This window comes from Microplitis mediator, chromosome 6 (genome assembly GCF_029852145.1).
Source record: "Microplitis mediator isolate UGA2020A chromosome 6, iyMicMedi2.1, whole genome shotgun sequence".
Classification (NCBI taxonomy): Eukaryota; Metazoa; Arthropoda; class Insecta; order Hymenoptera; family Braconidae; genus Microplitis; species Microplitis mediator.
Genome location: NC_079974.1, coordinates 1,677,102 through 1,749,190, shown reverse-complemented (window position 1 = coordinate 1,749,190; position 72,089 = coordinate 1,677,102). Strand labels below are relative to the sequence as shown.

The 72,089-nt window shown below is 29.0% G+C and overlaps 3 protein-coding genes across 3 annotated transcripts; 2 read left to right on the top strand and 1 right to left on the bottom strand.

Annotated features, from left to right (window-relative positions):
* Positions 1-12,941: 12,941 nt before the first annotated feature.
* LOC130669917 (DNA primase large subunit-like) lies at positions 12,942-24,173 on the bottom strand. The gene is made up of 7 exons (XM_057473068.1): positions 23,727-24,173; positions 18,819-19,156; positions 16,751-16,978; positions 16,552-16,689; positions 16,095-16,473; positions 14,387-14,554; positions 12,942-14,308 (listed from the first exon to the last, which is right to left on the bottom strand). The coding sequence occupies exons 1-7, from the start codon at positions 23,887-23,889 to the stop codon at positions 14,142-14,144; spliced, it is 1,581 nt and encodes a 526-aa protein (XP_057329051.1). The 5' UTR covers positions 23,890-24,173; the 3' UTR covers positions 12,942-14,141.
* Positions 24,174-30,306: 6,133 nt separating this feature from the next.
* On the top strand, positions 30,307-42,346 carry LOC130670157 (poly [ADP-ribose] polymerase-like). The gene is made up of 3 exons (XM_057473382.1): positions 30,307-30,638; positions 31,586-31,733; positions 39,205-42,346. The coding sequence occupies exons 1-3, from the start codon at positions 30,528-30,530 to the stop codon at positions 41,922-41,924; spliced, it is 2,979 nt and encodes a 992-aa protein (XP_057329365.1). The 5' UTR covers positions 30,307-30,527; the 3' UTR covers positions 41,925-42,346.
* Positions 42,347-47,417: 5,071 nt separating this feature from the next.
* Positions 47,418-49,990, top strand: LOC130669659 (kielin/chordin-like protein). Its single transcript, XM_057472678.1, has 7 exons — positions 47,418-47,625; positions 47,718-47,958; positions 48,046-48,152; positions 48,208-48,327; positions 48,398-48,547; positions 49,284-49,337; positions 49,415-49,990. Exons 1-7 carry the CDS (start codon positions 47,553-47,555, stop codon positions 49,594-49,596), a joined length of 927 nt encoding a protein of 308 aa, XP_057328661.1. The 5' UTR covers positions 47,418-47,552; the 3' UTR covers positions 49,597-49,990.
* The last annotated feature ends 22,099 nt before the right edge of the window (positions 49,991-72,089 follow it).

The following is a 72,089-nucleotide window of genomic DNA, read 5'->3' as shown; positions in this document are numbered from 1 at the left end:
ATAGATATTTGTATATGCTATCCCCACCAACTTTAAATTTTATCTATACATAGTAGAATTTACTATACAGATAGTGAAAAATATAATCGTGTTAGCAAAAAATTCATTGCGTATAGTAATTTTTAATATCTTTGTATAGTCCCGGGTAAAAAAGTTTATATATAATTATATATAATATTATATATAATTATATATGGAAATTGGCCTTATATAATTATATATAATTATATATAGTTATATATAATTATATATAGTTATATATAATTATATATAATTATATATACTTATATATAATTATATATAATTATATATAAGTATACATAATTATATATAATTATAGATAGAAATTGGCCTTATATAACCATTTTTATATAGTGGAAACCTTAACATGCAAACCTCTCAATAAGACAATTTATAGATAAATTGAGAAAAATATAGATAGCCCGAACTGGGAATCGAACCCAGACCAATTCGGTATCGCGCCGAGTGCTCTACCAGTTGAGCTATCCGGCACTTTTTTAATAAATTTAAATAAAAACCTAAACATTTAAACAACTAAAACCAGATAATAGTAATATAATGTGTCATTTAAATATGCAAGTAGCAGTAAAACATATTGTGCCTGTTATAGAATCTGAAAATTGCTTGTTGATAAAACTAAAAGATTTGAAAAGTATTTTTCAGCTTGTAAGAGTAGGAGACTATATATGTAAAAGGCCAGATAAAGCAAAGAGAGTTTGGTAATTATGTAATTATTTGAATTTAAAATAAAATTGCTGTAAATTTTTATGTAAAATTATGTAAAATAAAACTTTACAAAATTATATATAACCCTACGAAATTACAAAAGTCATTATATATAATTATATATAATTATATGAAATCACAAAAGTCATTATATATAATCATATATAATTATGTATAATTATATATAATTATACGAAATCACAAAAGTCATTATATATAATTATGTATAATTATATATAATTATACGAAATCACAAAAGTCATTATATATGATTATATATAATTATATATAAATCATATATAATTATATATAAATTATATATAATTATATATGATTATATATAAAGTTTTTTACCCGGGGTAACAAATCCTATATTGTATTAGAAAATTTATTTTCTTAAATTTGTATTTATTAATAATTCTTATAGTAAAATTCACTATACAAATGTTATAACGAATAGCTATTATTTGAATTACCTTCGATTTTAATATTTAGAAAAGTAAAACCAAAATTTATAATCTCTTTTCGATGAAAAAAGATTTTATACAATTGTATAAAATTATATACAAAAAATCGGTCTATCGGTTAACCCTGCGGGCCAGCCCCAAAACTTCCCGCTGTTTTCGAGCTCCTTGAGCTCGAAAACATTATTGTGGGTACATTTTCGAGCTCTTCGAGCTCGATAATACATTTGTATGACATTGTTTCCAAAAAAACCATTTTTTAGCATTTCTTTCTCCCACGATATCCCGCGAATGAATTAACCGATTTTTATAGTTGAGGCGGCAATAGACGCGTTTTATTAAGTTCTAGTGCTGATTAGATTTTGAAATCGAATGATTCAATTTTTTTGTATCTTACGCTTTCGGTAACGCTGATGCTGGCGGTAAAAAAAATTGAGGAATTTTTTTTGACAATGATAAATCATTGCGGATACAACAAAAAAAAAATTTGAAAAAAAAAAATTTTTTTTTTTAAAAAATTTTTTTTTTTTAAATTGTTTCCAACAATGAATCTTTTTGATCAAGGAAATGAAGATTATCGGTAAAAAAATCGGTCTATAAGTTGACCCTGCGGGCCAGCCCCAAAACTTCCCGCTGTTTTCGAGCTTGTTGAGCTCGAAAACATTATTGTGAATACATTTTCGAGCTCTTCGAGCTCGCAAATACTTTTGTATGCCATTGTTTTGTAAAAAACTATTTTTTAGCATTTCTTTCTCCCACGATATCTCGCGAACGAATTAACCGATTTTGATGGTTGAGGCGGCAATCGACGTGTTTTATCAAGTTCTAAAGCTGATCAAATTTTGAAATCGATTTATCGAGTCGTTTTTGAGAAATTTCGAAAAAACAAAAAAAAAAATTTTTTTTTGAATTCTTTCGTCAACGGTTTCTCTTGAACGAATGAATCGATTTTGATGGTTGAGGTGGCATTCGACGCGGCTTATAGAGTTTTAGAGCTGATTAGATTTTGGAATCAATCCATCGAGCAAATTAAAAGTTATCCATAAGTATATCGGGATACGAGCGAACATGACGATTTTTAGGCAGTCACTTCTAATGACTTATATAAAGAAGATCATATTAGTCTCGAGTAATTTTGTTCAGTAATTATGATGTTATTCAATGAAAAAAGCAGATATTGATTTAACATTTATTATTCTGTCGACGATATCTCTCGAACGGATCATCTGATTGGGACGTTCTTGGCAGCAATCGAATGCTTTTCGAGTTCTAGAGCTGTTCAGATTTTGGAATTGATCGATCCAACAGTTTTCACAATATCCAAAAAAAACTTTAAAAAAAATTTTTTTTTTTTCGTATTTCTTAAATATCTCAGAGTTTATTTGACTAAATGGTCTAATTTTTTTTTGAAAATCTAAGTTCAGAAGATATCTTTCAAATGCCGCAAGAACCATCTAAATCGGTTCATTCATCAAAAAGATATGAGAGGTTTACATCCACACACACACACACACATACATACATACAGACATCGCTCTGAAAATGTAAGAATAGCATCCTAGCACCTTCAAATTTCGACACATGATGAAAACCCGGTTTTTGAAAATCAAGGTGAAACCAATAACTTCCCGAATTTTTTGAATATCGTCGATTTTCTCAGCGGGAAGTTAAAAATGGTTTTTTTTTTAAAACAATGGCATACAAAAGTATCTTCGAGCTCGAAAATGTATCCACAACAATGTTTTCGAGCTCAACGAGCCCGAAAACAGCGGAAAGTTTTGGGGCTGGCCTGCAGGGTTAACCGATAGACCGATTTTTTAAATCAGGGTTATAGTAATTTATTTGATTTTTCTCTTGGACCGCAAAATTAGTATTATTCAAATAAATGTAAATTGTTTATTGCAAAAAATATTCAATTTTAATTGTGCTATCGAAAAAATTACTGTAAAAATTCGGATAACTAAAAAATAATGTGACTGACGAGTTGATTTAAGTTCAAAAATTTGCATTTTATCGGGAAAAACATAACAGATCAAATAAATATTTTAACATACTGATTAACACTTTGTTTCATTGAACATTCTTTGATGGCATTTAGAAATTTTTCTTATACTCGCTCTCTAAAAATGAATTAGTGAAATTCACTGTGAATTAGTGGATGTGCGCTGGAAACGAGCTATAAATATATCCTTGGTTGAATTAGTGGTATATTTCTAGCTGGATAAATAGTGACTATCCACTAATTCAATTTTTTAGAGAACACTCACAATTTCAATAACCGGTCATTGTTTTTAATCGTTGTCCTTAGCTAGAGTATTAATATATTCTTCAGTAAATTTTACAACGGTCTCTGCAGTATCATTCTCTTTAACCCAGAAATAGTGGAAACCACTGGAAAATATATAATGGTATACTTATAGCTGTGAAACAGTGAATAGCACTATTTCGGATTTAAGAAGTTGACTACTTCTATAAGCGTTAAAAAATTAAAAAAAAAAAAATTTCCAAATGCCACCGAAGAATGTTCAATGAAACACAGTGTTAATCACTAGGGTGTCCCCAAAAAAACAAATATTTTTTTTTTCATCGTCTTATAGGCTCAAAAGTTACTTTATATTATAAAACAAATCCTCACCGAGTTTCAGCCAGATATCATCAAAATTGAGCTATCACAAAGGGGGGTCCCCTTTCCCATTTAAAATACAAGCGAAAATTTTTCATTTTAGTTTCTTGTTATTAAGACTATGAAAAAAAAATTTTTTTTTTTAATTTCGCCTAGTTTAATTTCGTAGGAAATTAAATTCGCTATAAAAAAGTGTTCAGGCATTATATCCGTCAAACAAACTGGGAGAAAGTTACGGGGTTTCAAAGATCAACAAAAATTTAGTTTCCTCAATGTTAATTTTTTTAAAATTATTTTTCATTTTTATTCCATCATAAAATTTTTTTTTCAAATTTTGACGAGCACATTCTTGTAGAAAATTTAATTTCCTACAAAAAATATTTAATATTTTATATACGTCTAATGGATAAGAAAAAAATTGCAGGTCTTTAAATGTCAACAAAAAATGAAGTTCACTTTTTCGTTGACAGTTAAGTTCAAAAATTTAATATTTTTGAAACTTAACTTTTCGTTGACATTTCAAGCCGTAACTTTTTACTGATTCATTTGACGTATATATGATATCAGATACTTTTTGTAGGAAATTAAATTTTCTACAAGAATGTGCTCGTCAAAATTTGAAAAAATAATTTTTTTGATGGACTAAAAATGAAAAATAATTTTTAAAAAATTAACATTGAGGAAACTAAATTTTTGTTGATCTTTGAAACCCCGTAACTTTCTCCCAGTTCGTTTGACGTATATAATGCCGAAACACTTTTTTGTAGAGAATTTAATTTCCTACGAAATGAAACTAGGCGGAATTGAAAAAAAAATTTTTTTCATAGTCTTAATAACGAAAAACTGAAATGAAAAATTTTCGCGTGTATTTTAAATGAGAAAAAGGACCCCCCTTTGTGATAGCTCAATTTTAAAGATATCTGGCTGAAATTCGGTGAGGATTTTTCTTATAATATAAAGTAACTTTTGAGCTCATAAGACGCTGAAAAAAAATATATTTGTTTTTTTTGGGATACCCTATTAATCACTATGTAAAAAAGTTTATTGAATCTGTTATATTTTTCCCGATAAGTTGCAAATTTTCGAACTTTTACAGTAATTTTTTCGATAGCACAATTAAAATTGAATATTTTTTGCAATAAACGATTCATATTTATTTAAATAATAATAATTTTGCGGTCAAAATAAAAAAATAAAATAAATTACTATAAGTTTAACTTTATCCTTGAATCTTTTTTAAACCAGTAAAATCAATATCTGCTTTTTTCATTGAATAACATCATAATTACTGAACAAAATTACTCGAGACTAATATGATCTTCTTTATATAAGTCATTAGAAGTGACTGCCTAAAAATCGTCATGTTCGCTCGTATCCCGATATACTTATACACGATATAGATACAACGTATCACGTAAATACTAGAGTGTCTCAAAAAAATCGACTTTTTTTTTTTTCTTGAAGAACATTGAAAAATCGACAGGGTATCTCTAGACAAAGACCCTGTTAAAATATGAGACCTTAATATTAATATTTAAAGGTGGCGATTCACGATTTTCTATTTTCCATTTAAATAACATGGGAAAAAAAAATTTTAATTTTGGAATTTTATACCTCGGCGATGGCTTATTGAACAGATAAGTTCAGGATATATTTTTGTAGGGAATTGAACGCTCTACAAAAAAAGTCTCTTATCATTTTTTGATAAATCCATCTGTTCAAAAGTTATTGGAGCTCGAAGTCAAGTTAGAGTAAATTTCGAGATCTTTTTACTTTTCCGGCGAAACTATCGGACTTATCATAAAATGTCATGAGATCTTTTTTGTAGACAATTTTATTTCCTACAAATTATCATTGATAAATTTATTTCAAATTCTGCATTGTTTTCTAGTTGTTTCCATTTTAATGCCAAGCTCTTAAAATCGATCAGAACACTACTTTTTTAGAAGCTTGGCATTAAAATGGAAATAACTAGAAAAAAATGCAGAATTTAAAAAAAATTTATCAATGATAATTTGTAGGAAATAAAATTGTCTACAAAAAAGATCCTGCGAAGTTTTATGATAAGTCCGATAGTTTCGCCGGAAGAATAAAAAGATCTCGAAATTTACTCTAACTTGACTTCGAGCTCCAATAACTTTTGAACAGATGGATTTATCAAAAAATGATAAGAGACTTTTTTTGTAGAGCGTTCAATTCCCTACAAAATATATCCTGAACTTATCTGTTCAATAAGCCATCGCCGAGGTATAAAATTCCAAAATTAAAATTTTTTTTTTCCCATGTTATTTAAATGGAAAATAGAAAATCGTGAATCGCCACCTTTAAATATTAATATTAAGGTCTCATATTTTAACAGGGTCTTTGTCTAGAGATACTCTGTCGATTTTTCAATGTTCTTCAAGAAAAAAAAAAAAGTCGATTTTTTTGAGACACTCTAGTAAATACTTATTTTTGAGCTAATTATTGAATATTATTGTGAATAAATATATAAAAAACGCTCATTCATGAATTATTTTAGATTCTAAATTTTTAAACTTTCACATAAAACGTAACCCTTTTGAGCTTGAAAAGCTCATAAAAAAGGGAAACAAAGGAAAATTGAAAATGTATTTAAACTAATGTTTTCAAGCTCTTAGAGATCGAAAACAGCGGGAAGTTTGAGAGCTGGCCTGCAAGACCAACCGATGCCCAGATGTTTTTTTTTAATTATTACCTTTTTTATAGATATACATCTATCATTGAGTAAATGATGTTTTTGCCCGCGAATTGAATTTATTTCTCATATTTCTGATCTTACCAATCGTTTGCGTCAGAGATACGAGCTAAGATCAGTGACAAAAAAATAGCATTTGATTTTAATACAAAAGATTTAATTTCATTTATCTATTCACAGTAACTTTACAACCCATCTGAGTCTCTCTAGAGAAGTCACGACAGAAAATCATCAAGCGAAGGCTGAAAGAATGAAAAAGGGGTTCTTAATATCCTCTGTAATTTTAACGAACGGCTAAAATATTTAAAAATTTATTTAATTAAATCATATTTTTTTTTTCCAGAACATTCGTTTGAACATAAAAAAAAAATGCATCACTTATCATATTAGTGGTGTGGAAAACCGATGATTCATAGTTAGTAAACATATTGATAACAGTTTGGGGAATTTTGTTGACTGATTTCCATTGTTAAAGTCATTCTATGACAAAGAGCGATAATAAAACTTTAATTACAATTAAAATTAGGGCCAAGATCGTTTGCTGACGTTAGCATTAAAAAAATCGTAGCAATTTTGGTAACGTTGTACATGAGGCGACATCTTGGTCTTGATAATTATAATAATAACAATTAGTTTGAGTATATATACGACAGAAATTTCGTTAGAAGATATATGAAGTATCGAAACAGTCAACAACTAGTTTTTTTTTTTCTGGTTGATAGAAAAAACAATTCATAAAATGTCTCTAAAATGGTTATTGATGTTTTTCTTCGTGATCACGGTTGTTGAAATGAGAGTAAGTATAATAATTATTGTAATTGATAATATTTTGAAATTTATTATTATTAAATAAAAAAGAAATAATGAGAATCAATTATATGTATAGTTATATACAACTGTATAATAATTTCTTGCTTATATACATATGGGGCATTCCACGCCAAATCGACCACTTTTGACCCCGACCTCTTTCGATTTGGCTGAAAATTTTTTTTCCTTTTATACCCGATTAAAATCATTTTTCAGAAAATTTTCAAATTTTTTTACCCAACCCAAAAAAAGTTATGAGTTTTTCAAAAATAAGGCTTTTATTTTATCAAATAGCTATAACTTCTTCAAGAATTGACTAATCGGGACGTTTTTTTTTTCAAAATTTTTGTCATTGAATGTACTTTAAAAAAAAAAATACAAAAAAATTTTATGATGATAAACTCTATGAAATTTTCAGTTTTTTTGAAAAAACCCGTGATTTTCTTAAAGTACGTCATGTTTTATTTTTTTTTTTATTTTCTCAAAAAAAACTTCATTTAATGCTGCAATTTTTCCCGCCAATCCTAGAGTGGGCCGACTATTCCTTCTATTTTTTTTTATCAATTGAAAAAAAAATTTTTGCCCAGTTGGGCTTATTTTGGAGGATTACCACTATCAATGAATTTTTTCGTCTCAATTCTTCAAAGCCGGATGTCATCTATAAATCCTCAAAAATTTCCAGACTGATGTTTAGCAAAATAAGCCCAACTGGGCAAAAATTTTTTTTTCAATTGATAAAAAAAAATAGAAGGAATAGTCGGCCCACTCTAGGATTGGCGGGAAAAATTGCAGCATTAAATGAAGTTTTTTTTGAGAAAATAAAAAAAAAAATAAAACATGACGTACTTTAAGAAAATCACGGTTTTTTTCAAAAAAACTGAAAATTTCATAGAGTTTATCATCATAAAATTTTTTTGTATTTTTTTTTTTAAAGTACATTCAATGACAAAAATTTTGAAAAAAAAAACGTCCCGATTAGTCAATTCTTGAAGAAGTTATAGCTATTTGATAAAATAAAAGCCTTATTTTTGAAAAACTCATAACTTTTTTTGGGTTGGGTAAAAAAATTTGAAAATTTTCTGAAAAATGATTTTAATCGGGTATAAAAGGAAAAAAAATTTTCAGCCAAATCGAAAGGGGTCGGGGTCAAAAGTGGTCGATTTGGCGTGGAATGCCCCATATACACTTTCTTTCATGAATTCAATAATCAATCAATAAACAAGTTTTGTTCCTTTAATTATGTAGCAAAACTTTGATGGATCGATCCCAAAATACGGTTCGATAGATTAATTGAAAAATTTACAGGGTTACTGGGGGTACATTTAGCTAAAAAAGTACCTGGCAACATTAGTCATAGCTCTAAAAAAAATTTAATCGAAATAGGTGGAAACAAGAGATGTTAAGCTACTAAATATTTTTTTAAAAATCTCGATACGATTATTTTTCACGAAGTTAAAGCTTTGCAAAATCACTAGAAAATTTCTAAAATTTTTCTGTTCCTTTAATTTATGGCATGGGTATGGTATGTAATTATATAATCTGACGAAATAATAATGAAAATCATAGGAGTGAAGATATAGTTTTTAGCTTTTTACTAATTGTCAGCGGTAATGAAGTAGTGCCATCTTAATGGTCAACGAGCTACGAGGTTTTTAAAAAACTTCTGTACTTAGTATTGGTAGTTAAAGTTGTGTTTCACGTAACTCAAGTACTTAATAATGTTATTTACTCAGAATCTCAATTTTGAAAAAAATCTAGTTACGGGGCTGACGCAGAAAGGTGACGATTTGCCGGCAGAATGTCACACATACGAAAATACTAGATATAAGCCGCATATATATCATGTGGCTTGACTATATATTTTCCGTGCGGAACTTTTAACACGTATTACGCGAAATAGAAAAATATTAATATATATTTTAATTGTTATAGTACATGGTATCAAACCAGTTTGGATCAAGACTGATGGTGAAAATATGTGATTGGAATATTAATAAGGTATGGGAATGTACTACCAAAAATTATGATATTCCTGAAAATACGTATCCACGTAATGACAACGGTGAAGTTACTTTTGTAAGACAGAATTAATCTTATCAACAACAACGAAGAAGAATTATGTCCAAATGAAACCAACGGAATTCTCGCTATTAATAAAGATATTAAAAAAGTTAAAAATTTTATCTTCAATATAGTATAACTGGTTTGCTTGCTATTAAAAATGTAAATAAAAATGAAAATACCACCACTCTGAATCACGACAATTATTATGATATGAATATAATTCTAAGAATTCCTGTACCTCCACTTCTGTTCAGTAGTCGACTATACTTCCCCTACTTAAATGTAGAAAAATTCACAAAACAATTTTCTTAATAAACTCTTAAAAAGTAATAAATGGATGAATAAATCGAAGACTCCTCCGCAAATCCTTATATAATCTCATCACATTAATTTTAAATCATCATGAATATTGTTGAAGAGAGAAGTCTCAAGCATCTATTCAAAACTCATGTTTTCAGTACGGCTTAATAAGTGAAAAAAAAAACAATTATTATTTGGGTATTTTGTGGGAAAATTCGTCTGAATAATAAAGGAAAATTTTAGTCTACAATTTCTATTATTTTTTTTTTTTTTTTATTATTGTTAACAGTGTATAGCATATTTATGCCTTTTACACTTCTTGCCTTTAATCGCAATCGCTACCTTTTTCTATTCCCTCCTCTTTTTCATGCGGCTGTGGACCGACTTGTGCTTCTGTACTGCATCATTACGTGATGCCCTATACCCCACCTTTTTGCCGTGGGAGTATAGCGGCAAAGGGAAACCACAGAGAAAACCTTTTGCCAGTACAGCTGTCATTTTTCGGAGCAGGTGAAGTTCCAGTGATCGATAAAATTCCCATTTTACCGATCACTGGCTCTTCAGTCCGCGCCTAGCGCACAGAGACGTCCGATCAAGCTCAATGCATGGCTAAGCGGTCACCCAGCCAAACAGTAACCACGCTCGGTGCTGCTTAACTTTGATGATCGCCCGAGCCACACATGAACCGATCGGCTGCCTCTGCCCCTTTACAATTTCTATTACATCTTATTAAGGAAAAACAATTTAATTCAAACAGAAAATAATTATAAGATATCGTAAGGACTTTATAATATCATATAATAAATAAATTCTAAGATGAAACTTATTGAAGCGCATAAAATCCAAATTCAAATTAATCTTCTCAGTTATTACGAAATTTTTCGATCAATTTTACTCATTAAGTCTTCTAAAATTTTTCTAAGAAACTGTTGTGTATTTGACCAGGAAATTCCCTATTCAGACTCATAAAATTACAAAGAAAATATTTTTTAAACGTTTCTCATAAAAACAATAATTATCTAATGATATTCTATATTGCCTTTTTAGTTCATGGAGGGGGTATGTCTTTAAGAGAAATGTGAGTCGACGGATTTATAACAAGCGGACTCATAAAGTGATTATTATAATTTATTTGAATGTTTTTTAATTTTTAATTTTGTAAGTAATGACAGACTTAACGCCTGAAAAAAATGACGGTGATTGCCGAAAAGATTCGGAACTGTCCGAACTGAGTTGAACCGTATTAATTTTTATGCCTTACTTTACTCGCGTGATGAGAAAAAGTCTCATTGCTTTTGTTACATTCTGGGGTATAACCCCAGAATAATTAAAAATATAAATAAATTTATATTAATAATTTAAATGTTCAGGTTTGACATCATTAGGGTATCTATCGACCCCAGGCGTGTCCGTCGTCGATTATTAGTGATTAAGAATTTTTTATAAATATTTGATTAGGGTTACATAATAAATGGTACACCACATTTACTAAAATTAGGTATCTTTTAATTAATAAAATATTAGGTTGAGTCAGTCAGTCACCGGACCGAGGTCCGGTGACTTAGATGTTCGTTGGCTGACTGCCTGTTCTGTCTCCGCAGATCCAGTACAGAAAATTATAAAATTATAAATTGTCCAACGTCGCATCTCAGGTTACCCTAGTGAACGTCGTCGAGGCCTGGGTCTCATGCCTCGTCATGAGTTTAGACTACGGGCCACGACGGTGATCGCGTAAATCGCTTATCTACTGTAATTACTTTGATGAAGAATTTTTCTTCACCAAAGTTTTATTATATATTAAAATATATATATATTATATATTATCAAAAGAAATTTAAAAATTTTTATTTAAATATAATTAAAGCCAGAACGTAACACTTTTTAAAATAAATCTTTTAAAAATATTTTTTATGTTCGAAATAATTTTTAAATTTCAAAATCATAAAAACCATAAAATTTCATTAAGATAAAAAAAATTTCACTAGGTCATTCCATTTGAAATTACTTAGAAAAAAATATTTGAAGGCAAGTGTGAGAGAAAAACTCATAGCGCGGGTGCTGAAGGGTTAAGATGCGAGGTGTGAAGAAGACGAGCGTCTTAGACCCGATTGTACTAATTAAATACATTATTTTTTGTGACAGATATTTGAAATTTACTACATTTAGTGCCTATAAATGGCAGGTTATATACCCGTGTTTATTTATTTGGTAAGATTATTTTGAGTACCCAGATAACCAGGATTTCTCATCCAAGAGTTTGTGTTCATTAGTTTGCGACCAACTTAACGACAAGCTGTCGACAACTTTTAGTCCAGTCGATACGCACGAAAAAATGGTCAAAGATCATTTTTTCGGTGGGTAAAGATCGATTTAAAAAAATTTTTTTTTAAAAATACTAGAAAAAATACAAGGAAAAAAGTTGACATAAATTTGGAGGTTGATCATTTTTTTTTTATACAAAAATTAGATGTAAAATGAAATATCTCTGAAAGTATTGAGAAGTTATTGAGACAAATTAGAATTATTGTTTTTGGGATTTAATAACGAACAAAATGAATTTTGAACGAAGTCTCTACGACGAATAGTTACTGAGATAAAAATTATTAAAGCGCGAAAAACGAAAAAGCGCGTCATTTTGTCCGCGCGCGGATAAACAAAAGAGTGTAACTCGGCAGCAAATCGATATTTTTACAATTTTTTTTTATTCTCTTAGTAAATCATATATCAACCATAAAAAAAATTTTTTCGAATTTTAAATTTAAAAAAAGTAAAAATCACTTTTTGTTAAATAAAAAATAGAAAAAATGAAAAATAAATAAAATGACCTAATGGATAATTTTTGTTTGAACCATTACCGAAACAATTACGGGTAATGATAGTTAAAAAAAATTTTTTTTTTATAAAAAACCGGTTTTGAAAATTTTTGAAATTTATTAACAATTAAAAAAAAAAAATTTTATTTTTTGATACGACAGAAATTCATCTTGCGAAATTCTGAATCGAATGGTATATATAAATTTTCGTCGATTTTTTGAAATTTTTCCTCTATAATTTTCAATATAAGGACAAAAAAATTTGGAAAATCCAAAAGTGCACGACTCGTAATGCTCATATATTATGAAATAATAAATAACAATAAAAAAAATGGCGGGAAGTGCGAATAAATTTAAAATATATACAATTCTCTTTCATTAAAACTTGTCTTGTTTTTTATTATGTTATTATTTTTTTATAATTATAAAAGAACTTATTCAAAATATCTCGATTAATAACAAAAAAAAAATAAACGTAAATAAAAACAAAAATAAAAAAAAATTGAATTGAAAAAAAATTCAGGCCTACCAATTAGCAAAAAAAACAGCTGTTCTAGGACGGTAATGCACAAGCGCCCCTAGCGGAATAAATGTCCGTATAATGTATAGATATATCACCATCCATGTTAGTTTTACACAGATATATAGATATATAGTTATACAGCCTTTTTTATTCTTTTATTAATTGTAATTAAACGACACTGAGTTACCTAGCCATTTGCAATAGGAGACCTACAATTATTTCAAAGAATTTTTTAAAAAAAAATTTGATTCAATTACTGCATTTTTTCGCAAGTTATCGTGTATACGGGTTTCATACTTAACGGACAGGAAATTTTTTAAAACTATTTTTGATGTTTTTTCCGTTTTTATTCAACTAAATAAATTTTTGAAAAGTATGGAATTAATCTCCATTAAATTTTCTTCAAAATAGTATGCAAACCATCTTAATTCCGTAAACTAACAAGGGTATAATAATTGATTAGTTACCGAAGTGAGGCGAAAAAAAATTTTTCGATCGTAAAGCACGAACGAGTCGTGCAAAAATTTCTTGCTACGAGACTTAGAAAAAATTGGACTTCGGATATCTTCGAGAATCGCTAGAGAGAGAAAGTAATCGTTATCCGTTAGATTTTTTCATGCAATTTTTGACTACAAGGTACCGCCAATTTGAGAAAGTTGACGCCAGTATGGAGCCGCAACTGGAATGCAGGATTCTGAGAACTTTCTCAGAAAGTGACCGTCAACTTATTGAATTTCCAACTTTGGAAGTATCAACTTTTGCGGCCAACTTGGTGTCTAGTTTCGGCTGTAAGTTTCACGCCAGTTTCTCGCCAACTTGGTTATCAGGGATAGTACGACTTTTCTCTCTTTTAAACGGGGCAGGAATTTAAACTTTCGGTGCAAATATGGTGCAAAATAAAAATTTTTTAACGGCTAAATCACATTAGTCTAAAATTAGGTTGTTTCAATTGACCACGCAGGCATAAAAACTCGGTCTCAATGCAGGTGATATGAAAAATTTATAAAAATAAACACCTTATGACAGAAAATAACAACTTTACTGACAATTAATATGATAACTTATTATATTTTGTAATTATTCAATCCATTTCATCTTCATTCAACAATTTTTCAATATCCATGGGTTTAACTTCGATATTTCTTCTAGCTAAAGGTTTATCTGGTGTTCTTATTGGTGTAAATTTTTCCGACTTTATTTTCAACTTTTGTTTCGGTGTATCGCCTCCTGTCGGATTTTCGTGAGAATCTAAAAAATAATATATTTGTATCAAGTATAAAATAAAAAATACAATAATATTAATCGTGTTTAATTTTATTTACGTACCGACAGTATTGCTAGCAAGTTTCTCAATAATATTACGACTGTCTGAGTAATAAGCATTCGGGTGCATCACAGGGTGCTCTGGTGGAACTTTATGAGTTATTTCGTAATACTTAGCACATGCCAATTGATAATGATGCTCTTTAGCTAAGGCAGCAATCTCAGCAGCATCTATGATTTATTTTCAAGTCTCATTAAATTATTATTTCTTTATGCAGTTGGAAATTTAGTGTTAAATTTTATTTACCGAATTTCGTTTGAATTGTAACTACGTTATATTATATTATGTTATATTGTATCATATTATATTGTATCGTATCATATGGTATGACACTTATTTAAGAATAATTTTGCAATTACTCAACATTTTATCATAATTAATATGAAAACTTCCATCAACCAACTAATTAATTTTTGTAGAAAGTCATAGTATCATAATTATATAAATATAAACCAATGTATTAAAAATTGATGGCCCTGAGGAAGCTTAGGCTCTGGGGTCAAATAAAATCATTATTTATCTATCTATCTATCTACGTTATTTTTAACTTCCCGCTAAGAAAATTGAACATTTAAAAAAAAAAGGGAAGTAACTGGTTTCTAACGCAGGGCCAACCGATGCCCAGATTTTTTTTTTTTTTATTCCAATTAAAGATGTAATTTTTTTGGATTTAAGTAACGAAATTTTAATACTATTATGACAGTTACAGTCTGCGTCACTTGGATAGCCTCACCTATTTTTTTCAATATCTGATTCTTAATCAAAATTTTTTCTTCCTTCTGCAACTCATAAAAGTAATAGTTACATCCATCAGGCCCATCTAAATTAAATTTCATTTCATCTGAAAAAATTACTCGTAGCCATTTATCTATCCGAGTCATATGTTCTTTTACAAATGAAAGTCGTGGCGAAATGTGTTTTTGATTCAAAGCCGATTTTCTTTTTAAATTTCATTCTCTTTAGATGCTTTGCCCGTCTTATCACTCTTGTTACAGTTGAAATAGATGCTGTTGTTCCAACTTCTGCTGCTATTTGCCTCACAGTCTTAGTGGAATTAGATGCCGCGCGAATTATCATTCGACGTTCCCTTGGCGTTGTTGCGAATTTCGTTCGACCTTTATAATTTTTTCCGTAGTTTTCATTGTTTTTCACGAAATTATTAATAACTTTAGCACTTCTATTCACTCTTCTAACGATTTCACGATAAGATAAATTTTGATCAAGTAAAAAATTGATTTTAATAATTTTTTCAATACTTGACATTTTATTGGGCGCCATTTTATATAGAAACCAATTTTGGTGTTTTAAATCGATTTTAATTTATTCACTACGCTATAAAATTACAACATAATAATACGAAAATGAATCGTATTAGTTCCTTTGCGCAATAAATTTGACTGAGGTTATCCATGTGACGAACTGCCGACCAGTGGCATGCCCCCCTCACGATATCCTCGCTTTGTTTCTCGAACACTAACAACATATCTTGTTCTGTCTTAAATAAGTAATATAAAATATACAGATAACTTTATATATCAGCGAGTAAAGAATCAATTGTTGAAAAAAAAATAGCTGAGGCTTTCCAAGTTACGCGGACTGTATGTTATTTTTAAAAAGTAACACAAAAAATTTAACCAGTTATTTTTCATACACAGACACACAAAAATTCCAACTGCGCATACAATAAATAATAGGGCATTTGCTATTTACCTGAGGCTGACAACCCGTAAGCAATTAACTTTTTTTTAAGAGTATCACTGTCCATTAATCTGTATGGGCAACCATGATACTCTCCTGCACCTGCAACATTACTAATAATTTTAGAACACCCCATCGGGGTATATTTTTTTTGGCTTCCTACTGTTCCATAGATAAATTTAATTGTATAAGCATATTCCTTATCAAATTTATCAGCCTCTATTTTTTTCGTGAACTCTGCCCGCCACATTCTCATCGCATCGTCTACTTTAACTCCAATGCCTTTTAAAAAGAGACCATATTGTACTCGCCCAGCATTTTTTAGGTGATGGTTCATTCTCAATGCTTCATGCAATGTCCTCATGCATAATGGATAAGAAATTTTGGCAATCTAAATTTAAAATTAAAAATTTAAAAAATTATTAAAAATAGCGAAAAATAAATAAGTTGTAAAAGTTATAAAATTTACATCATCAAGTGCTTCAATTGGAGTTTCTGTACTTGACCAAATAGTTCGATCGAATTCAGGAAAATAGTTCGGTAAATTCTTGAGATAATCAAACACCCTTTCATCGTCTTGTAATTCATAAAAACTCGGCGCTGCAATCTATACAACGAAATATTTAAAAGCATGATAGATAATGTCGATGGGTCAATAGAAGGATTACCTCAACGGCTTTTGTCAAATGCCGTCTGTACTGCGATATAAAAAGAGAAGAAAGTTCAAATTGTGGAGTATATGCAATTCCTTTCTTTAGATAAACTCTTCTGGTTTTAACTAGATCAAGAACTTTGGAAAAAGGCACTTTGTAGAAATCGATATTGTCTATAACCAATGATTTAGATATTGAACAACTAAGCTCTTCTCGTAACGTTTCTTTTTCTTCTTGAGAAATCTGTAATAAAATTGGATATATATACGGATATTATTTTACCATAATTTATGCAAAGATCGCCTCACTAATTACAAAAGAACATATTTTTCTCCCCTCCGGGCGAAAAGCGTCAACTTTTCTCCCGCTGTGCGAAACGAAGTTTCCGCTTTCCGCCTCCGTCGAGGAGAAAAATAGTATTTACACCTTGGGCAGTAAATAAGAAAGCCTCAGATCACATGTTTGTTGACCTCGGCTTCGCCTCGGCCAACAATTACATGAGATCTGAGACATTTCTTACTTTACTGCCCGAGGTGTAAAATATACTATTTATACATCCTTTTGGCTTTAGTCACTAAGTTTAAAACCAAAAAGACGTATATTTTTTCTAACTTTCCGATATTCGAAAATTGAACTTTCATCAGATGTGGACTTTTGAGGTCCAAGGAATAGTAAATTATTCATTAAAGTCATTTGTTTGTGGTTCTAATACTCTTGGTTCAATTTCCCCCGCAAAGGGGACGATTGAACCATTTGATGCAGTTGTACAATTTCGTATTTATTAAAAATCTTCATCATTTGTTAAGTTATATGCTTATGAGAAATGATAGTCTATATAATAAAGTATAATTTCGTAAAAACAAATCTGTCTATCGGTTGACCCTGCGGGCAAGCCCTAAAACTTCCCGCTGTTTTTGAGCTCCTTGAGCTCGAAAACTTTGTCGTGAATACATTTTCGAGCTCGAAAATACTTTTGTATGCCGTTCTTTTCGAAAAAAATAGTTTTTTACCATTTTTTCCAACGATATCTCTCAAACGAATAAACCGATTGAGACGGTTGAGGTCGCAATCGACGCGTTTTATCAAGTTCTAAAGCTGATCAAATTTTGAATTCGATTTATTGAGTCGATTTTGAGATATTTCAAGAAAAATAAAAAATAAATTTTTTTAATTCTTTCGACAACGGTTTCTCTTGAACGAATGAACCGATTTTGATGGTTGAGGTGGCATTCGACGCGGCTTATAAAGCTCCAGAGCCCAGTCCATTTTGGAATCAATCCATCGAGTACATTGAAAGTTATCCAAAAAAAACATTTTTGAAAAAATTTAATTTTTGGAATATCTCTGAACGAGCCCTACCGATCAAGCTCAATTTTCTATCGGCTTCAAGATATTGACAATCCGCGTCGAATGACACCTTAAAGTTCAAAATCGGTTTATCCGTTCAAAAGATACAGGTATTTACGTACATACATACATATATACACTCGGACATCATCTTGAAATTAGTCAGAATAGCTTCCTAGGACCTCAAAACGTCGACATCTGATGAAAATTCGATTTTCGTAAATCGGACCGAAACCAATAACTTCCCGAATTATTGAAAATTTACAATTTTCTTAGCGGGAAGTTAAAAAAGTTATCATTTTGCTTTTATTTCATCTAAAAAAAAAATGTTAAAGTATTTTTGGTTTAATTGACCCCACTCTCTCCTAATACAAAGTATTGTCAAGTTTAAAACATTTAACTTTGAGCTCGAAAACAGCAGGATGTTTTGGAGCTGGCCCGTAGGGTGAACCAGTTTCCAGATTTTTTTTTTGTGTTGCCACTGACATTTAAAAACTATTGAATTTACTTCTTGTATTACCTAAATTTTATACTAAAATTTTATCATAAATTCAGTGTTTTAGTTCCAACACGAATAGTCTGTGTTTAAAAATTACACAAATATTCTGAGGTCCGTTTCAAGCTCACAGATCATGTTCATTTTAACACAATATTTTTTACAGTGTGAATATTTTCAAGCCATATATGAAGAGAAGTCATTCATTATCAATTCTACATAAATAATAATGAAACTTACAGGTTTATAAGTAAAATTATTGATAGCTAATAATTTAGCCATCCCTTCGTTGTTCAATGACGTAATCCTCAGCTTCATATATTCAACTTCCATTGCCACGAACCATTTTCTCAAGTCCGGATTTTGAGAATATGCAAGTCTTAGAATAAAATGGGATAAAACATCTCGTTTTCTTGCCTCTATCTCTACATCTGTATGAGACGCACATCCTAATCCAGTTAAAAGTTTAGCAGCATGAGTGTATCCATCTTTTTTCAAAGCATTTTTTAGAGCTATTTTTCGATCTTCAATCGTTTTGAGATCCGATCTGTTCAATATTAATTCGATCAATTTAAGAACTGCAAATAAAATTCAAGTTTTATTTCATTATAATCGACCAAACTATCAGAGTATCTATAGCCTGTCGGAGAAAAATTATCCGTTCTTCATATTTATAATCGAATATCATATCGATTTTTATTTTTATCCAAACGATTGGATGAAAGATTCGAGTACAAGTCATTTGACTTAGTTTAAAAAAAAATTACTAACTAACAACAACAATGAAAAGCAAACAATTTTACCCTGATAGGTCAAAGCTAAATAGAATTTAAGATTAATAATTATACACTAATGGAAAAAATTAGAGGATCAAAAAAAAATTCCAAATTTTTGGGCGATTTTCAACAGGCCCTAACTTTGAGAGAAATGGTCATACAAGAAATGACAAAAAAAGGAAATTGTAGCTCCAAGTGTCTACTTTTTGGATTAGAACTTTAAAATTTTTTAGCGTTAGCAGTTTTTGAGTAATCTTAGAAAAACCAGCGACAAAAAAATTTTCAAATTTTTTTAATTTTTTTTTTTTGGTCTCCGGGCGTGGAAAAAATTATTTTTGCTTAACCACTATGAGGATCGGATACCTTCATTATTCAGCTTTAATTTATTTTTTTATGGACCTTGATACGTCCACTTCTCGCCGAGATATCGGTCTTCAAATGGAAAAGGATCCTTTTGTCTTTGATTATCGATATCTTAGAAACCAATGATCGCACAGAAAGTTAATGGTGGGTTTTAAAAACTTGAATAAATTCCGTTCAACGATTAGCCATTGCTTTTTCGAAAAAACAATTTTTTCCTATCGTCACATGAATTTAAAAATTCCACAAAAAAAAGGGCTTTTTGTGGTTTTTTGGAAAATTAAGCGCTGAAACGAAAATATTGTGGAAATCGATAATGTTGACTGTGCATTTTACAGTTCAATATGTCCACAAAAACCCTGCAGAGAGCCAGATTAATCCAACCAGCCGTTTTTTTGTTTCACGCGATCAAATTTTTGAAAAAATTAAAGGATCACGTTTTTTGCTCTGAAAAGCTCATAATCTTTAACAAGATGAAAACAAACATTTTTTCTGAGCTTTGTCCACAATTTCATTGCAGACAGTGCTTAAATTTCCAAAAGAGAAAAACCTTTTTTTTCGAAACAAAATTTTCAAAAAAAAATTTTTTTTGGAATAACTTTAGGAAATTTATAAAGCCAACACCCAAGAATGTTTAACACGTTTACGTCGCTGCATTCCGTGATTTTACTGATCTCTCAGTCATTAAATTCAAAAAAAATTTTTGAAAATTTTTCTGTCGCTGGTTTTTCTAAGATTACTCTAAAACTGCTAACGCTAAAAAATTTTTAAGTTCTAATCCAGAAAGTAGACACTTGGAGCTACAATTTCCTATTTTTTTTTTTTCTTGTACGACCATTTCTCTCAATGTTAGGGCCTGTTGAAAATCGCCCAAAAATTTGGAATTTTTTTTTGATCCTTTAATTTTTTCCATTAGTGTAGTTCATTAGAGTTTTCTATTATCGGTGATTGATTAATGATGAATAATATTAGTCAAGACCAGCCGATAGTCATAGACTGTTGTTTTTATTTTATTTTAATGTCATGATACGATTTCGCCTACGTAAGCCTGTGGCATCTTCAGGTATCTAATAAAAAGTATAATAATTTTTTATATAACATTCTAATAAAATTGTTACCTTATGTAAGTGATTAATAACTAAGACGAGCAATCTGCAGTCACCATGTGACTGCCCAAATATCACTACTAAATTTATAAAATACGCAGAAAAAAAGGATTTCTTGACGCAATAAATTTTAATTTGGAGCAAGAAATTTTATGCATTATCAATTAAATACAAAAATTGTCTTGGAGCGAGAAAAGATTTTTTTGGTCAAGAAATAATTCCTTGCACTGAGTAATTTTTTCTAGTTCTAAATAAATTTTTGTTTTCAATTCACAATGCAAAAAATTTATTGGGGTAAGTAGAAATTTCCTTTAGGCGAGTAAAGATTTTTTGTGTCAATGAATCCTTTTTTTTCCTATGCACACTTTTTTGGCATTGAGAAGCTTCCTAAAACCAAAAGGGAGCATAAAAGTCTGTCATTTTGGAATAAGTAACGCGATATAAATAATATAGCTATAAATTCGGTGACATTCAGTCATATTTAGTGACAGAATAATTAAAGTATTAATTTATTTAAAGAAAATAAATACGATCGTCTTTTTTCTCGCGTAATTTAAATGTAATTCGAAAGACATAGATAAATCTATTTATCTCAATACTAGGCAATTAAAAAGAGTTTAAACTGAAAAGGCACAAATTCAAGTCAAGACCTATCCAAAGATAGCAATTTCAATAACATTAACTAATTCTATAATATAGATATGGCGGGAACAAAATTTTCCTTATTCTCTTAACAATATAGACAATAGTTATTCATAATTAAATTTTTTGTATGGGTTAACGATGTTGCGACGATAAGATTTACAAATTAATTTTTTTTTTCCATTATAGAATTTCAACATTTTCATATGAAACTCAGAATTAAGCTCGTACTAAAGTTTACTGGAATAAAATAAAAAATGGTTACTGTCTTTTTTACGAGTGTAAATGTAGCAGACATACGAAAATTTTTAAATTACATATTAAAAAATTAAATAATTGAAATAATAAAATTAAAAGAAAATGCATGTATTGAATTTTGAAATGTCTAGACATCCATTTTTTTATTTTTATTTTAGAAAAATTTCAATTTATTATTTAAAAAATTGTCAGATGTCAGCTAGCTTATGATCCTGAAGTTATGATCTTGAAGGTAGCAGACATTTAAAAATTTTTGAATTTTTGTTTCTCAAAAACTAATGAGTGTAATTTTTTAAAATATTTTTTTTTTTTTATAATATATTATTTAAAAAAAAATCCAAAAATTATTAAACGTCAGTATCGTCTAGACATGCATTTTTTTATTTTTATTTTAGAAACATTTTAATTTATTATTTGAAAAATTTTTAAAATTGTCAGATGCCCGCTAACTTTAGTATCATGTCTTTCATATGCCTGAAGATGCCCCAGAATTAATGATTCTGAAGTTAGCAGACAATTACTAATTTTCGGATTTTTATTTCAACGAATCAATTACAAAAAACCAAAAATTAAAAATATGGACATGGAGAAAAATAAAAAAAACTATAGGTGCAATTTTTCAAATATTTTTTTTTTTATAATTTATTGTTTAAAAAAAATCCGAAAATTATTAGACGTTCACTCACTTCAGTATCATCAGGATTACTGTAGGCGAAACGTCGTACCACGAATTATTAAAATAAAAACGATCCTTAAGTTAACAGACAGTTACAAATTTTCGGATTTTTTTTTCCAACAAATAAATTACAAAAAAAAAAAAACTAAAATTATACACATGTAGAAAATTTAATAAACTATAAGTGCAATTTTTCAAAATATTTTTTTTTATAGTTAATCGTTTTTAAAAAAATTCAAAAACTGTCAGACGTCTGCTAACTTCAGTATCATAAAATAAAAACAGTATACGATATCGGTTGGATTTGATTACTATTTATAATTAATAATTAAATTTCGTAATTATCCACAGATTACACCGGCACACAAAAAAAAATAAGTTCTCTGTACTTTTGACGGGACCGATTTATTCCCATGTATATTGACCCGCTGAATCTGAATCCGAAGTCCGTTTAACCCGTACATCCTCAGATTTTTATAAAACTTTAAAAAACCTCAAAAATACACAAAAATCGACCGTTTTTTAAATTTATAAATTTTTTTAACCCTGACTAAGCATGATTTTTATGTATTTCGGTCCTCCACATACTAACCTGAAGTTTATTTAAAACATTAGCCATTTAAAGTCTGAGTAAATTCCAAAAAACCCCAAAAAATTGCAAAAAAGCAAAAAAATTCTTAGTATTGTGATTAAAAAAATTTTATAGGGCTAAATAAATAATTATTTTCATGTATGTTTATCTGTCACATATAATTCTCGAACATCCATGGCTCAGACATTTCTAAAATTTTAAATAAATGGCAAAAATTCCCAAAAAATCGAAAAAAAATAAAATTTGGTATAACAAAAATCATTTTTTAAATCGAAATAAATAAAAGAAATCATATTTTTCGATCTGTGATATATATATATAAAATATTTTGGCCTAATACATAAAAAAATTTTAATATGCTTCAAAAAATTTTTTTCATCACAACACTAAGAATTTTTTTGCTTTTTTGCAATTTTTTGGGGTTTTTTGGAATTTACTCAAACTTTAAATGGCTAATGTTTTAAATAAACTTCAGGTTAGTATGTGGAGGACCGAAATACATAAAAATCATGCTTACTTAGGGTTAAAAAAATTTATAAATTTAAAAAACGGTCGATTTTTGTGTATTTCGGAGGTTTTTTAAAGTTTTCTAAAAATCTGAGGGTGTACGGGTTAAACGGACTTCGGATTCGGATTCAGCGGGTCAAAATACATGGGAATAAATCGGTCTCGTCAAAAGTACAGAGAACTTATTTTTTTTTTGTGTGCCGGTGTTATTTTTAATGGTTCAAAACTTACTTTGCCTTCTTTCATAACCCAACTCATAGAATCGATCAAGTTGGACTGTTTGCTTTGGATACTCGGTATACATCTGAATATCATGAGTATACTGGTCTCGTAGATCACTTTCTTCTTCGATTCTACAGTACTTTCGTTTCTCGACACCATAACTAGACTCCATAATTAATTAAATTTAAAACTTAATCAACCACACGGCGCATAAAAATAAATACAAAAGTTTGACAGGATTTGAGATGTTATTCAAATTTACTATTAATATTTACACAAGTAATCCAATAAAATTTTCATAGCGTTTACAAACTAATTTTAAGAAACAGGTCGATTAATTGACTCGAGATTTTTTTAAAATTTGAAAATACATGGATTTGTTTAAATAAAATTCAAGACTTTTAAAAATTATTATACACAAGTACTGATAACCACAAAAGCATTTTTTTTCATTGTTTACAACTACAGCCGGCTTTCGAGAGAAAACTTTTCCGCCAAAAGTGATTTGAGTTATGGATTCTTATGGTAGATGGCATTATTGTCATATTTCTAAGTACTCTGCACAGTTTGCTTTAGGAAAAGTTTACTTACAAAAGTTTCCTTTAATTTTCCGTAAAATTTCGGACTTTTCCGTTTTCTACGTCAAATTGATCAGCATCGATTTGACGTAAATTTTCTACCCGGATTAGGATGCAAATTCACTTTAAAAGTTGACTAGAAGAAAGTTGTCGGTAATTTTCAATGACACTGAAGTTAGCCGACACCCGCCATTTTAAAAATAAAAATTCTTATTACTTTAGAAAAAAAAAAAAATTTTCAAATTTAAAAAAATGCTCGTGTAGATTTTTCAATTTTTTGGACGAGTATTTTTTTAAAAAGATTAAAAAATAAAAACTCGAGGTATAATTTGAAATTAAATTTTAAGATTACTTATTTTTTGTTTAAAAATTTTTACAAACCTCATTATTTTTTGATTTTTATATACAATTTTTCAAAATCTTAACGAGTATTTTTTTTTTATTTTTCCGTTTACTGCTATTTTTAACCGGTACCGGCTATTTTTTAATAAAATATCTTGTAATTTAAAAAAAAAACAAAAATTTTTGAATTTCGAAAAAATACTCGTGTAGATTTTTTAATTTTCTAAACGTGTATTTTTTGTGAAAGATCAAAACTACCCGAATTCTTATTGTAAATGAGAATTCATAAATTTACAATTAATTAAAAGCTAATTCTTTTTTAAAATTTATAGTCGGGCTCCTGTATTTTTGACGATGAGTGGGGGCCAGAGCCCATTTTTTGAAAAGTCTGATAGTTTCGCTGAAAAAGTAAAAAGATCGCGAAATTTATTATAAATTTGAGTGCAAGCTCCGAAAAATTTTAAAAAACGAATTAGCTTTTAATTACTTATAAATGTATGAATTTTTTTTTTAAATAGTAATTCGAGCATTTTTGATTTTTCAAAAAAAATACACGTTTAGAAAATTAAAAAATCTACACGAGTATTTTTTTAAAATTCAAAAATTTTTGTTTTTTTTTTTAAATTACAAGATATTTTATTTAAATATAGCCGGTAAGGGTTAAAAATAGCGGTAAACGGAAAAATAAAAAAATATACTCATCAAGATTTCAAAAAAATTTGGAAAATCCAAAAGTGCACGACTCGTAATGCTCCTATATTATGAAATAATAAATAACAATAAAAAAAATGGCGGGAAGTGCGAATAAATTTAAAATATATACAATTCTCTTTCATTAAAACTTGTCTTGTTTTTTATTATGTTATTATTTTTTTATAATTATAAAAGAACTTATTCAAAATATCTCGATTAATAACAAAAAAAAAATAAACGTAAATAAAAACAAAAATAAAAAAAAATTGAATTGAAAAAAAATTCAGGCCTACCAATTAGCAAAAAAAACAGCTGTTCTAGGACGGTAATGCACAAGCGCCCCTAGCGGAATAAATGTCCGTATAATGTATAGATATATCACCATCCATGTTAGTTTTACACAGATATATAGATATATAGTTATACAGCCTTTTTTATTCTTTTATTAATTGTAATTAAACGACACTGAGTTACCTAGCCATTTGCAATAGGAGACCTACAATTATTTCAAAGAATTTTTTAAAAAAAAATTTGATTCAATTACTGCATTTTTTCGCAAGTTATCGTGTATACGGGTTTCATACTTAACGGACAGGAAATTTTTTAAAACTATTTTTGATGTTTTTTCCGTTTTTATTCAACTAAATAAATTTTTGAAAAGTATGGAATTGATCTCCATTAAATTTTCTTCAAAATAGTATGCAAACCATCTTAATTCCGTAAACTAACAAGGGTATAATAATTGATTAGTTACCGAAGTGAGGCGAAAAAAAATTTTTCGATCGTAAAGCACGAACGAGTCGTGCAAAATTGTGTATAAAAATCAAAAAGTAATGAGGTTTGTAAAAAATTTTAAACAAAAAATAAGCAATCTTAAAAGCTAATTACAAACTTTACCTCGAGTTTTTATTTTTTAATCTTTTTAAAAAAATACTCGCCCAGAAAATTGAAAAATCTACACGAGTATTTTTTTTTAATTTCAAAAAATTTTTTTTTTCTAAAGTTATAAGATTTTTTATTTTTAAAATGGCTGGTGTCGGCTAACTTCAGGGTCATTAATTTTCAGGCAAATTTTATGTCAATTTATTGTTAATTTGTCTTAAAAAATTGTGTTCAGTATTTTTTTACCGTCAAATTGTAGACATTTTTATGTATAAATTTGCTTACCTTCTGAAATGGTACGAAAGAACACTACTAACTTTTTTTTATCGTAAAAAGTTACCTCTAAATTAAAGAAAAATTAACCGCAAATTTTCTTTTCAACTTCTGCTGTCAAATTCAGGTAGCAGATTTCAGGAAATTTCAACATCAAATTAATGTCAATTTCAAGCTCAAGTGGCTATTAGGGTAATTTGCGACCAACTTGACGACAAGTTGTCGACAACTCTAGCTTCTGCAACTTTTGGCTACAGGCTACCGCCAACTTTCTCAGAAAGTTGGCGCCAAGTAAGAGTCGCAATTCGAAGGCAGCCCGGGTCATAATATCTAGCAAAATAAGCCTCGATGAACCTCAAATGAACCTAGTCTTGACTATTTAATTTAAATTCTCTTAGTATTATTTGAGGCTCATTGAGGCTCTGTGAGCATTATTTGAGGTTCAAATGCTTTTTCTACTCAGTGAGCCTGGATTGAGGCTTACTTGGGTTCGATTTGGCTAGATTGAGGCTAGATATTATGACCCGGGAGGTTTCTGAGAAAATTGAAGGCAACTTTCCGTCAACTTATGAATTGTCAACTTTTGGCCACCAACTTTCTCAGAAAGTGTCTATCAACTTTGGAAATACCAACTTTTGCGGCCAACTTGACGTCTAGTTGCGGCTGTTAGTTTGACGCCAGTTTCTCGCCAACTTGGCTATCAGGGTTGGCTTTAGAATACGGCAGTAGCTTAAATTATTACTAGAAAAAAAAAGTCAGTAGTGTTCTCTCTTACCATTTCAGAAGGTAAGCAAATTTATACATAAAAATGTCTACAATTTGACGGTAGAAAAAATACTTTACAATTTTTCAAGTAAAATTAACAATAAATTGATGTAAAAACTTGCCTGAAAATTGATGAAAAATTTTTTCCAGTCAACTTTTGAAGTAAATTTGCATTCTAATTCGCGTCGTCAATTCACGTCAAATTGTATAGCAAGTCGTATATAAATTGCCGTCAACTTCGGACTTTTCCGTTTTCGACGACAATTTTGACGATAATTGAAAATAATTAATGAATGAGCGTTTTTTAAATATTTATCCACGATTATGTTCAATAAAGAAAAAAAAATATATTTAGGAAGAAATCAAAATAAGGGATCAAAGTAAGGATTTAAATGAATTCTGACTCATATCAAAGCGTTAAGACATGAAACATCCAAGAAAAATATTGACAACGGCATTTTTTCAATTTTTTAGTTGATGATATTATTTAACCGTCAAATCAGATTCGTTTGGCTCAAGTACACTCGTCCTACATCGCAGCGCTTTGAAATTTTCAGGGTTTTTTCAGGACACTTTGAGGCTGAAAAAAAACCGACAGTATCTTTTTGTTCATCCGTTATATCCAAAGTTATACCAAGATTTCCGAAAATCCTTAAATATGCGAATTTTTTCCTGTTTTTTAATCAACATTATCGATTCAATAAAAAATTTTTCATCAAAACTAATTTTGTTTTGCAGTTTTCAAAATCCTACTTCCATTCTCTGTGCGACCAAAATGGACTTTTTTGCTTTGATCAATGATAACTCGGCGCCGAATCGTCGTAGAGACTTTTTGAGGGCCGCAAATTAAAGGGCATAAAATTTTCTAAAAAAGTCATAAAATCAGATTATCAAAAAAAATTTATTGAAGCCCATAGACTTTTTTGAAGACGAGCAAAAATTTAGAAAATTTTTTTTGCGTCGATTTTTTTAGGATTACTCTGGAACCGTGCATGATAAAAAAATTTGAAGTCCAGATCTAAAAACGAGAAACTTAGGGCTACGATATGTTTTTTTTATTTTTACTTTACGACCATTTTTTACCAAGTTACAACATGTAGAAGGTTGGTTCGGTAGTTACCGTTCAGATCCAGCAATCAGAAGGACGGCAGTTCGCGCCCAGAGCCCAGAGCCCAGCAGAGTTTTTCTTCGAAGTTTTTCAACATTGTTTACCTCACTTAATTAGATTTAACGTTAATGATCATGAACTCTACGAAAAAAATAACAAAATTTTTTTAAAATTAAATTTATTTGCTCGCTTGGCTGATTGCTGGCTGCCGTTAATCGGCCGATAGTCAAGAGCCATTAATGGGCCGACGTTATAAGGCATCGGCCAGTTTGCACTCGAAAGGTCTGGTGTCCGAATCCATCACTCGAGCGATTATTATTTTTTACTTTTGTTTAAAGTTTCTACTACTTCAAATTTTACGACGTTCACATCGTAATTTATACTAATGAGCTTAACGCTGGTTCAAAATATTCATTGAAAAGGATTAAAAATTATTTCAATTTTTTTCAATCTCACGGAGGTTTTGGAAAGTATTGAATGGAATTGAAATTTCGAGCATTTAAATACTTTCTAATTCTTAAAATGGAATTCAAAAGTATTGAAAAGAATTCAATCTTTCATCATTTCAATACCTTCCAGTACCGAACTATTTCGGTATTGAGAAGGATTCAAAAAGTTCAAAAATTTAAATTCTTTTCAATCCCATACGTGACTCTAAAATTCGAAACTTTTTTGGTATTGAAAAGTATTCAGTAAGATTCAAAAATGTCAATTCATTTGAATCTTTTTCAATCCCACACGTGACTCGAAATGTGAAATTATTTTGTTATCAAAAAGTATTCAGAAAGATTCAAAATTTCAATTCATTTGAATCTTTTTCAATCCAACTCTTAACCCGAAGTATGGAACTATTCTCCCAGACAGCATTCAAGTCAGAATGACTGCTTTACGACGTATTTTTGAAGGAGTCCAAGAAGTCTTATAATGACTTCTTAAGTGTCATATTTAAGAACTCTTAATTAAGAGTTCTTGAAGACTCCATAAAAAAGACGTCAGTTTTGTGACGTCTTAATGTATTCTTTTTTTAACTTTTTTGAAGTCAAAATGAAGTCAAAATTAGGAACTCCTTAAGACGTCATGGTGAGTTTATTCTGAAGTCTTATTTGCGGAGTCAGAAAAAAGAACTCTTTTTAAAGACGTCTTACTGAGTTCGCTAGGTGGCGCATTCGACATCTTGAGAACTTCTTAAAGACTTCTTTAACATGTTTTTAAGACGTCCAAATCATAAATAGGAACTCATTCAGAACTCATCAAGACGTCATTTTGCTATCTGGGCTGGTATTGAGAATTCAAAAAAATTCAAAAATTTCAAATCATTTGAATCTTTTCCAATTTCTGGGAATTTTAGAAATTCTTATATTACTTTGGGATTGAAAAGTATTAATTTATGTCCAAAGGAAAACCTTTGGGTATAGAAAGTATTCAAAAAGATGGCATGCAGTCAAAAAGATTCAATTCCCTGGTGAAAATTTTTCGGTCTTTTGTCCGAAAAAGTCTTTAGAACTCTGAAAAAGTCTTTAGAACTCTAGAACTGAGTTTTCAAGACAGAAGTCCGAAAAATTTTCACAGGGTTCTCATCTTTTTCAATACTTTTCAATAAAGATTTTTAATCAGGGTGTAGTTCAGACTCGTAAATTGTTGAATAGTTGATCAATTTAAACTTTTCGCGGGATAGAGTTGATTTATCATAAATTAATCATTATAAAAAATTTAAATACCGACTGTTTAACCCCGAAACATAATATTTTTTACTGTGGAGGATAAGAACTGTCAAAAAGTCATAACTGTCTCAATTTAAATTTTTTAATTAAAAATAATTTGTTTTTCTTATGAATAATGATTAGCGCTAGTGGTAAGTTATCAAAAATATAAAAACTTTGAATTGATTGGTCGACAACTTTTAACGACATTTCTTTCTTTTTTTTTTTTTTTGTATGGAAGACGGTAACGAACTTGGAATGTCGGATGACTCACCATTCGAGTGAAGATAGCAAATGGAGGCAAGTGAATTTGATTGTTTCTTACTCGCAGTAATTAATGTCTGCTCTTATTTAATTACAACACATTGAGCCAACTTTGTTACAAGTATTTACCTGCTTATTTTAAATTTAATACTAATTATTTATCTATTGATCTTCTGTGAAGTCAAGACTATTAATTAATCATAAAATGTCAGAGCAGTTAATCAAAGTCGAGTACGCTAAGACAGGGCAATCTGTCTGCTATAAATGTTACGAAAAGATTAAAAAAGATGAACTACGAATCGGAAAAATTAAAAAGGTATTACTACACTTCTAAAATTTATTTTACTTGGTTAATTTTTTTACAAATCCGCTGAATGTATTTTCCTAACCTCGTTTGAAAATTAATGATACTGAAGTTAGCAGACGTCTAATAATTTTTGGATTTTTTTTTAAACGATAAAACATTAAAAAAAAATTTTTTTGAAAAAATTGCACCTGTAGTTTTTTTAATTTTCTACATGTGCATATTTTTATATTATTTTTTTGCAGTTGATTTATTGAAAAACGAAAATTCAAAAATTTTTAAATGTCTGCTAACTTCAGGATCATATATATTAATAACATATAGATATACCAGCAATGATAATTAAAACCCGGATTAAAATAAACTCGGTTTGAAAAACTGGCCCTTAATTTCAAAATTTTTTAAATGCGCATTTTTTAAAAATTTTATTTGAATAATTATTTACTCTACTTATTAATAATTTGAAATTTGTCTGACGTCTGCTACATTCAAACTCATTTTTTCATGATCCTGAAATTAGCAGACAATTGACAATTTTCGGATTTTTGTTTCAACAAATCATTAAAAAAAAAATAAAAAATAAAAATATACACATGTAGAAAATTTAAAAAACTACAAGCAATTTTTTCAAATATTTTTTTTTTTTATAATTTATCGTTTAAAAAGAAATCCAAGAATTATTAATGATACTGAAGTTAGCCGACGTCTAATAATTTTTGGACTTTTTTTTAAACAATAAATTATAAGAAAAAAAATATTTAAAAAAATTGCATTTGTAGTTTTTTAAATTTTCTACATGTGCATATTTTTATATTATTTTTTTGCAGTTGATTTATTGAAAAACGAAAATTCAAAAATTTTTAAATGTCTGCTAACTTCAAGATCTTTAAAAATTAACCTCCAATTTATTGCAATTCATGGTTTTGTAACAAATGTATTTACATTTGTTTATTTGCCAGAGTTCTCAAATTTCAACTGGGGCTAAAACTGTATCATGGTTCCATGGTCAATGCTTTTTTGATGAAAATAATCCAAAATCAATTACTGAGATCGATAATTTTGACAATATTAAGTGGGAAGATCAAGAATTTATTCGGAAAAAAATTGGTAAGATTAAATTATTATTAATTGAAACTTGAATTATTAATATTTAAGGATGAGGGTCATTTTTTGTCGGTGTATTTTATTTTTCGTCGTAAATTCAAATTTTATAAAACATTTTCAATAGTAATTTGGCATCTAGTTGCTATAGAGTCTTGAGTTCCCGATGAAATAAGATTTTATACAATTGTATAAAATTATATACAAAAAAATGAGATGATACTGAAGTTAGCAGACGTCTAATAATTTTTGGATTTTTTTTTTAGATGATAGAAGATAAAAAAAAATATTTGAAAAAATTGCGCCTGTAGTTTTTTAAATTTTCTACATGTGCATGTTTTTATTTTATTTTTTTACAATTGATTTATTGAAATACGAAAATCCAAAAAATTCAAATTGTCTGCTAACTTCAGGATCATAAAAATTAGTGTGAATGTAGCAGACATCAAACAAATTTTAAATTATAAATAAATAGAGTAAGTAATTAATAAAATAAAATTTAAAAAAATGTGCGCTTACAAAATTTAAAAATTAATAAGTGCATTTTTTAAAATTTTATTTTTTAAATCATTTACTATATTTATTTATAATTTTCAATTTGTCTGATGTCTGCTACATTCACACTCATACAAAAAATGGCCCGATCCAATTGTATACAACTATATAGAAATTGTATACAATTATATATAAATTGTATACAAGTATATATAATTATATACAATTTTATACAAATTATATACAATTCTATATAATTGCACTCTGTAGAATTGTATATAATTATTAGGGTGATTCAAAAAACAAACAAATTTTTTTTTTTCTTCCAAACAGGTTCAAAAGTTTCGTATGGATAAAAAAAAGACTCCTGTGAAAAGTAGAGCTCTTAATATTAATATTAACATTGTCCGCATTGCATTTTTCTATTTCCCATAAGAATAACATGGAAAAAATTTTTTTTACGTCTTCTGATTTTTATAAGTAGCTAACGATGCGTCATAGGAATAATTGGCAGGCATATTTTTGTAGGTAATTGAATGCTCTACAAAAAAAGATTCTCATCATTTTTTGAGGAATCGCTTTGTTCAAAAGTTATTTGAGGTTGAAGTCGAATTCATATTAAATTTTGAGATTTTCTTACTTTTCCGGCGAAACTATCAGACCTATTACAAAATATCATAGGGCTTTTTTTGTAGACAATTTTATTTCCTAGAAGTTATTGTGAACAAAGTTTTTTCGAATTCCGCATTGTTTTCTAATTATTTTAATTTTAATGTCAAGCTCTTAAAATCGATCAGAAGACTATTTTTTTTATGAGCATGACGTTAAAATGAAAATAACTAGAAAACAATGCGGAATTCGAAAAAATTTTATTGAAAATAACTTCTAGTGAATAAAATTGTCTACAAAAAAGATCTAATGATATTTTGTTATAGGTCTAATAGTTTCGCCGGAAAAGTAAGAAAATCTCAAAATTTAATATGAATTCGACTTCAACCTCAAATAACTTTTGAACAAAGCGATTCCTCAAAAAATGATAAGAATCTTTTTCTGTAGAGCATTCAATTCCCTACAAAAATATGCCTGTCAAGTATTCTTATGACGCATTGTTAGCTACTTATAAAAATCAGAAGACGTGAAAAAAATTTTTTCCATGTTATTCTTATGGGAAATAGAAAAGTGCAATGCAGACATTGTTAATATTAATATTAAGAGCTCTAATTTTCACAGGCGTCTTTTTTTATCCATGCAAAACTTTTGAACCTGTTTGAAAGAAAAAAAAAAAATTTGTTTGTTTTTTGAATCACCCTAATCATTATATACAGTTTGTATAGAATTGTATACAATTTCTATACAAATTGTACACAATTGGATCGGGCCATTTTTTCTATCCAATTATATATAGTCTATATATAATTATATATAGTCCATATATAATTGATACATAATTCTATACAATTGTCTAAAATCTTTTTTCATCAGGTTATTTTGCTGTGATTACTTAGATGACTAAAGAAACATTTACCCATATAACAATCTTGCCCAAGCCTGGTCACCAGCACACTAGTCGTCTGCGTCTTTGTATAACTATGGCTCTTGCTGCAGACGATGGTACAAAGTTTTAAATTGCAAGCCTCGTACAAGACTTGAAAAAAACTTTGTGTTATGATGTAATTTAAAAAATTTTCAAGGATAATGAAGATATCTTGCTCGAGGTGCAATAGTACCGTGACTTGAGTTAACCTTGCATCAGAAATTACTTACAGACATTAACTTATGTCTTGCGGCAGATCTGGTCAAGAAGTATCAAACCTCACTTCCGTCTCTGCCACTTCATCCCCTCCATTGGCATACAATATAGGACCCTGAAGTAAAGACGTACTTGAAAATCGGAATGTTTTTTGTGAAACGAAAATAAAAAAACGGAATGAAAAATAAAAATCTACGGGGTCTAGATTTCTGAAATGTTTCGCACGTCAACCGGAAATTGCAGGCCACCCTCAACTACCCCTTAAGTCACCTTTAGATTCAAATTAAATAAATTATTTTCATTTTCGTTGCGTGAAAAACGTTCCGATCTTCAGGTACATGAGTAAAGTGACAGAGATAGAAGTTATACATATATTTATATCAGGGCAGTTTGAGATAGTAAAATTCACTAAATATATAGGGTAAGGGGCCCAGTTGCTGACCTTTTTAAAGTTCTGGTTGGATTTATACTATAATAATTAATGTAAGGTTTAATTTAATAAGAAAAATAATAATTCTATCGACTAGTTTATGATTTGTCAAATAAAGTCATGCGCGTAAAATATTTATTTCAATTCAATTAATAATTTAAATTGACGTTTTAAAAATTTACATTCAGAGACTTTGTTTCTGACCCTCAGAATTTTTCAGGTCGCAGTTTCTGGAAACAGTGGCCTAGTTTCTGACCCTCAAATTACACAAACCATGATTAGGTTGTGAAGTACTTACCAAGTTTCAATAAACTAAAATTATTATTTAGATAAATAAATTAAATATTTATTATAACAAAAACATAATTTTTCAATATTTAAAATATAAATAATTAAAGTCACTTTAGCTAGCGCCTGTCCTCATTATTTTTCATCGTAGCTCGTTGTCTTTTTTTTTAAACTCTTGAATAAAAAAACAATAAAAAAATTAATTTTGTCATAATAAAAATATTATTCAACTAAAAGAGGCACAACAATTTAAATACTATCGAAATTGACATTATTTTTACAATAATTTTATCACTCCAAAAATATGTACTTTCAAGATCTAATTATGATCTTTTATTTTTAAAAATGAATATTAAATGTTAATTTATCACTGCATTGTGAATAATAGTAGAAAATAATTTAAGAAAATTATAAATATTGCTATTTTTACATTTTATAGACACGTAATTAAACAGATGACCTCGCTCGCAGTAAGTTATAATTTTAGAGTCAACAACTCCACCATACTTTTAAAACTGAGCCTAGTTACTGACCCTCAAATTTAAACAACAAAACTCATTTTAATATGTTTTATAAATGTATTAAAATTAATTTCAATAAAATATTGATCTATCCATCTATTTTTAGTTAAATTTTTTGACTTACATGATAATTAGTGCACAGATTCAATCGTCGTATCTCCTAACGTAAACTATTTAAACTCTACTTAAAAAATGTCTTCCTCAGCCACTTATGGCTAAAATATTTGTTATTATTCAGTTAATATTTTCTATGTTTTTTAAATTGCCATTAATTAGGCTCAGAATAAATTACAATAATTTAAGAAAAAATTGATTTTCTTTTTAAAGTTATAGTTTTTTAAATAAGTAAGAAAATAGTTGAAAAGGTCAGAAACTGGGCCAGGGTCAATAACTGGGTCTTTTACCTTTGTCAAGTTTACTAATGCAGTTTATATTTATTTCCATTTTTAATAATAAAAATTACTAAATGTAAATAAAAATGAAATTTAAAAAAATTAAAAGCTACACAATTTCAACAGTGCTTTGAGATTACAATATGAATTTAGTCATTTTAATTCACATTTGAATCGTTTATTTGAGATACCCCATAAGTCAAGAAAACAAAATTTTTCAGGAAACACAAAAAACATTTTTTTGGAAAAACTTGACATTAAAATAATAAATAAATAATTGAAGACAATAATTTTAGCGTCTCTGAAAAAGATCCCAAGAAGAAAAATTTAATTTTTTAACTGAAACTACTTGAAAAAATTATTTAAAGTTGATTGACTTATGGGGTTTCTCAACCAAACGGAAAAAAAAGTTATAAAATCATTGTTTTTTTAAACGTTTCCACTCAAATCGTTTATTACACTGATAAAATAAAGTATTAAATATGTATTTGAACTCTGAAACTCAGAAATTACAAAAAATTATAATTAATTTAAACATTTTAATTAGTCATATAATAGTCAACAATAAAACAACATTTGAAATTAATTTCCCAAAAAAGCGCGAATTTTAAATAAAAAAAAAAAATTATTTCTGTAAAACTAAAACTGCGAATGTTTATTTGAGTCATTGACTTATGAGGTTTCTCAATTCGATGAAATTGCTGTCACCCCGTTAATTTTTTTTTAAACGCTGAATTGATGGATATTTTGATTGATTTCTATGGAGGGACATCCAAGGAACCCAAACATGCAAAAAATCCAATTTCGTAAAAAACATGACTTATGGAGTTTCTCATATGAACGATTCATTTTTAAGTTAAAGTTGCTATATTTTTTCCTTCGTGTACAATAATATTTCGAAGTGGGAGTGAAAAAAAATAAATAGTCGTTCCAAACGGACCACCCTAATATATATATATTAGGGTGTGTCAAAAAAAAATGATTTTTTTTTTCTTTAGGTCTCATAGTCTCAAAAGTTTCTTTGGGACCTAAAAAAAATCCTCCTAAAAAATCAGCTCAATATCTCGAAAATTGCGCTGGTGGTTTACAAATTCATTTTCCCATTTAAAATACACGTAAAAAAATCATTTTTTAGTTTTTTGAGGAAAAATCATTGAAACAAATTTTTTTTCCGATTTTGACTCTCATACCCTTATAAAAAATTCAATTCCCTACTAAAATGTCCCTAATAGTCGTGCTCATAACTATAACACAAAAAAAGTTACAAGCCTCCAAAGCTCGAAAAAAAAAAGATTTTTTTTTACTTATAATTGTTGTTTTTACGTTATCGTTATTTAATTGGTGGTATTTTTTTCGAATTTTAATTTGCATCGTTTACACAAAATCTATTTTTCCGCAAGAAATTATTATTTTAGCATGCTCATAAAGTGAAAGAAAAAGAAAATTTCGATCGTAAAGCAAATCTCAGATGCTTCGCATCATGAGTCGTGCACTTATCGAGCTTTCAAGGTATAAAATAATTTAAAACCGTGACGATTAACTTTTTTTTTACACCTGTGTCAATCAGTCAATAAAATAAATTTTCTATAAAAGATTGCAAATTAAATTCAGAAAACAAAAAATACTACCCATTAAATAACAATAAAGTAAAAACAATAATTATACATAAAAAAAAATTTTTTTTTTTCGAACTTTCCAAGCTTGTAACTTTTTTTTTTATTGTAGTTACGAGCATGACTATTGGGGACATTTTTGTAGGGAATTAGATTTCCTATAAAAGTATGATAGTCAAAATCGGAAAAAAAATTTTTTTCATTGATTTTTCCTCGAAAAACTAAAAAATAATTTTTTTACGTGTATTTTAAATGGGAAAATGAATTTGTAAACCGCAGCTCAATTTTCGAGATATTGAGCTGATTTTTTAGGAGGATTTTTTTTATGTCCCAAAGAAACTTTTGAGACTATGAGACCTAAAAAAAAAAAATCTTTTTGTTTTGACACACCCTAATATATATTAGGGTGGTCCGTTTGGAACGACTATTTTTTTTTTTCGCTCCCACTGAAAAATATTGTTGTAGACATTGAAAAAAAAATTCTCTGAAAGTTTTAGCTCTTAATTTTGAATTCTAAGTACTTTACATTTGATTTTGAAATTTTCCCATTTAAAATACATGGGAAAGTTGGGATTTTTTTTTTTAATTCTCTATAACTCAGCCGCATTTTAAGTTATCGGGTCGCCGTTTGCGGCATTTTTTAGGTAATTTGATACTCTTCAAAAGTCTCCTTAATAGTTTTACTCGGACTTTAATTGTTTATTCTGTATTGGTTCTGAAAATCATTTTTTAATAATAATTTGGGTTTTTAGTTGATATTAACTAAATAACGAAATTTACAGAAAAAGTGCAGATAACGATTTTTTAGGAAATTTTATTCGCTACAAAAAAGGTCCTCTTAGTTAAGTAGCTTAAGTTCTCCGTTCACGTGATATAGGGATTTTAGTAATTTTGTAAATAAAATATTTGTCAAAAAATTCCACCAAATGCTATTTCATTTCAATTTTAAATCAGTAAATAATTTTCCTTTCATTAATTTCATCCAGTCATTAAAATCAGAAGGGGTCAAATTGATGAACTTCGGAAAAATTTTTGACAAATATTTTATTTACAAAATTACTAAAATCCCTATATCACGTGAACGGAGAACTTAAGCTACTTAACTAAGAGGACCTTTTTTGTAGCGAATAAAATTTCTTAAAAAATCGTTATCTGCACTTTTTCTTCAAATTTCGCTATTTAGTTAATATCAACTAAAAACCCAAATTATTATTAAAAAAATTATTTTCAGAACCAATACAGAAAAAACAACTAGAGTCCGAGTAAAACTATGAATGAGACTTTTGAAGAGTATCAAATTACCTAAAAAATGCCGCAAACGGCGACCCGATAACTTAAAATGCGGCTGAGTTATAGAGAATTAAAAAAAAAATCCCAACTTTCCCATGTATTTTAAATGGGAAAACTTCAAAATCAAATGTAAAGTACTTAAAATTAAAATTAAGAGCTAAAACTTTCAGAGAATTTTTTTTTCAATGTCTACAACAATATTTTTCAGTGGGAGCGAAAAAAAAAAATAGTCGTTCCAAACGGACCACCCTAATATATATAGTGCAATATGACACCTCTTGCCCAGATTTGGCACCAGATATGCATTAGTGTTTGCAAGTAATTTTTGGTTCAAGAATCGCTCAACAGACGCACAAGTATCTTTACTAAGACTTTTTGGACAAAACATCTTCAATGTTCTTTTGTTCAATATCATGTGCAAGTCCTACAACAATCTAGTCTTAAAATCTTGCATTCATATCTTGTGACAGATTGATAGCTATATAAAGCCGTAGATATTTAATGGTTAAAAATAGTACAAGACTCCTCCAAGATTGTCTTGTGTACGTCATCTTGAGCAAGTCCATGTATTGTCTATCAAAAGATTCTTGTGACCCGTACCTTGACCAGCAATTTGTAATCGAAATTGTTATATGGGCAGATGTCGATAATTATTTCGACATTAATTTAACTGTTGACTATTTCTTTTTATTTACAAGAAAGTGGACCAGTTCCCGGTACAAGTAAAGAAAGTCAACATCCGAAAACGGAGAACAATTTAAAAAAATCTTATGTAATTGAATACGCTCTATCAAACAAGTCAATCTGCGCTGGGTGTGAAGTTTACATTTTAAAAAATGATGTGCGTGTTCAGGTATCAGAGAAAAGTTCTTACCAGTGGTATCATTTTGAATGCTTTTGTAAGCTACGGTGTCAGCTAGATTTCTTTGAGGAAGGAACCCATCTTCGTTATTACAAAGAATTAAAGAAAAAAGATCGGGATCTTGTTAAGAAGGCTTTACCAGATATCAAAGAAAATCAGCCCCCGAAAGAAAAGAAAGTGACAGCTCCCGTCAAAGTGAACACTGCAGTCAATCAAAATCTAAAATGCTCTGAAGAACTTAGAAGACAGAATGAAGAATTGTTTGAGGTTATCGATGAGGTGAAGATGATGAAGGCTAAGGATGTCACGGAATTGTTGACTTTTAATAGCCAATTCACTCCCACCGATAGAACTGAACTGTTTGAAACTTTGGCCGATCGTCTGGTCTTTGGAGCTCTGCTCCCGTGTCCTATTTGTTCGGGACAGCTCACATTCAAGTCCGGGTCAGGCTATAAATGTTTCGGTAACATCAGCGCATGGACCAAGTGCGTTAATGTTGAGTTAAATCCGAAAAGACGTAAATTTTTAATCCCTGAGGTATACGAGGACAAATATTACTTTTTACTCGAGTACATACCTAAGGTAGAGCGTCGTATTTTACGTGCAATTGCCCCCACAAATTTGCCTGCTCCAGCGAAAATGCCCGTTAAAAAAGAACAGAAAGTTAACGGTCCCAAAGTTAATCGGGGTCCCATGCCGCTCAGAGGAATGCAGTTTGTCCTGGTCGGGAAAACTAAAAAGACCAAAGACACACTGAAGAGTGAAATATTCCAACTCGGTGGTTCCTGTATCACTAAAGTTACTGCTAATGTAGCAGCGGTAATTGCCAGTGAAGATACAGTAAAAAAAGCTGGTAAAGCCATAGAAGATGCCAAGAAATTAGATATTCAAGTTATTTCTGAGGACTTTGTTGAAGAAGCCAAAGTCTATAAAACTTCAGCGGTCCCATTAATCGTGAAGAAAAACATCTGCAGTTGGGGAAGTGATCCCACGCCTCGAGTAAACGCTTGCATTAAAATATTAACAGCTGCCGTAAGAGGTCGACAGGTTGAAGAACCAGCAACTGGAACAATAAAACTGCAAGTAAAAGGCGGTGGAGTCGTAGATTCCAACTGTAGGCTCCGGCATTCTGCGCACGTTTACCAACGTGGTGATGAAAAATTCACCGTCACACTTGGAATCACTGACATCCAAGTGAAGAAAAATGATTTCTTTAAAATGCAGGTATTGGAGAGTGACACCAAAAATTCGTATAGTAGTTACTGGTTTTATTACACCTGGGGGCGCATTGGCGAGACTGTAGATAGAACTAAAAATACCAAAACCTGTTGGTTCAATCGAGATGATTGTATCACGAAATTTAAACAGTTGTTTAAAGAAAAAACGGGCAATTCATGGGATGAACGCAACAACTTCGTAAAACTTCCGGGTATGTATTATATGATTGATACCGAAGAAATTCATGATTCAGATGTTAATTTGGAGTCAACCATACCAAGTGCTCTACAAAAACCAGTTCAAGAGCTGGTGCGACTTATTTTTGATGTCATCAGTATGAAAGAGACAATGAAAGAGTTCGAGCTCGATGTTAATAAATTGCCTTTGGGAGCACTGTCTAAAAATCAACTTCAAAAAGCTTATCTTGTGCTAAATGATTTGCTCTCAATTGTCAAGAGTGGCAAAAAAAATTCAGTAGCACTCATTGATCTTTCGAATCAATTTTACACTTTGGTTCCTCATTCATTTGAAGTAAACGATCCCCCGATTCTGAACTCACTGAAACTACTAAAGGCGAAATGTGATATGGTAAATTCATTACTTGAGATGGAGATAACGTACAAGCTACTAAATACACAAAAGGATGCTAACATAAATCCTCTGGACTCACATTACTTTCAACTCAATACAGAGATTCGTGTTTTGGATAAAAATAGTTCTGAGTTTATTTTGATAAATTCATACGTGAATAATACGCACGCATTTTCGCATAATTCTTATAAACTAAAAATACATCAAGTCTTTGTCATTAATCGCAAAGACGAAGAGCAGAGGTTCCGACCTTTTGCGAAGCTGCATAATAGAAGACTACTCTGGCACGGATCGCGTACTACAAACTTTGCTGGTATTCTGTCTCAAGGATTGCGCGTCGCACCACCAGAAGCTCCAGCTCATGGTTACATGTTCGGAAAAGGAATTTACTTTGCTGACATGGTCTCAAAATCAGCCAACTACTGTCACACTTCCAATCAAAGTCCTACTGGACTTTTACTACTCTGCGAAGTCGCGCTCGGAAACATGTATCAGAAATGTCAAGCCGAGTATATCGTGCAACTTCCAAATCACTTTCATTCGACTTTCGGTAAAGGCAGAATTGGCCCAGATCCCAGGACCACTTTTACAACTTCTGACGGGGTTACAGTTCGATATGGGCGCGCAGTTTACCAAACAATACCTTCGGAGATAACTCAATTACGATACAACGAGTACATTGTTTATAACCCAGCTCAAGTAAAAGCTAAATATCTTCTGCAAGTTAATTTCGAATACAACCTCTAACATATTTATTTTAACAATTGATATTTATTAAATTCTATTTATTTATAAGCTCAGTAGCGCTTTTTTCGCTTGTTTTTTTTTTTATTTATCGATTTGTCCGCTGGCGGATTTGATTCTATATTTTTGCACTTGATATTATCTAATTTTTCTAAGAAGACCTATAAATATTTTTTAGAAATTAAATACATTATTGATATTTTTTTTTAATTTGTATGTTTTGTCAGGCGCCTATAAAATAGTTCACGCACTGGATAACTCATACATTATATACCATTTATAAGCATTAAGATTTATTAAGATTTAAGGAAGCTATAATTATTTTTAATTAATATTTAACAAATTTGTATTTGAAATCGACCAAATACTTATTGATAATAGATGCGAATAAATTATAATTTTTTTGTATTTTTAAAAATAATTCTGTAAGCAAATTGTCAATGTCTACAATTGTTTCAGAACTAAGAATAAAAGATTTAATTTCTCTCATAATTATTAAGGTTTATTTTTTTAAATTTAATTCAATTATTTAATTAAGTAATGAAGGATATTTTTGAGCAAAAAAAATTTATAAAGGTCGCAATGACTACACAAAAACATATTTTGAATTTCGCGCTCCTAGTTCGACCGTGAAAGTGACGGCTCTGCACAAAGTACATTAAGGACGTTCCCATCGAGCAGTCGTGCTCAATTTCAAAGACGATTCTCCCTATGTTAAGTACTATTAGTATAATGAAAACTAGTTGAGGTACAGTACACTTTTTCGCTTGCTCTCACATGCGCAGAGGTCCAAAAATATTCTCATTGCGTTGATTCTCCGATTTGGCAACGTGGTTTTCTTTTCTCTGTTTATTCTTATGTGGAGACGCGTGTCGTAGAATTTAAATGTTTTGAAAAATTTTGAGAGGTTATTTTTATATTGGTGATTGGCAATAAATTTAATAATAATTATGACATCGCGTTTGAAGAACGAGAGATTTGTTAAAGAAAAGGTTGGTGATAAAATAACTAAAGCCTTAGCAGGTATGTCTGAGGCTAAAAAACAATGAAAATTCTATTCCAGGTTCTACTTTTTAATTTATTATTATATATAATGCTAATTAATATTAAATAACAAAAAAAAAATTTATTTATTTCACAAATTTACTTTTTCATTACAATAATAACCCATAGTTAACCTATATCTGTAAGCTACTCGCATTTATTTTGAACTACCGCACCACCAAGCCTTTACGGTATTTTAAACTTCCCGCCCAGTGCAACGTTGCCAAGTCGCTATCTCTCACGATTCAAGTAACGATAGAAAACGCTAAAGGTGTAACCTCATGCTGACGCTTGACGCTGGTTATGAGCGTCAAATTGGGTCACGTGGTTAATTTAGGCCGTGCTGCCACCTGGAAAAAATTTAGTAGCGTCAAATTGTAAAAAGCTAAACTCAAATTAGCTTTTTATTTTAAGGATGAAGCGAAATTTAGAATCTATATAATCGAACTCGAAGGTAATCGATATTGAATAAGTTAAGAATCTTGTTATTGTTTATTTTAAAAATAAATTTTGATTCGATATTGAATAAGTTAAGAATCTTGTTATTGTTTATTTTAAAAATAAATTTTGATTTAAACATTAGATTAAAGTTGTTTGCTTTCTTTTATAAAAATGGCACTATTTGAAGATTACCAAGATGTAGAAGCGTTGGAAGATGTAAGGGTTATATTACATATATATAAAACTGTTGAAAGTAGCTAACTTTAAGCATTTTTTTACAACCAAACAAATCCCGCTTGTTTTTCTTGTTTTTACAGAAACACATTCGTTTCATCTTCAATTAGTGATTCTCAGTTTTTAAAAATTGTAAATTGCGTTAAACAATTTTTCCTATTTTTTATATTACTAAAAAATAGATAGTTGGCGTTTGAAATAATTATTGTAATAAGATTCAGCTTAAATATGTGGTTGGATATTTATTCAAAACTGACCTCGCACTATATAACTTTACACTGTTTTTTTACAAATTAATTGATCGGTATGATATGACCCTGATTAAAAAAAATGATTAAAAAGTATTTAAAATGATTTGTTTTTTAATCATTTTAAATACTTTTTAATCCTTCAAATCATTTCTAATCCTGTCTCTTATGGACATTTAACGTGTGAAATCATTTTTAATCATTTTGTTTAATCAGGGGAATTTTGAATTGAACAACTATGATTACAAACAATAGAGTTGATAGGTATAAGAATAAGATAGGTGTATAAACAGAGGTGTAGAATCAAATGTAGGTATACGAATAAATTAGGTGTATGAACAAAAATAAGTGACCAGCTCTCTCGAGTGGTAATTCTCTACTAACTCTCTTAAGAAATTTCGTTAAGTTACTTCAAATTCGGAAAAAAGGGCTTTTTTCGTTGGGAGAAAAAATCGGCTTATGATTGGTGAAAAACCTCATGACGTGGAGAAGTAAGTAGGCACTAGTGGAGGTATAAGGTAATTGCAAAGTTTAGAAAAAATGGTACGGTCAAAGGTGAAACGGATGGGTGCTAAGAGGTAAGAGGCGAAGAAAGTATGAATATTTTTTAGTTACAGTAATTCTTTTACCAGATGTCCGAGGACCTTCTATCTTTAAGTGCATTTATGAAGGGCCATAAAGCACTCGAAGAAATTTGTTATTTCAAAAATATAGGGATTAAAGTAATAAAAAATGCGTATTAAAACGTTTCGGAAGGATGAAGCAAGAACGAAGCAAAGATAAAAAAAAAGGTCGAAGCCTTGAAGTAACAATAACGTGCAAGAGTTTTAAAATACATATTGAACAAAAATTTAAAATATATTGAAAAACTAAAATAAAATTGCAGTCTCAAACAAAAATAATCGTAAGAAAATTACTATTGTTATTCAAGAAAATGTTTGCTACAACACTAATTGGGATAAGGGTTCACATGTTGAATATGAAAATTTTAATTGTCAATAATTACAAATTCAGTACCGCAAGGGCTATTGAGCAAAATTCTTACGTGTAAAGGATACTTAAAAGAATGTGTATTCAAAATTTCAGGAAGATTGTAAAAAAAGTGATTTTCGTGGGAATGTCCTTAAGGAGGTTCGACCGAATCTAATGTAAAAAGGGTTTTCCAACTTTAAGATTTTAAACTTAGTAACATGTAAAGAAGTACTTTATCTATGTATTCTCAAAATTTGAATATGATCCACCGTCTAGTTTTTTAGAAAAAAAGATTTAAAAATGACGTTTTTAACCCTATGATTGAAAATACTCATTGAAAAGAATTGAAAATTATTTCAATTCATTTCAATCCATACGGAGATTTTGAAAAGTATTGAATGGAATTGAAATTTCGATCATTTGAATGCTTTGTAATTCTTAAAATGGATTTCAAAAGTATTGAAAGGAATTTTTCATCATTTCAATACCTTCCAATATGGAACTATTTTGGTATTGAGAAGGATTCAGAAAGATTCAAAAATGTCAATTCATTTTAATTCTTTTCAATCCCATACGTGACCTTAAAATTCTAAACTTTTTTGGTATTGAAAAGTATTCAGAAAGATTGAAAATATCAATTCATTTGAATATTTTTCAATTCCTCGGAAGTTTAGAAATTCTCATATTATTTTGGGATTGAAAAGTATTAATTTTATGTCCAGATGAAAACCTTGTGGTATAGAAAGTATTCAAAAGTATTCAATTCTCATCTATTTCAATACTTTTCAATGAGTATTTTTAATCAAGGTTAACTTTTTAACTTCCCGCTAAGAAAATCGATGATTTTCAAAATTTCGGGAAGTTATAGTGTTCACCCCGATTTGCGAAAATCGAGTTTTCATCAGATGTCGACGTTCTGAGGTCCTAGGAAGCTATTCTGACTATTTTTAGAATGATGTCCGAGTGTCTGTGTGTGTGTGTGTGTGTGTGTGTGTGTGTGTGTGTCGTGTGTGTGTGTGTCGTGTGTGTGTGTGTGTGTGTGTGTGTGTGTGTGTGTGTGTGTGTGTGTGTGTGTGTGTGTGTGTGTGTGTGTCGAAAGGTTTCTTCTGAACTTAAATTTTGGATCGATCAATTCCAAAATCTAATCAGCTCTAGAACTCGATAAAAGCTTTCGATTTCCACCTCAACCGTCTTAATCGGTTAATTCGTTCGCGGGATATCGTGGGGAAAGAATTGGTAAAAAACGGTTTATTCGAAAACAATGGAATACAAACGTATTTTCGAGCTCGAAGAGCTCGGAAATGTATTCACAACAATGTTTACGAGCTCAAGGAGCTTGAAAACAGCGGGAAGTTTTAGGGCTGGCCCGCAGGGTCAACCGATAGACAGATTTTTTTTTCTGCGTTGGAATATTTCCATCCTTCAGGTCTCATAGTTATTAGAAACGTAATTAGAAATCTAAAATCCCGAATTTCAATCAGTATTGCCGACCCTTAAAACGAAAACGGCTAAATGTTCTTGCATAAAAATAATACTTTACATATAAGCAGTTCGAAAAAGCCCTTGAAAAATTAATGCATTTATAAAAGATTGGTTTCTTTGTTTTATATTAAAGTTTTTAAACAAAAATCGTTTTCATTATAAGAAAAGGTCATAAGGTCAAACTTTAATTAATGCCCAACACAGTGGGTGGAAGTATTACTAGTATGAAATGTATAAAAGAATATGTAGTTAGAATATTGTAAATATATATCACGTGCCACCCGGGTCAAAAATAAAACTTGATTTAGACTTGCTTCACCTTATTTTCTTTTGAAGTTATCGATTTGCCGACGATTTTTCGATAAGATCTCGACTTTTTCGACTTAAATTAAATTTTTTTTAACTTTTTGAACTTTTTTCATCTTAGTTTCAACTTATTTCAACTTATTTATATTTGTTGATCTTAGTTTGAACTTATTCGCCTTTGCTTCGAGCACGATAGTCATTCACCTTACTTTTGACTTGCTAAACCAAGTTGAAAAAAAGTTATTTATTCGCCTTACTTCCGCCTTTATATATACAAATTATTTCACCTTAGTTTTGACTTTTTCGTCTTATAATTCGAGTCGAATAAGTCTAAATCAAGTTATTTTTGACTTGATTTAGACTTTATCGCCTTATATTTTAAGTCGAATAAGTCTAAACCAAGTCAATTTCGACTTGATCTTGACTTTTTCGTCTTAAGATTTAAGTCAAATAAGTCTAAACCAAGTCAATTTCGACTTGATTTCAACTTTTTCGTCTTAAATCGTGACTAAGTAAGCCAGTTAAGTCTGGACCAAGGCGAAAACTCAATGTATTTCATATCTTCGTAAAAAAAAGTCGAGTTTGTCTTGTGAAAAACGGCTCCCAATTTCGACTTGGTAAACCAAGTCTAAATCAAGTTTTATTTTTGACCCGGGCATTTACATCATGTTTTTAGCAATGTTTTCTTTCTTCTTGAATTAACATTTACTGGTTATTTTATCATAAAATATGTAGTTAATTGATGTATGCAGTTTGAATGGTTAAAAGTACTCACAAAGATAATTACTAAATAGATAGTGAACCACAACTGTTTATTATTTCGCAACATACTATACAACATGATATACAAGTGACTTGTTCAATATATCGATTGTGGCCGCTAAATTGTAATTTGTAATTAATAATGGAACTGAATAATAATTTTTTTTTTATTTATTTCTCCGGTACATTTTTAATAGGCATTATTGCTGACGAAGGTAAATTGTTTTCTATACTTTCATATAATACTTTAATCCTAATAATTATTATTGCACATATATTATTTAATGCTTGTTATTTATTCTATAAGTTTGCGATAAATCAAAATGCCCTGGACCTCTTGCATACTACGAGAGCTTAAATTGTAAGCCAGTTTATGAATCATCAGGCGATTGTTGTGCTATCAAGTATGATTGTAATAATTTGAATGAAAGATCTAAAAAAAAATGTTATGTCAATAATAAAACATATGAAATTGGAGATAAACTTAAAGAAGAAGATGCGAACCCTTGCGATGTCGGATGTTCTTGTACAGAGGGACATGATGGCATGTTAGCAAAAATAATGATTATTTTTATCATTTAATTTCTCTTAATTATAAATTTAATCAACATTGTTTCTATTCATTTTAATTACAGTGCAGTATTTAATTGTGCTACAGTAAATTGTTTTCAAGGACCTGTAAAGCCTGGTTGTTATCGTGATAATAGCCCTGTTGAATGTTGCCCTGGCAATGAAGCGTGTCGTAAGTATTTTAAAGAGTGAATATTCGATAAAATATTTATAAATTAACTTAACAGCTGAGACTCCAAAAGATAGAGTAACATGTCAAGTTGATGGTAAAGAATATAAAGAAGGTGAATATTTTGAAGTAGAATCAGATTCGGATTTAAATTGCGTTTGCCATCCTGGATACAAAGGTTATTTTATGAGAATTTAAATATCAATAACAATTATTAAAGAATTAATCGATTAATATTTTTTTTGTAGGACAAAATGTTGAGCCTTTTTGTGTAAAACCTAAACATCCTTATTGTAGCCCCGATTTCCGTCATGCTTCCGATGTTTTTAATAAATGTGCTCCGGTTTATTATAGTTCTCAATCACCACAAACTAGCTGTAGCGTCTTTTCTAGATGCCGTATGTTTTTATTAATAAATAAATATATAATATTAATTTAGTTAATTACCCTAGCAGACCTGATTTACCGTAAATTTACGGTAATTTGACCGTAAATCTACCGTAAAATTCGAGTAGATTTGCTGTAAATTACGGTAAACTCACCGTAAATTACGGTAAACCCACCGTAAATTGCGGTAAATCCACCGTAATTTACGGTAAATCGGTACTTTACGGTGGATTACCGTAAATTACGGCGGGTATACCGTAAATTTACCGTCGAATACGATAAATCTACCGTAAAAAAATTCGGGTGGATTACCGAATTACCGTAATTTACGGTAGATTACCGTATTTCCGTATTTTACGGTAAATCAACCGTAAATTATGGAAAATCCACCGTAAATTACGGTAAATCCACCGTAATTTACGGTAAATCCACCGTAATTTACGGTAAATCGGTATTTTACGGTGGATTACCGTAATTTACGGTGGGTTTACCGTAATTTACCGTAATATGGGTCCGTTAGGGAATCTACCGTAAAAAATTCGGGTGGATTACCGAATTGCCGTAATTTACGGTAAATCCACCGTAAAGTACGGTAAAACCACCGTAATTTACGGTAAATCGGTATTTTACGGTGGATTACCGTAATTTACGGTGGGTTTACTGTAATTTACCGTAATTTGGGTCCGTTAGGGATATAGTATTAAATATCAGGCAAGAATTGTTTCTTTCTTGTTTTTTTCTTTTTAGAAAACGACAAAGACGTTGTTATCAAAATGAATTCATCAAGTGAAGCCAATCAAGGTATACAATTTAAAGAAATATATTATATATTGTTTAATCAAGAGATTTAAGTTTTTTTTCCATGTATTCATTTGTAGATTTTACTTGTGAATTCGGTGACTTGAAAATGAATCAAGGAGATGAACTTAATCAAGCTACGGATTATAATTCTGTGTGTGTAAAATGTGTTTGTGAAGTGGGCCCTGTACCTACTTGCCAACGATTACCTGATGATGAATGTGACGTTACAAAGCATCCACCTTTTGATAATAATTACTGATGAAGGCTAGAACACATTATTAAAAATAATAACAATTGTAGCGAAAGACAATTTTAAGTCGTAACTTCCTGAGTCGAAATGTCAGGTCTGTTTTGATCGTATTTTTTCTCTATATATTTCAGACACATATTTGACGATTAAAACGGATCTCTACTGCATCTCTACTAGTGGAGTTTTGTCCACTTTTGACTGTTTTACGATCAAACCAGGCTTGAAATTATAATAATGATAATAATAACCATTTTCAAAAGTATCTAGCGAACGTGGGTTCGAATCCCACATAGATTTTTTAATTTTTTTTTCTTTCATTTCATAACAACCCGAGGAAAATTATTTTATAATTGACGATTTAATAAATAGTTCTGGTAAATGACTTTTACTATACTCGTAAACGATTTCATCGTAAGTTCCACCCTGAGACTCATGTATAATCATAACACAAGCGGCCATTAAAGGAAAGTGCTTCCGTTTGGCGACAACTTTTTTATCAGACGTCAATGAAATACTTGATGTTCGCAAATCAATGGGTACAGCTAGTTCACTGACTCCATTTTATACTCTTAAATGACCAGCTTTTGTTCTTCTTTTTCTTCCAATTTTGTCTGAATCGCTAAATTCCAGCCATGCTCGACAAACGATGTTATGTTCATCAAAATCAAGATGTATTAATTTGCCAACTGTGCCATTGCATAATCCATCAGTTGCATTGATGTTCGTTGTAATGATATAATACTTATTAAATACAAAAGTAATTTCATAAGGCAAACCACCAGTATCAATCCCTAATAGACCCAAATTACGGTAGATTACGGTAAACTCACCGTAAATTACGGTAATCCACCGTAAAATAGCGATTTACCGTAAACTACGGTGGGTTTACCGTAATTTACAGTGGATTTACCGTAATTTGCGGTGATTTTACCGTAACAAACGGTAATACGGAAATCCGCCGTACATTATGGTAATTCGGTAACCCACCCGAATTTTTTACGGTAGATTTACCGTATTATACGGTAAATTTACGGTAACCCCGCCGTGATTTACGGTAATCCACCGTAAAATACTGATATTCTGTAAATTGCTGTGAATTTACGGTAAATCTGCTCGAATTTTACGAGAATTTACCTATTCTACGGTAGATTTACGGTAAAAATACCGTAAATTTACGGTATATAAGGTCTGCTAGGGATGACAGACATATTATGGAGTTTCACTCTACAATTAGCCTCGTGTTCATGAGCATTAGATCCAGTAATCGCATCACTAGCTATGGAGATAGTTTTATTTTCAAATTGTTGTAAAACATAATTATTATAGGCGTCGACTCTTTTGTTTTGAAAAAATAAACGAATCTCGTTGGGACATAATCTATCAGTATCAGCTTTTTTAAAAAATCTTGATTGAATAAGATCAAATTCATGTTGCTCTAATGGATCACCATTCTCTATTTTGGTAAGCATATTAGAAAACGTAACATTAGCTTGTCTCATAACTTGTGTTAATTCATAAAATTTTAACGTTCTCCAGAAGAAGGGACCAGCAAGACTTGCTCTCATTGGCAGATATATTGGTGTCGATCTTACTGGTGGTGCTTGTCGCAAGTCTCCGATAAGAATGATATCTATTCTTCCAAAAGTAGCTTGGGAATTTCCCATAATTTGTTTTAAACGGAAATCAATCTTACTTAACAGTTCTGCACTGATCATGCTTATTTCGTCGATGATCAATACTTTTACATATCTAAAAAGCGATTTATACAAGTTCAACATTTCCATCAATAGAGGCAACATTTTGGAAATAGAGATTTTAAGCGCAGTATGAACCGTCGTACCATCAATAGCCACTGTATAAAAAATAATCGTAAATGAATTATACACATACAACCACAAAATTAAAACACGTGGTAGTCATACACATAACCAAACAAAAACACGTGTTGTCGCGCACTGTAGTCACGAGAATTGTTTACCCGATAAAAAATGATTTTATATAATTATATATGATTATATATGAGTCCATATATAATCAGATCTGAAAATTGGCCAGATCTGATCATATGTAATTAGATATAATCATGCATGAACGAATATAGTCATTTTTAAAATCTCATTGAAAATATCTGAAAATTATTAATTAAGTAATTTAATTAGGATTTATTGGTTTCATTAATATAAATGTCGGGTAAATTCAAATTAAAAAAAAAAAATTACTATCGGTATAAACTATTATTATACTAAGGGGTCACCCGTCCAATTAATGACCCACGTCGATGCTGCTTAACTCTGGTAATCGCTGGATGGTAGTCTGATTCTCTAGTCTGCTATACACTTATAATAAAGAAAACTTCATGGCATTACTTAACTCAAATAATCAAATTGATACATCCTACGTAAATAATCCCTGACGGTTTTGCATCACCCTGGAAACACCCTGGAAGCACGGTGGTTATACTTGAATTTAATATAATTAATTTTAATCAACAAAATTTAGATTATTTAAGAAAATTTTCAGTTAATTGCAAATAACATACGACTTATGAGAAATATCGAAAATTATCTCTAAGATAAGTTGTAGGAAATAAAATGCTCTACAAAAAATGTCCTCTAAAATTTTCGAATAAAGTTGATGGTTTCGTCAAAAAATTTAAAAAATGTAAAAATTTATCGTCAATCTAACTTTAACCTCGAATTACTTTTGAAGAAATAAAAATATCGAAAAATTATAAGAGACCTTTTTTGTAGAGCGTCAAATTTTCCACAAAAATATGTCTTGAACATTCAAAAGTATTGGTCCCACCGTGAGCTACAAAATTCCAAGCTTTAAAAAATAAATTTTCCCATGTTATTTAAACGGAAAATAGAAAATTGCGATGCAGCAGTTGTTAATATTAATATTAAGAGCACAAACTTTCACAGTATTTTTTTTTCGTCATTTCCAACAATATTTTCGATATAATGAAGAAAAAAAAAATTAGTCGATTTTTTTGAATCAGTCTAATGTATAATCATATATAATTCCATATATGATTATATATAATTATATATGATCTCATATATAATCATATATACTCATATATAATCAGATAAAATCATTTTTTATCGGGTAGGGGGTTAATTAGTGGTAGGTTTTTTATTGTTTATTTTGAAATAATTAGATTAGCAAGCACACACAAGGGTTATTCTATTAAATCTCTTTATTTAATAATAACAACTACATATGTATTCTTCCTAGAATACATATATAGTTTAAAAACCCAGAGTTTTTAGCATTGGGTCTATGTCGATTTGCAGTTTTTTGTTTATATGTTCTGCGGGGATTCCTTAGAGAACTCGAGAATCGTTAGAAGCCCATTGTCTTATATTAAAACCACCTCTTTTTAATACTTCGTTCAGATCATCTCTGATTTTAATTGCTTGCTTGACTGAATTTGCACCTTTTATGATGTCATCTACATAGAATTCATTCTTAACGATGTCTGCTACTTCAAGAAAGTCTTTTATTTCATCTTCAGCGACTTGCTTTAGACTACGAACAGCCAAAAATGTTGCTGCTGTTGTACCAAATGTGTTGATAGTGAGCTGATAGTCTCTAATTTCTCCTGTGTCGTCTCTTCATAAGATCTTGAGGTACTTTCGATCTTCTGGTCTTACCCAAACGTAGCGAAACATTTTTTCAAGATCACCGATGATAATAATCGGATGTAATCTAAAACGAATAGTAGCTTCCGTCTGTGTTTCGTTTTGTATATTTTTGGAAGTGTAGTTCACATGCCATTTCTTCGTTTGATAAATGTTTTTGTTTGGTCCCCTCGTCTATAGCCCAAGTCTTCGTGAGTTGTTGGAGTGCTTGAGTAGTAGTAATATGACATGTTATGTTTTTTTGATTTAATTTGACTGATTTACCTGGTACTCATATCGCTCCACTGATGATCCAGCCGAACTGTGTTTTGTAGAAATAAATATGGACCATCTGGGTTTGAAATATCCATTTGCCCAGCAATTGATGATAATAATGTTGGACCAGCACCAATAAGTAGCTCAATGTTTCCTGGTATATTGAATGTTGGATCGGCTAACTTGAATTTATCTGATAGTCTAAAATTATTTCTATCGATGCAGTTTGCTGGATGCTGTCTAGTGATTTCAGAAACTGAAAATACATCGAGTGTCTTCTCGAATTGGTTGTATCTCGGTTGTACAGTTATAGTAATTTTAAATGCGGTTGACGTTTGAATATCACCAAGCCCACCAACAGCTATGGAGTATCGTTGTTTAGGAAGACCTAAAGAGTTTGCTAACTGCTCAGTAATAATATTCGATGTTGCTGCAGTATCAAGAAGTGCTCGACAGCGTACTGGATGATTATTTTTATCTAAAATATTTACTAAAGCAGTAACCATTAGTTCTTCTATTTTACTTTGATTAAGCAGTACGACGCTGTTGGTTGTTGGACTTGATGCTGGTGTTAGTCAACCCTGTGGAAAAGCTCTCATAAATTCTGATAAGATATTGAATATTTTTTATGAGAATCTATGAGCTTCGAAAATATCTATGAGATTTAAAAAAATTCTCATATGAATTTTTATGAGAATCTATGAGTCAAAGCTTTTGATGTGTTCCTATCATGATTTCCGTACTAGATTTTTAAAAGAATGAGTAAGATTTTTTAATTTATGAGATTTTGTGACTCGAATTCCGCCAACGATTATGAGATTGAATAAGTACTTTCACTTCTATAAGATTGTTACAGTTTATTCTAATCTATTTTCAATAAGAATTGATCAGGCGAATTCCAATGTTATAATACTTACAAAATCTCAATAAGATTATTTTTTTATATGAAATTTCCAGAATTTATAAGTTTTAGTAAGAGTTATCCTAGGAGATAATATCTTATTGAATATCATAAAATATTTGTCATATTTTATGAGAAAATATTTAACATGTATTTCTTCGAAAATTTATGAGACTGAATCAGGAATCACATGGACAAATGCAGACCTTTTTCTCATAAAAATTTTATGAGAATTAGTAAGAAAATCTATAATCGAATTAACTTGTAAAAACTTAAAAGATTTAATTTTAATTTAAAAGCTATGTGATTTATGAGTTTTTGTAAGTTTTAGTTAGAAGGCTATTACTTATAAAATATTATGGAGTACTTATGAGATTTTATAAATAATTTCCATTCACATAAAATATTAATTTTATCAGATTCATTCAAAAATAATTGCTTAACTTCATTTTTTTTTAATAAGAATTTACACCAAAAATACTAATATTATCACTATTTCTTGTACTTTAAATATTTTAACTGTTCGGAGATGAGTGAAAATATAAGTTTCTATGTGATTTTTTACAAACCCAGTAATTTATCTTGCCCCATTTTTTTTTTTTTTTGGTGCATTATTTTTTTGTAGCGATATTGCATTTTTTTGGTTAAACAGAATAAAATTTCTCGGAACAAGTACTATTCTTTTCACGCAAGTTTTTTTGTATTCTCCGAACAAAATAACAAAAGTTGCTTAAGCCAAGAGAAAAAATTTCTCGGGAGAAAAGATCGATATGGAGAAGGGGAAAGTCACCGGTGCTAGGTAGCAGCAGCGGGAGTAGTTCGGTGCTCGCCACGAGATCGCGCCTACGATTTGTAGTGTCCCTGGTAAGACATTTATTTCAGAAGTGTTATATTCCAAATTTCAATACGATTTTATTCGAGTACTCCTCTGTCATTTAACAGACCAACAAGTACCTGTTTGGGTTGTACTATAGTATATCCCATAATACATCATGACTTTAATATTTAATATTAATATTTACTTGAGTAATTTTTGATGAATAAATAAACGGATTCAATTTCATAGATTTTTCGTGAATAGATTGCTAAAGATTTTCCGCGTAAATACTCATACAAATATTCTTGAGTATACATAATAGAAACTTTTTGAATTCATGCTAAAAAATTCAATCATTTAGCATATAAACTATATGGAAAATAACTGTACTCACATTAATTAATCAGTATCAAATCTTGTATGATTACTTCAGAAATCGTCTCATACAATCTTATTCATTTCCAAAATCTACTCAATTGTAAACTTTACATTTTTCGAAAACTTATAAATACTTATACTCACAATATTACAGCTTCTGTTTCTTATAGATTCTGATAATTTATATGAGAATTTTAAGAAAAAAATTTTTTGGATGCACCATCTATGAGAAAATAATTGTATCAGAATTTTTGAGATTTTTCGTGGACAAATACTGATCGTTTTCTCATAGCCAATTTTTTTTATGAGATTTTATAAGACCTTTTCCACAGGGAATTGTTCCTCTCTTCTTCTTTATTGTTAATTTAATTAAGGAGTAGAATGGTGTGATGTATCTTACCACATTTAAAACAATTACCTCTGTGACAATCGTTGGTTCGGTGATTATCTCGAAGACTAAACAACCATAAAATGTCAATTTTTTGTAGATTTTTCAAAAAATCGAAAATGAGGCTTGAGGGGAATTTATTCAAGTTCTTAAAGCTGCCCTCAAAATTACTGTGCGACCAATAGTGGCTGAGATATCGATAATCAAAGACAAAAAGATTCTCTTTTATTCGAAGGCTGATATCTCAAGATTTCTAGCTTCAATTTGCTCTGTTTATTTTTCCGATACGATCATTTTTCATGAAAATACAGCCTTCAAGAAATCACTAAATAATTTATAAAATTTTCTTGTTCCTTCAATATTTTGGATAAGTGTAGGGGTAGGAAAAGCAAAACGGAGTACTTCAGGAAAAACCAAGTTTTCGAGGACTCAAATACATTAAGTCTCTTTTTTTTTTTATGATATCCAAAGTAAGTAGAAAAAATTTTCAGCTACCGTTAAAAAAAAAAATTTTCATTTTTGCGGGCAAAATGGGGTACCCCCTAAAAAAAGTAAGAAAAAAAAATTTCTGGATTTTAAATGAGTTCGATTAAGTTAAATGTTGTTGTAAGGAATGTACATGAAAAAAAATTATATTTTACATGATTATTGGATCCAAAAGAATAAAAACAAATTTTTAACAAAACAAGAATTTTTTTACTTTCATTTTTTCGTTTTTCGAAATTTTATATTTCCTTTCTCTTTACCTTACATTTACTGAAAAACTAACGCAAAAATGAAAGAAAATCCGAAAAAAAATTAATTTTTTCATTTCGATAATAATTACACAAATTAAGGAACAAAACTTGTTCCTTTAATTGTTTTGTAAAACTTTGAGCAATCGGCCCGGACAAACGGTTCAATGGATCGATCTGAAAATTTCCGTCAATATTTGCAAGGTAGCGAGGAGTTGACTAAAAAACCAGAAAATGGCCATTTTTTGTGGGTTTTTCAAATTGATATTAAGGATAAAAAAAATTTTTTTTTTTTTAAATCGAAAATGGAGCTTGTAGGGAATTTATTCAAGTTACTCAATCTGCCCTTTAAATTACTCTGCAACCATTAGTTGCTGAGATATCGATAATCAAAGACAAAAGGATCCTTTTTCATTTAAACGCTGATATCTCAACAGCAAATAGTCGTACAGAGAAACAAAAAAAAGCAAATCGTAGCTGAATAAATTTCCTAAACAAGCTATGAATTAGTTTTTTTAAACAAAATTTTCCCGGCCCCGTAGATCTAAAAAACAAAACTAAAAAATGTAGAAAAATTTTTTCTCGACCTATTTCTTATGATTCCGCAATAACCGTGGCTCAAAAAATCATTTTGCTGGAAGATCTTCAATCTAGAGACTTCAAGCTTCAATTTGCGTTTTTTATTTTTTCAATACAATCATTTATCACAAAAATACAGCCTTCCAAAAATCACTAAAAAATTTATAAAATTTTTTTGTTCCTTTAATTTTTTGGATAAGTGTATGTGGATAATTAATTTATCTACAAACTATGAGAGTCATCGATCGCGCCTAGGACTTAGAAAAATAATAAAATGTGAGATCTGACTCGTCAGTCCAGCACTATGTTTCTGAACTAGTGAATTCTTCTATCAAGAGTCAAATCTCTCTCTCTCTCTCTTTCTCTCTCTCCTACTCTCTTTTTTCTCGAAAAATATAGCTTGCTAATTTTTAATATGCTGACATTTTATAAAATACAAACAAAATTGATAGAAAATGTTATGCTAAAAATGTTCAACATACGCGGAAAAAAAATTTACTGTTGCAGCAACTGTAAATTTGTTTCCGTGTAATCAGTTTCAAATAGCGCGGACCATGGAGAGAGCGCTCTTCCTTCCCAGCACTTCAGGTCGACTTATTGGACAAAACGTCCACTCCAATAAACCCTGATAGCCAAGTTGGAGAGAAACTGACGTGAAACTACAGCCGCAACTGGACACCACGTTGCCCGCAAAAGTTGATACTTCCAAAGTTGATCGACACTTTCTGAGAAAGTTGGTGGCAAAAGTTGGAAATTCAATAAGTTGACGGTAAATTGCCTCCCATTTTCTCAAGAAACCTGCATTCCAGTTGCGGCTCCATACTGGCGTCAACTTTCTCAAAAAGTGGCGATGACTTGTAGCTAAAAGTTGCAAATGCTAAAATTGTCGACAGCTTGTCGTCAAGTTGGTCGCAAACTAATGAAGACCAACTTTTGTACGAGAAATCCTGGTTATCAGGGAAGTTGTCATTCACTACACACACAACTCAGGTACAACAGAAAACTTGTGCTATGATGTCTCTACTGTATAGCTTGATTTGCAGTAAAACCAAATTGAGCATAAACAATAAAATTATAATATAAAACAATTATTAAACGAATTTTTATGTATGCAGCGGCAATTTGGAGCAATACATTCAAAACAAATATGTCTAAAATTCAAAAATTTCAGAAGAAATGCCTAAGAAATATACTTAACAGTAATAAATGCCAACGCACAATAGAGATGCACAATAGTTTCAATATTCCAATTTTATATGACGACATAATTAATATTGCTTAAAATTTTTACACAAATAAGCTAAATGACCATAAAATTCTTGAAACTGTTTGTAAATTTGATTATAATCATACTCATTTTAAAGTAAAGCATTTTCGGAATTTTTTTTTAACAAATCAATTACAAAAAAACGAAAACTAAAAATATGCACATGGAGAAAATTTTAAAAACTATAGGTGCAATTTTTTCAAATATTTTTTTTTTTACAATTTATTGTTTAAAAAAAAGTCCAAAAATTATTAGACGTCGGCTAACTTCAGTATCATTAACTTCAAGATGAATGAAATTACTTGTAAATATTTGTAAATACTATTAGCACTTAAAAAAAAAATAATTTTTTTTTTTACCTCTCTAATATATATGCATAGGGGTAGGAGGGGAAAAACGGGGTACTTAGAGAAATACCAAGTCTTCGAGAACCCAAATACGCTAATTTTTTTTTTTAATGAAATTCAAATTAAATAGAAAGAATTTTCAATTACCAGGAAAAAAAAATTTTTTGCACTTTTACTTAATTTTTAAAATTTTTTTTGTAAGTAATTTACATGAAGAAAAATGATATTCTACATGATTATTGGATACAAAGGAAAGGAAAACAAATTTTTAATAGTTTTTATCATAAAACAAAAGTCATTAATATTTTTTAACTGACAATCGACTTTTAAAAAAGTTTAACAAAAAAAAATTCAAAACAATGCTCAATTATATCTACGAAAGTGATTTTGAAATGCTTAAAAAATATTTAAAAAATAAATTTTTTTCATATAAAATTTTGGGGGACCCCGATTTGCTTACCCTACCCCGTTTTGCCCCCCCCCCCCTCCCAGCTGCTATATACGTTTACTTTAATTATATTTTGGATTTACATTGAAATATATGTTTGAGAAGACAACATCTTTGCTTCTTTGAAGATAACAAGAAGACCTAGATAAAGCTACTTCCCCTCTTTATTCATATGGCACCAGACAACAAATATGACATGATATGAAATATTATAAAATACAAAAATTAGCATCATAAATAACTTAGAGTATTATATCACGAAGAAATTTAAATCCTGATTTATTGCTCGAGATAAGATCATATCGAGCGCACATATATATATACATATTTCATGTTTATATACATATATACACGTCAGTAAATCACAAATAAATGTTATAGAACTTATGGAGAGTAGCGAATGCTATTTTCCCCATTGTAACATGAGAATCATTACCTGTAGCATAGTTTCGCTGATATTTCAGACGTATTATTTCTTGGCGTAGTAATTTTCCCCATTTTTAAATGGTAGCACCAGCCATGCTTGCATATGCAAATGATTCCGATGCTACATTGGAATTACAACAATATCAATAGAGATTAGGGTGTGCCATTTTGAGGCGACTTTTTTTTTCAACAAAGAAACAGGCTGAAAACTCGTAGGAAGGTGAGAAAAGAAGCCTGTTAAAAGCGGAGCTCTTAATATTAATATTTAGAGGTGTCTATTTCTAATTTTTCATTTCCCATTAAAATAACATGGGAAAAAAATTTTTTTATTTTTTTATTTTTCTAGCTCGGCATTCGCACCTCATATAAATAAGTCCATAGCTATTCTTGTAGAGAATTTAACGCTCTACAAAAAAGGTCTCTTATCATTTTTTGATAAATCCATCCATTCGAAAGTTATTGGAGCTGGAAATCAAATCTATAATAAATTTCCAGATCTTTTTACTTTTCCAACAAAACTATCAGACTTATCAAAAAATGTCATAAGATCTTTTTTATACTCTCTAAACATGAATTAGTGGAAATTTCATTAATTACGTTAGTGAAGCAGTATTCACTTCGTAATCAGTGTATTTAAATAACAAATTAGTGAATTCTCGCTAATAAATTTAGTACTATAATTTTCACTAGCAGATTAGTGATTTTCACTACTGAACTAGCGATATTTTCATAATTTCTACAAGTGAAACTGTTATTCACTTCTTAATTTATGAATTTCACAATTTCACTAGTAACGTTAACTAGCAAATAATTAAATATTTTACTAGATATAAATATAATTAATAATTATGGTACTATTTTTAAAAATTTTAATAAAAAACTTTCAAAATAAAAAAAAAATAGAAGTACAGAACAATAATATATTTATATGAAGAGTACGTCAATCATAACATCACGGATTTTTTATTTCTTCATCAGTTATTGTTTGGTATCATAACCAATCTACTATTTACACTCACGCGATCATATGCGTAGGCCGCAGCGCAGTGGATAGCATCAAAGACTTTGAATCGGAAGGATGCAGGTTCGAGTCCAGCAGTCACCGGAATTTTTTCATCAATTAAAATCATGTATACTTCCTCTAAGTAATGATTCTAATACATTAATCACATTTCGGATCTAATTACAAGTGTCTGATATTTTTTTTCGCAATATAATATTTTTTTTCACCGATGAAATCAGTGGGCTCCCATATTCACTTTTCAATTTAGTGGATTCTTATATTCACTTATCAAATCAGTGAATTCCAATACTCACATATTCATTTAGTGAATATTCACTAATTCTGCGTAGTACGATTGTAGTATTGACAATTCTACAATCGTACAAGCTCTTAAAATTAATCAGAAATCTATTTTTTTAAGAGCTTGACATTGAAATGGAAATAAGTTGAAAACAACGCAGAATTTCGAAAAACTTTATTTGTAATAATTTGTAAGGTATAAAATTATCTACAAAAAAGTTCTAATAATATTTTTTGATAAGACTAATAGTTTTGCCGGAAAAGTAAAAAAATCTCAAAATTTACTATAAATTTGACTTGAAGCTTCAATAACTTTTGAACCGTGGGATTTATCAAAAAATGATAAGAGACTTTTTTAGTAGAGCGTTCAATTTCCTACAAAAAAATCTGTTGTGCATAAAAATCCGTTGATTGGCTTGTGAGCTGGAAAATTCTAAAAAAAAAAATTTTTTTTCCCGTGTTATTTAAATGGAAAATAGAAAAATGGATTGAGGCAAACCTTAATATCATTATTAAGCGCTCGGAATGGTACCAAAATTTTTATTTTTAGTAATACTTTCAATTTTTGGATACCATAAAAAAAAAAAAATATACACAGAAAAAAAGAATTTCGTAGCGCCAGAGAAATTTTGAATTATAAAATGAAAATAAAATTTCCTTAGTACTAGAAAAAATTTTCTGCGCCAAGAAATGTTTTTTTTTCTGCGTATGTCAAGCGCTTCTATAGAAGCTTTGATTATTATCAAAGCAAAGGTCATTCAACTGAGCTTCCCATGTTTTTATAGTTATGCGAATTACTATATGTTTGCGCAAATTTTTAGTTATTTAAACTTAAATATTAATTATTCATACGATATGAAGTGAAGAATTCAAGTCCACACCAACAGTAAAATAATTATAAAATACACAGTAAGTTGTTTAGATAAAGAAAGATCGTTGAATTCGGCGGCATCGACAAAGAGAGCAATTCCATGACAGTGTTATTATTACCATACTGTCGATGGATAGCTCTCTTCATAGTGTCCGCCTGTAATGATATTCCATCTTTTTTGTATACTAACAAGAGTTATGAACTTGATAGTTGATTTCTTAAGAATAACGGTGTAAAAAACTTTTCTTTTGATATATTTTTTGTCCTTTTTCATATCTTGTAGAGTGCAATGAACATCTGTAAAAATCTATTTTATTTTCAGTGAGTAAATACAAGCAAGGCCAAGTATATATCTTTTGCGAATTTTGCTTATTATCGAGATAGTGTGAGCCGGCAATTCTGATTAACACTTACCTAATTGCGCGGCAAACTTTCTTGAAAGAAAACCTAATCTTATAAAAGTATGAATTTTATATAGAACAGTACACTGTTAAAAATAATTTGAAAATTACAATGCAAAAGGAATTAAATTTTCATAACTAGATATTTGAATTATATTTTCAATAAAAAAAGCTTCAAATTTAATATACGTTATTTAATAATCAAGCTGGTATTGAAAATTAAGATGAAAAATATGAATTTTAATATACGTACTTAAAATTTATACTTGTTTTTTAAATTTTCAAACCAAGTATTAAAAATTCTAAGACATATTGAATTTTAATAATTCCAATTGAAATTTCATAATACTTATTTGAAAATTCAAATGCTTGTATATGAAATTTCTGCGCGTGACGTGCTGCGCGTTCAGTAATCAAGGATTGTGTAGTGAAATATATATAATATTTGTGTGAGTAATGTGAGCGGTGTACATCAGACTTTATTATTGTTAAGTTTTTATTTCCTCAATAATATAAAGTAAAAAAAACTTGTGACTGAACTGAACATCATTGACAATATGATAAATGATAAAATGATACAGTATTAAATGTGATATACACTGTTAAAATAATTGTTTGAATTTTCAAAACATTGTATATACCGCAATAAACACACACAATTGTGTTTGAAATTTCATTGTTACGATCGTATAGAATTTAAAATACACGCTTTTGAATTTTCAAATGAACGCTTCAGATTTTCAAATACATTTATTTAAAAATTAAAAAGAAAGTATTTGAAAATTAAAAAAAGAGTATTTGAAAATTCGAAAAAAAGTATTTGAATATTCAAAAATAAGTATTTGAAAATCCAAAGTGTTACTTTGAAAATTCAAAAACATGTATTTTAAATTCTATATGAAATAAGTAATGAAATTTCAAGCACAAATGTATGTGTTTATTGCGTTATATACAATGTTTTAAAAATTCAAACAATTTTTTTAACAGTGTACCAATTTATTAAACGGTTTTACAATATTTTAGAAGCATTGTTGATTTTGTAAATGAGACCGGAGCATGTCGGAATTTATCAGCGAGTAATTGATTATTGAGATTCTTGTGCACTGAAAACAATTCATTTTTGTCAATTTCAAATAAATCTTTCGTCAATTTATAATAACGAGCAACCTGCAGTCACTATGTGACTGCCCAAATATCACTACTAAATTTATAAAATACACAGAAAAATATAATTTCTTGCCACAAAAAATTTTATGCATTATCAATTAAATACAAAAATTGTCTTGGGGCGAGAAAAGATTTTTTTGGTCAAGAAATAATTCCTTGCACCAAGTCATTTTTTCTAGTTCTAAATAAATTTTTGTTTTCAATTCACAATGCAAAAAATTTATTGGGGTAAGTAAAAATTTTCTTTAGGCAAGTAAAAATTTTTTGTGTCAATGAATCCTTTTTTTTTCTATGCACACTTTTTTGGCATTGAGAAGCTTCCTAAAACCAAAAAGGAATATAAAAATCTGTCATTTTGGAATAAGTAACGCGATATAAATAATATAGCTATATATTCAGTGACATTCAGTCATATTTAGTGACAGAATAATTAAAGTATTAATTTATTTAAAGAAAATAAATACGATTGTCTTTTTTCCCGCGTAATTTAAATGTAATTCGAATGATACAGATAAATCTATTTATCTCAATACTTGACAATTAAAAAGAGTTTAAACTGAAAAGGCACAAATTCAAGTCAAGACCTATCTAATGATACCAATTTCAATAACATTAACTAATTCTATCATATAGATATGGCGAGAACAAAATTTTCCTTATTCTCTTAAGAATATAGATTATAATAAAAAAAAAATTTTTCGAACTCAGACGAGAACTTTCAAAAAGTCATATAAAAAAAAATTGAGTTTCAAAGTTTTTTTCTGGTTTCAATTACTTCCTGTATAAAAAAACAATATATGGTTAAAATATATAAAATCATATATGTTTGCAACGAAAAATATATGATGTATTATATTGTATATTATAAAAAGTTTGGAAAATCCAAATGAGCATGCCTTAAGCGGTCGTGTCATACACGAATTATTTAGATTAAATGTTTACGTTACGATTTGTTAATTTTTTCATAAAGACTCCTATTTTTTTCTTTTTTTTTTGCTTACATTTTAGGAACTATTAAACTAATTTATTATTATAGAAAATTATTATAGAAAATATTAAAAAATTCCCGCGGATAGAATGGAAATCTTTGCTAACGCCATCTCGCACGCTCCGATAGAAGATGCAGGTCTTCACTAACTCTGTTTATATATTTTTTTTATATATGGCAGCCTGAGATATAAATTTTTAAGCTTCGACAGTGCACATTTTATTATTTTATAATTAAACGAATAATAATAGAGTTGTGGATTTTTAATCAGTTTGTCACAATGAATTTACGGATATATTGAAATAAAATTTGAAAGAATTCGTTTTGTTTTTCGAAAGTTCTGGTGATTACAAGAAGAGTGTTACATGTATTTTACAGGATTTTTTTCTAAAAAATTCATTTTTTATCTAAATTGTGGGTTGGATCAGCTGTTTATTGTTTAGAAAAATGACCATTGATGTTCTCTTTAATTGTGATATGAAGGCTGACCTACTTTTATCACTATATTATTATTTATTTAAAAAAAACTCTGACGGAACCCAGTTTTTAATTTTTAGGCGAGAGTAGAGCATACCTACGCTCGCGCTTAAGGCATGCAAAAGTCATATAGAGATTTTCGCCGACAATATAAAATTATATACAGTAATAAATATATGTATTCATTAGACTGATTCAAAAAAATCGACTAATTTTTTTTTTTCTTCATTATATCGAAAATATTGTTGGAAATGACGAAAAAAAAATACAGTAAAAGTTTGAGATCTTAATATTAATATTAACAACTGCCGCATCGCAATTTTCTGTTTCCCGTTTAAATAACATGGGAACATTTATTTTTTAAGCTTTGGAATTTTGTAGCTCACGGTGGGACCAATACTTTTGAATGTTCAAGACATATTCTTATGGAAAATTTGACGCTCTACAAAAAAGGTCTCTTATAATTTTTCGATATTTTTATTTCTTCAAAAGTAATTCGAAGTTAAAATTAGATTGACGATAAATCTTTACATTATTTAAATTTTTTGACGCAACCATCAACTTGATCCGAAAATTTTAGAGGACATTTTTTGTAGAGCATTTTATTTCCTACAACTTATTTCAAAGAAAATTTTCGATATTTCACTTAAGTCGTATGTTATTTGCAATTAACTGAAGATTTTCTTAAATAATCTAAATTTTGTTGCTTGAAATTAATTATATTAAATTTTCAGTTAATTGCGAATAACTTACGACCTATGAGAAATATCGAAAATTTTCTTTGAAATAAGTTGTAGGAAATAAAATGCTCTACAAAAAATGTCCTCTAAAATTTTCGGATCAAGTTGATGGTTGCGTCAAAAAATTTAAATAATGTAAAGATTTATCGTCAATCTAATTTTAACTTCGAATTACTTTTGAAGAAATAAAAATATCGAAAAATTATAAGAGACCTTTTTTGTAGAGCGTCAAATTTTCCATAAGAATATGTCTTGAACATTCAAAAGTATTGGTCCCACCGTGAGCTACAAAATTCCAAAGCTTAAAAAATAAATGCTCCCATGTTATTTAAACGGGAAACAGAAAATTGCGATGCGGCAGTTGTTAATATTAATATTAAGATCTCAAACTTTTACTGTATTTTTTTTTCGTCATTTCCAACAATATTTTCGATATAATGAAGAAAAAAAAAATTAGTCGATTTTTTTGAATCAGTCTAGTATTCATATATGTTACTTATATGTTTTTTATATTAAGCTATATATACATTTACATTTACCTTATAATATATTGTATTGATATATTTCCTGTTATATTTAAAAAATATCAAATTTTTATATGAAATGAAATAGATGGTAGCATATAATTTATATTATATATGGTACCATATATTTTCTTTGTTATATTTAAGCATATATTTTATTCGGTATCTGTATATGTATATGGGTATATATATTCGCATCAAATTAACTAATTTTGAAAATTTTAACTGCAATGTAAAGAGTATATTAAAATTTAGATCTAATTTAATTGGAGTTGGTCATACGAATAAGAAAATTTTTTTCCCTTACACAATATAAATATATGTTTTTATATATGATCAGAATATATTTTTCGTATATGATAGAAATATATATTTTTATATATGATAAAAATATAGTTTCCGTACATGAAAAGAATATATATTTTCATGTATGATAAAAATATATTTTTTGTATATGATTGACATATATATTTTATACATGCTAAACATATACGGACCCGTATATGATGAGTATTATATTTTTTAATATAAAAAAAAATATATCAGAAAATTTAGTTAAATTGGCCACATATATTTTCTGATATTTATCATATATTTTTACATATATTTTGACCATATATGTTATTTTCATACGGGTTTGCACGCTTTTATTTTACCTCTATTAAACGAGCGTATAATTATTCGTGAATATTTATAATAAAAACAAATTTTTTCCACGATATGATGAACTTTTTTATCTTGTTTTTAAATGTCCCGTTTTATCTTGAGTACTTGGTATCATTTAAAAATTCATAATTGTAAAGTAAATATAAAGTTTTTAATAAAAACTTAATTCTGGTTCACTAAATTTTGGAAAAGTCTCGTGCTGCTCTAAAACTGTTGTATATTTAAATTTTACCAAAACGATAATGGAAAAAATGTTTTTTTTTTTTACCAACTTTTGAGGGAATCCCGTCATACACTGTTAAAAATAATTTGAAAATTAAAATACAAAAGGAATTAAATTTTCATAACTAGATATTTGAATTGTACTTTCAATAAAAAAAGCTTCAAATTTAATATACGTAATTTAATAATCAAACTGGTATTGAAAATTAAGATGAAAAATATGAATTTTAATATACGTACTTAAAATTTATACTTGTTTTTTAAATTTTCAAACCAAGTATTGAAAATTCTAAGACATATTGAATTTTAATAATTCCAATTGAAATTTCATAATACTTATTTGAAAATTCAAATGCTTGTATATGAAATTTCTGCGCGTGACGTGCTGCGCGTTCAGTAATCAAGGATTGTGTAGTGAAGTATATATAATATCTGTGTGAGTAATGTGAGCGGTGTACATCAGACTTTATTATTGTTAAGTTTTTATTTCTTCAATAATATAAAGTAAATAAAACTTGTGACTGAACTGAACATCATTGACAGTATGACAAATGATAAAATGATACAGTATTAAATGTGATATACACTGTTAAAATATTTGTTTGAATTTTCAAAACATTGTATATAACGCAATAAACACATACAATTGTGTTTGAAATTTCATTGTTACGATCGTATAGAATTTAAAATACACGCTTTTGAATTTTAAAATAAACGCTTCAGATTTTCAAATCCATTTATTTAAAAATTAAAAAGAAAGTATTTGAAAATTAAAAAAAGAGTATTTGAAAATTCAAAAAAAAGTATTTGAATATTCAAAGAAAAGTATTTGAATATTAAAAAAAAAGTATTTGAAAATTCAAAAATAAGTATTTGAAAATCCAAAGTGTTACTTTGAAAATTCAAAAACATGTATTTTAAATTCTATATGAAATTAGTAATGAAATTTCAAGCACAAATGTATGTGTTTATTGCGTTATATACAATGTTTTGAAAATTCAAACAATTTTTTTAACAGTATACTTCGGTTTCCCTACATAAGTTGTAAAATTTGAACGGATGGATTTATCACTTTTTACAATTAAAAAAAATACTTAAAACATTTGATAGACTCAAATTTAAAGCTTAATAATATGGTAAAGTAATCGAGTTATGATGCGTATTCAACGACTAAAGAACGACTAAACAAAAGGTGTCTGATGAAACTTATACTACAACGAAGAGGTTGAAAATACGTCCCTCCGGTCCAAAGAGTAGGGACATTTTACGTAAGATTAAGAACTCGTTAAATTCATTTCAATGGCATGCGATTATCGCACTGTTCCTAATGTTTGAACAAACAAATGGGACGTTTGGTCTCCATCTTTTATCCGTCGTTTCGTTTCTTTTTACTAAAATGGGAGTGTTATATTAGTCTGCTAACGTTCTTTATTTGATCATATGATAAACTCACCTGTGCCTAACAACTGCTTAAATAGTTCAACTCGTGTTGTAAATGTATAGTGCATTTTTAGAAAAAATATCCAGATGAGTCGAAAACTATGTAGTATATTTTATATAAATAGAAAAAAAAGTTGGTACTTTTCATAGAATTCAACTGTACACCCGTATGAAAAAGCAATATATGAGCTTCAGTATAATTAAAAATATATGATAAATTATATGGAATTATAAGAAGTCATATATGGAGCCATATACAAAATTTTGCCGAAATATTATATGATTTTATAATTTGCAACATATATATCGGTAATATATTTTTTTTACATGCTAACTTATAAATATTGCTTATAATATTTTATACTATACTTTAAGTTATATGATAAGATATATGATTTAATTATATGACTGAAGTATAATATTTATACATGTAAATATATAATTATATAAATATATGTTCACATATATTTGTATAAATGTATGTTAATATATATTTATATAGATATATGTTTATATATATTTGCACAAATATAAAACTAGAGATTTCAAGCTATAAAATGCTTTTTTTTTTAAATCTCGATACGATTATTTTTCATGAAGTTACAGTCTTGCAAAAATCACTAAAAAATTTCTAAATTTTTTTTTTCCTTTAATTTTTGGTAAGAGTGTATTTTTTAAATTATTTATGTATAGGGGAGGGTGGGGCAGAGCGGCCCCCCTGAAATTTTGACCAAAAAAAAAATTTTTTTTTTTTTGACTAATTACTATAAATCCGATATGTTTGCGCATTTTTACCCCTACGCATGACATTTGGGGCAAAATGGACAAGCCCAAAATTTTGAAAAAGTGATTTTTTCATGTTTTTATCGTCAAATTAATGAAAAATTATTATAATTCCACATTTTTAGCCCTACGCATAACACCTGGGGCAAAATGGACCAGCCGAAACTTCCGAAAAAATTATTTTTTCATATTTTTCGGTCGTTTCTCTATGTAAGAGGCAAATTTGGTCACTAAAAATGTATAAAAATTAAATTTTTTTTTTTAGTTGATAAATTTTTGAAATAAAGTAAAATTATAGAATTGATTTTTTTTTTTATTAAATAACAATTAGTAATTAAGGTAATCGAGAGTGAACGATTTTTTACGCTTTAAAAAATTTTTTTCGAGTAATATAAAACCAAAAAGAGTTGTCAAGAGAAAGAAATACATTCTTAATGATGAAAACAATTTAAAAAAAAAAAAAACGAAAAAAAAAATTTTTTTTATCACTTTTTGAAGGGGACCGCTCTGCCCCACAAAAAAAAAAAAAAATTTTCAGAATTTTGGCAAAATGTCCATAAATTTGTTCGAAATAGGACAAAAGTAAAGTGATCTTACGGTTGAAAGCCACAAAAAATAATAATTGGCTTAGGGGGGCCGCTCTGCCCCACCCTCCCCTAATAATATCGAAATTTTTGTAATATTGAAATTATAAGTTTATACATAAAACGAGAATATAATTTGAGATGTAATATCATATGTATACAATTACATATATTATAAATTATATGGATTATAATAATATTGAAATTATAAATTAATTTATAAGATGAAACATATATTTTACGTTATAAATTAATATATAAAGCGGTCATATAATTTTTGATACAATATCACATGTATATAATTACACATATTATAAATGATATGGATTATTATAATATTAAACGTATAAATTATTATATATGATAAATCATATATTAATCAATATTAATAATTTTGCCGTCATATATGTTCAGTTATTTACCATATATTTTTTTATATATTATCCACAGTATGGTTTTTTCATACGGGCATTGTTACTCGCTAACAATTAAATGATATTTAAATTTTTTTTTAAATTTCATATCATGTCGGAATAAACAACTGTCCAAATAATAAAAATAGTTCTTTTATATATATATCGAAATTTATAATTTTTAACGATTTTATCGATAATTCAAACTGATGAGGACACAAGTGATAAGATTTCTTTAATTATATATATATATATATGATATTAAATGTCTTTAAAAATAAATTAACTAATGAGTAAAATAAAATTTTTACAGATAATATATGTAAAAATATTCAACTATATTAGTAAAATATATAACTCAAGTAAGCTATAAATTAAAAAAAATCTAATTAATATTTTTTTAAGACAATTTTAATAAGTTTATTGTAACTGAAGAAAATATTTTATTATCAGTAATCAAGCAAACGAGATATGATAAGGTTTGTGATAATATGAGTGAAACAGGTATACCTCCGAAAATCCGTAGTATATTTGTTGAAAGGGGAAATGTCAAGATATCACTTTTATGATATCAAGTGATAAAATCATAAAAGTTGCCCGTAATGTCTTATTCAAAACTGAATTACAAGGGACAAAAGAAAATCATTTTTACCGTTAAAATTAAAAAAATAATTTAATATCGTGAATCATAAGTTAAATTTTTAATACCTTACAGGCTGTCTGGGTGTAAATATTACGTAATGTTTTACAGGAAGAGTATCGGAGAAAAGAGCAACGTACCGGTTGTAACAATGGTATCTTTTAAATTTACACATGAAAAGTATAAGTTTAAAAAATTTTACTGAATAGAAAATAATGTCTGCTATAATATGTACATACAGATTTTACCATGTCATACATTATGCTTCAACTATATATATATTCAATATTATTATTTATCATTACTATTATTTTTTTTAACTATTTACCGTTTAAAATTTTATAACATCGCCCGCTAGACTAGATCGAATGATTCGTAAAAAAAAAGTTTTTAAATAAGACCTGAACGCATTTAACGCTTCGCGCTAAAAGTCTGCAATAATAAAAATGTTAAGAACTCTGTAATAATTCAAAATTATTAGTCATTATTATTTACTTATACTATAATTTAATAATATAACAGTTCAATAATACCTTTATGTTCTTCTGACAAAATCCTTCTTGATTCTGTGTAAAGTTTTGTGGTGTAGTGGGAATATATGAAACCAAAACTATTTAAAGTACCTTAGTAATTAATAAAAAAGTATAGAGCAGCGTTCAAGAACAAGTGACGTGGACGTGGTCTTAACGTTGCTCATATACCTGTGTTTATTGACGTCACGGCCACGTTTTCTTATCAGCCACCACAGACCTGGGATAGAAGTTGTGAGTGTTTCAACAACATATTGCAGGTCTCATATACATATCTATATGTTCACCCTCGCTTTTTATATGGTGAATACTTTTACACTTGTTATATAGACTATAGACTTATCAAGTTGGGAAACAATTTGCAAAAGTTTCATAGAGTATTCGATGACACATCAGTTTAAAATTTACCTATTTTTTAAGTAGTATATATAGATATATATATATATACTCTAAGCTGACTTATTGTTGATATTATATTATTTTTTTTACTGGCTTGACTATTGTAATACTTTAACACTTTCTCGTTTAGTAGACCGGCGACTAAGTGCCGGCGCTTTGTTCAACAA

Coding starts and splice junctions, on each gene's coding strand:
- LOC130669917 (XM_057473068.1), bottom strand. CDS start 23,889: ATGGAGTCTAGTTATGGTGTCGAGAAACGAAAGTACTGTAGAATCGAA. Junction 16,474..16,551: donor CAATTGAAGCACTTGATGAT/GTAAATTTTATA, acceptor TTTTAAATTTAG/ATTGCCAAAATTTCTTATCC. Junction 14,309..14,386: donor ACTTGCTAGCAATACTGTCG/GTACGTAAATAA, acceptor ATTATTTTTTAG/ATTCTCACGAAAATCCGACA.
- LOC130669659 (XM_057472678.1), top strand. CDS start 47,553: ATGGAACTGAATAATAATTTTTTTTTTATTTATTTCTCCGGTACATTT. Junction 48,328..48,397: donor TTGCCATCCTGGATACAAAG/GTTATTTTATGA, acceptor TTTTTTTTGTAG/GACAAAATGTTGAGCCTTTT. Junction 49,338..49,414: donor ATCAAGTGAAGCCAATCAAG/GTATACAATTTA, acceptor ATTCATTTGTAG/ATTTTACTTGTGAATTCGGT.
- LOC130670157 (XM_057473382.1), top strand. CDS start 30,528: ATGTCAGAGCAGTTAATCAAAGTCGAGTACGCTAAGACAGGGCAATCT. Junction 30,639..31,585: donor GAATCGGAAAAATTAAAAAG/GTATTACTACAC, acceptor TTTATTTGCCAG/AGTTCTCAAATTTCAACTGG. Junction 31,734..39,204: donor ATTTATTCGGAAAAAAATTG/GTAAGATTAAAT, acceptor TTTATTTACAAG/AAAGTGGACCAGTTCCCGGT.